Genomic DNA, 54,028 nt, shown 5'->3' on the forward strand with positions numbered 1-54,028 from the left:
GAGCGAGACGACGTCAGTACTGGGTAGACTGGCAGTAGTTGGTAGTAACCTACTCAACCTGTTGCTGTAACTCAGTCTCAGTAAAAAACAAGGAGCGCCACCCAGTGACTTAATCTGTTACTGCAACCAAACAATGTTCCAAAAGCATAGCAGGCAGATTTGCGACTGTTACAACTGTATGTCGGGTCGGGTCGGGCTCGGTTGCTTTTTTTTTTCCATGCGTGGAAAAAAGCACAATGTTTTATGCTCCTCACTTTCTCCTGAAGCTCTGTGACACACAGGCTGCTGGGCACACACAGCCCCCCTGCGTCTCTTATATTATTTATAATTATAATAATTAATAATAAATAAATAAATAATTTATAATAATTTATAATTATAATCATATAACATCAAACACGAGTTTAACACTACAATTTGTCAAAAAACACAAATTTTATTGGGGACCCACTCAAATTACCACCTGTGGGTCCTGGAGACTCACTACACTGAAAACCTATTTACATCACTGTATATATATATATATATGTATATACACACATATACATATACACACACACACACACACACACACACACATATATATATATATTATATATATATATATCAAAAAATCTAAATCTGGCCAAAACAACTGAGGTCAACTTAATTAGACCTTAATTACAGCTTAACCTTAACCAGCTTGACCTGCTATAAATGAGACATGAGGGAACATATATAGTGGCTAGCCAAACTAAAATGATACATGAGAGGAGAAAAACTAACAGACAACAAATTAGGCATTTACACATTCAACTACCTACATTAACAAACTAATATTGGTTAAACAAACAACAACCAACATCGAATAAATAAAAAAACTCTATACAATCTTACCAGGAACATAGTTACAAAATTAACAACAACTATGCCGCTTTCCTCACCCTTTAATCTATAGGGCAGCGCCCTGGGTTTTTCACTAAATCTTAATTAAGTGATATGATACCTCTATGTTTTAAAGACTTCAATGAATTAGGCTAATTTACCCTAACCTGCCATTCTCTCTTTTCTTCATACAAAAACAACTTATAAATTACCAGGAACACAACACAAATAAGTATATTTCTTAAAAATAAAACTCTGATTTATTAATGATCAGTGTAAATAAAAGGTCAAACTGAAATAATATCTCCAGGTACAATAAATGAGCTTTACCCAAGTGTTAGATAACTAAATTAAGTGCCAGTGTATTTTGGTTCACAGGTTAACATTTACTCTTCAAGGTAAGTTGGATGATTAATGCATGTTACAATTAAGTACTCATATGCTATGGCAACTGTACAAAATAAACAATAAAATAAAATCTCTCAAATTACTGGCAATACAGGTAAGTGGGTTTCCAAAATGATGGGCAAGTATACCAACTTAACTTAGTTGCTAGGTAAGTATCAACAGGTAAGCATTAACATGTATCTCCTTTTCTAGTCTTTAACCATGTAACTCAAATCTAACCTTCCCGTTGGTGGTTTTCCTTTAAGAAACACTTTCCTTTAAGAATAAATGTAAACTCAACCTTTCACAGTAAAATGCTAATCAAGACACTTGCTTTTTATCCTTAACACATACAGCGGGGCCATACACGCACACACACACACACACGCACGCACACACACACACACACACACACACACACACACACACACACACACACACACACACACGCACAAGCTGGCAGTAATTAAATCTGAATGAATAAAAATGAATAATAAAAATGAATAATAAAAAATGAATAATAAACCCCGTTGCAGGCCTGGTCGGAGCTTGGGTGCGTTGTGGCCAAACTTACCCCTTCACTCTATACAGAGCCAAAAACAATGTTAATTCCGTACTCACAGTCTAGATGTAACGTTAGTTCGTAGTCCCGTTACTCACGGTCCTGAAGATCCAATGGCGGGTAACTGTCCCAATGCTGGCTGGAAATCCCACAGGAAAAACCCGGGCAGGGCAGAGAAGGATATCTGGCGTCCTCTCTTCCTTCACGGTTGAGAAGAAGAAACTACAGTCTCTTTACAAACTGCTCACTAACGAAAACCACTTAGCTTCAGCGCCGGTGTTAGCAAGTTAGCTGTTTAGCTTCGGCGCCGGTGTTAGCTAGTTAGCTGTGTAGCTTCGGCGCCGGTGTTAGCTAGTTAGCTGTGTAGCTTCGGTACCGGTGTTAGCTAGTTAGCTGTGTAGCTTCGGTACCGGTGTTAGCTAGGATGTTACTTAGCTTCGGTGCTGGTGCTAACAAGTATTCACGCAGTAATAAGCGGCAACAAAACGGGCTCTCTGTGAGCATATCACGTTACCAACTCACTTAGACAAAATACTATTAAACACTGACAGTTTAGACTCTGCGTCTGATTGGCTCTAGCGGCTTCTGACTCTCTTGTCTCAGCTCAACTCTCAGCCTCTACTCGCTCAGTCTCTCTCTCTCTCTCTCTCTCTCTCGGCCTCTCTCTCTCTCTCTCTCTCTCTCTCTCTCTCTCTCTCTCTCTCTCTCTCTCTCTCTCTCTCTCTCTCTCTCTCTCTCTCTCTCTCTCTCTCTCTCTCTCTCTCTCTCTCTCTCTCTCTCTCTCTCTCTCTCTCTCTCTCTCTCTCTCTCTCTCGGCCTCTCCTCAAACTCTAACCTACTCTCTCTGTAAGTCCCGCCTCCACCAATAGTATTACAGGAAAAAGGTATGTGACTGTCATCTAACGAATAAAAGGCTGCATACACGAGAACACGGTAGGTTGTACACATTTTTACACGTGCAAGGCATGTGTGTCATGATGTATGTTACTACCAAACTATACAACTCTTTGGAACTTTATCAAACTAGAATAAAGGGGCAATAAACAAACTTCAACAGGGCTACATATTGTTACATACATATATACCAAAACATATAAAATATATATAATATAATAATCATTGTGTAATCAATGGTCAGTATTTTGTATTGACTATGAATGTGCCCAGCCTCGGCTCCCTAATGGTTGGCTGAGGCTGGGGCCGTTTGGGCAGAAAGAGAGAGACCTGAGCCTCCTCATTAGGAAAAGTCTACTCTGCCTTCTCTTGTACAGTGCCTCCATGTTGTCATACCAGTCCAGTTTGTTGTTGATATGCAACCCAAGGTACTTGTAATGTAAGAAAGCCCATCAGCGACACCTAGCGTCATGAAAGAATATTACTCCCCTATGTCGGACTTTGCTGCATCAGCCGGTTACTGTGCACGCGAGGAGTGGCCATCATTCATGACAGTTCTTCCTCTTTACTTTATATTGCTGATTGTGCGTTCATGAGTACTATGTGAGTATTGGAAATTACTTTTATGTTTGCTCTCGCAGTAGTATCTGTTAATTTTGCAAACTGGAAATCCACTACCATCTCCTTTGTCGTACTGAGGTTGAGCTGCAGATGGCTCTCCTTTCACTGCTTGACAAAGCTCTCTGCCAGACTCCTCATTGCTTTCACGGATGCATCCCACAATAGAGGAGTCATCAGTACTTCTGGAGGTGGCATAAACCAGTTGAATCAGAAATCCAAGGTGTAGAGGGTGAACGATAAAGGGGACAGAGAAATGCCCTGTTACTCCACAGCATGTCTGACATATTGCTCTGGATATGGATGAACTGCGGCCTAAGGACGTTTCCAGCATCTAGTTGAATCTGTGCCTCAAAGAATTTAGGCTGCTCTGGTACTATCTAAGTGTATTGAATAAAGGTGGTACTGAGTGTTTCTACAGTGTAACGTGTATACTGTTACTCTTCCCTCTCTGTCATGCCAACTTCTCAATTGGTAGATTCTTCGGATTTGATAGCTGCCAACCTCATAGTGATGAGCTATTCCCAAGTGTAAGATAGCATAATTTCTTTTCCAAGTCTGTTTGTAAGGTCAGAGAAGTGATAAAAGTACCAAAAAAGTAAACAAAAAAGAGGACAATAATACATTTAAAGAGTAATTGAACCCTAGACCACTTTTGTAGATTTGCTGCCATCTAATGGTTAAAAGTGTGCTATTGCAATTGCCATCTGCTATTGGCTGATCTTTGGTGCCAGGTGATGTCACCAGCTGGTGTGCTCAGTAGAGTAGAATTGCCTGAGCTGGAACATTTCATCAGGGAAAGTACAACAATAATGCGCGTGGCATGCTCTATTCTGTATCTGCACTGTCAGTTTTCATATTTTAACCATTTATGTTCAAACAATGAAGGTATCTTTTGAAATAATGATGTTTTTACCAGGCCATGGTCACGTACTTTGTGGGCATTTGTGTGCCAGACTCCTGTGGGGAAGAGGAGGTGCAAATGCTGGTGGTGCACGGTCAGTGGATTTCAAGATCTTCTTTCATTGGATCTAACTGATCCATTACAGTATCATCTGATTAGACCAATATTTTTCCTTATACCTTTGACTTGTCTCATTGTTTCCCAGAGAGATTCCAGCTGGGTCAGACATCCCTCATTCCTTCTTTTCCTCCCAGCCTGGTCCCTCAGTCCACTCAAAGGATTCTCATGGTCCGCTGTTTGTCCAACACCACCACCGCAGACGCCGCAGCCATCATCTGCCTGTGAGTATATGATTAGATTTCAATAGTCTCGCCTTACTTCTTCACCTCCTCCTGTCCTATGTCCATGTGTAGCTGTTACTGTAGACTGGACTGGAGAAGTGACTCTTTTCAAGTGCAGGTCTTCATGTCAGAACTATTTTTCTTTAAAAATCGCTGGCCAATCCTCACCTACCCAAGACGCCTCTTTTCCCTCAGGTTTGTGTGTTGTGTAATCGTGGCGATTCCTCTCGTGGCGACCCTGTTTACAGCCATAATAAGGTGGAAGCGCCAAAGAGAGGTCAGTCCAAGAGCAGAGTCTTCTTCTTTGAACACCGGTCTGAATCTTAATGAGACCTGGATGCCCAATGGCTCCTCTAGTGGAGGGAATAAGAGCTACACTGCCCAACAGCAGAGTGAGATGGACAAAAGCAACTCAGAAGAAGACAGTGGTAAGTACCGTTTGTGCACTGTGTGCAGTTGCAGGTATTTGATAGTCAGTCATATAGAATCAACATAACAGTACAGAATTGTATCGTCAGCCTAGAAATGTACACTGACTGGACAAAACGTTAGGGTGACCTGCTGTTTGTATGAAATAGGCTGAGCAGGTGAATCCAGGTGAAAGCTGTGGATCCTTGTTGATTTCACTGATTAAATCCACTTCAGTCATGAAGGGGAGATGGAGGTGAGGAAACGGATTACAGAGCGTTTTTAGTCCTCTTGGCAATCAAGACATTGATTGTACACAATGGGATGCAACTCAACAGCAGAAAAGAGTTCCTAATATTTTGTATACATGAACATTTATGGATAATAGAATGTTATTAGTGAATATAGTGAACAACACAGGACCTAATATTGAGCCTTGGGCAACTCCTTTAGTTATGTTCAAAAACTGTGATCGTAGATCACCCAACACTACACATTGAGATGTAGTTTTGAAACCATCCACAGGTAATAGGATAAAAGCCAATTAATGAAAGACTCTAAGGGAATTGAACTTTATTGACCTTTATTTAACCCAAACAACAGAAGCATACAAAAATAAATGCATTCATGCAAAAGCACACAAAACATACGAATGCTTGCACAAACGTGTACAAATGCAACTATAGTATTTAATATCGAGGAATTATTGTTAATGGATTAAGCACAATTAAAAGCAAGAGCAAGTTGTTTTAAGATGAGCAAGTAGAGATGTCCTAAAAATGCGAAGAGAAGTAATGGATCTAAGAGATTTAGGCAGGCTATTCCAATCAGATGGGGCTTTGAATTTAAAGGCCCAATGCCCAATTTCTTGAGAAATTTTGGTCATTTTGATCAACTGTATCAAAAGTTTCACAGACAGATACAAAAAAAGCAGCTCAATGTTGATTACTATCCAAAGCAGTCATAATGTTGTTAACACCCACTGAAGTAGCAGAGATGTTCAGTCCTAAATCCAGATTGATGAATGCTTAAAGGAAAGTGCCAAGCACGGAAGGCCTTAAAGCAATATTCCACTTAGATTTAACATGGGAGTTACGCGGCTCTTGACTGCCATGAAAACCAGAATATAATCTACTCACCAAGATCGGATGCAGCGGGGACGAGTTTGTAATGTTTGGATTTTTACTTCCCATTCATTTGAATGAGGCCACGAAAATATCCTGAAAACTTACATTTAACACGCTTGTGAACTAGGGCTGTCAACGAATATTCTAAATTCGATTATATAATCGAATTGTAAAAAAAAACAGACATTCGATTGTGAAAATGAATATTCAATTGTGAAAAAAAAAAAAAGCAGCACTACTGCGGCTGTCTGCCTGGGCCTGGGCCGCTGCACTGAAGGCACTGCATGACGGACAGAAGTCACACAACGTCACTTTCATTGATTGAAAATGAAATGTAGGTCAAGCTGAAACGAGCGAATAATTCAACAACAACCGTGTGGTGATGATGGCAGAGAGTTCACAACCCCTCCGAGCGATCTGAAAAGCTGTTTGGAAATACTTCGGATTTTGGTCAGACGGCAAAATTGTGGAACCTCGAGATAAAGTTATATCAAATTGTTTATTTAAACCTTATTACCTAACCTTTATAAAAATTAGGCTATCGAATAACATATCAATTACGAATCATTCATTTGATCTCGCTCCGAGAGACAGCGCGTCCTCAGTTCTCACTCTAGCACCAACCAGAGAGAGAGAGAGAGAGAAAGAGGTCTACGGTCTTTAAATTAAGTTTTACGGTATAGGACATTATTTTATTTGTTTATTTTGTAATGTGTAGGTATGTAGATCTTTTAAAAAGACATGTTTATGTTGAAATAAATATACCTATACGAGTAGTTATGTCTCTCGTTGTATTGGTTTGCCCTCTTATGGACATAATGCGCAAAAATAGATATTCGAATGGTTCGAACCTGTGTGTTTTTTTAGAAGGAATAATCGAACATCATTTTTGGCCAATTTTGACAGCCCTATTGTGAACAGATTCAACAAGTTGTTGAATATTGTCTCATTGTCTCAACTGTTACAGAGAGCGCCAGACGCACTCCGCTGTGTTTTCTTCGAAGCTGTGGTTCCCAGTGCCTCCAGGCGTTCGCTCTTCAGACGACCAGCCAGGGCGTCCTTAGCACCTCCTCGGGAGGCAGCTTCTCCTCCCTGAACGGCATCCGCGCCCTCAGCCTGCTCTGGATCATCTGTGGTCACAGCTCACTTATGACCGCATTGTCCATACTGGGTGTGACCGAACTACACTTGTCTTACAACTCACCAGCACAATATTATTATTATTCATTCACTCATTTATTTTTCACTCATACTACAATGTCTCTATTGTAGATAATTCCAATACGTGGAAGAAGACAATTGAAGGCAACCCTCTGCATGTGTTTACCAATAGTGGACCTGTTTATGTGTCTGTAGACACCTTCCTGCTCCTAGGGTGAGACTGCAAAGACACTGAGTTTTAAACTTTGTTTGATTCATTTACAAAAAAGTCACATGTGAAACCCACATGTGAATTCAAAGAACATGTTTTCTGGACACACATTGGTTTCCATATGTACATAATTATAATTGAAGGTGAAATTTTTTTTTTCACATCTGAGCCAATGTGTCCAGCAAACACATACACTTTCAATTCATATGTGCATTTTCATATGAGACTTTTTGTAAGGGAATGCGAAGTAAAAACTGAGTTTTAAGTGGTCAATATTTTTTAATTCTTAAGCAGTTTGTTGAACCCGTTGTGTGTTGTAGGGGTCTCCTTAGCGCCAGGTCTCTGCTGAACTCCATCCGCAGGGCTGAGGACAAAATGAGCCCCGGTTTGGTGGCCGGCTTCTTCTTCAAGAGGTTGAAAAGGTACAGTGACATCAGTTCATCAAGTCAAACTATCAATCAATGCATCATTGAAACTCTGTCCTCAAGGTTTGGTCTAATTTAAACACCAATCCCTATACAGTACATTTCTGGACTTATTACATACAGTCAAATATAATTTCATTGGTCAGTGATGACCCTATATGAAGTGTGTTTCATGTAAATGTAAATGCTCTCTTTATCTCTTTATCTTTCTGTCTATCTTTCTTTCACCGTAGGGTCCAGCCACTGCATCTGTTCATCATGTGTCTAGACATTGGCGTCTTCTCTGTGGCTCGGCAGGGACCCTACGGGCTCCTATTTGAGGACGAGGTGAGGCGTTGTAAGAAGTATTGGTGGACCAACATACTATTGATTAACAATCTCTACGGTGTCCACGCAATGGTGAGTTGAGCCAATAATTCTACTCTACACAGGTCCTGTTCTATTTTGCCACATGAATGGCTTTGACCTCCTTTCTCTTCTCCTTTGTTCTCCTCTCTCCTACAAAAAAGTCACATGTGAAAACCCACATGTGAATTCAAAGCACATGTGCTTTTTGGACATGTTGGTTTTCATATGTGAAAATGTGAAATTTCCTGTCTCTTTGCATGTGAAATTAAGTTTTCACATGTAAAACAAATAAGGTTCAAGTTCAAGCTTCTTTATTGTCATAAGCACAAGTTCAAGTTCAAGTTTATTTGTATAGCCCTTTATCACAAGCATGTCTCAGAGGACTTTACAGAGGATGTGTCTAGCTAGATCTAACTAAACACAATCAATGGTGAACAAAATTATATAGGACAAGCATAGCGAAAAACACAAGGTAGGCAAGAGCAGATTTTAGCAAGACAAACCTATCTACCTATTCTACAGCCTAACCTACCCGGCACCCCAGCCTTAGACCCTAAATGCACACAAGGAAAAACTCCCAAGAGAAACCTTAGTAGGAAAACTTGGAAGAAACCTTGGGCGGGCTGAGAAAGTGATTAGACACAGTGTAACCAGGAGGCGGCCCTATGCTATGTTCCCAACGGCAAATTTCTATATAAATACTGTCTAGGCTAGGGTAAGAGAAAAGACTGTCGAACCCAAGCCAACGGTGCTAAGGTAGGTCGTATGATTGCGAGAATAAATAGGTTTTAAGTCTAGATTTGAAGATTTCGACAGAATTAGTTTCCCTGACTGTAAGAGGTAGCTGGTTCCAGAGATAGGGAGCTCGGTATGAGAACGCTCTACTGCCTGATGATTTTTTCTTGATTCTAGGGACAGTAAGGTAGCCAGCGTCCTGCGATCGGAGGCACGAGGGGGAATATAAGAGATGATGAGGTCGGATAGATATGATGGTGCAAGCCCATGTAACGATTTATAAGCATAATTCTAGGTTTGTAAGTTGTGAACGGTCATCAGGTCTAATTGGTATGTAAATTTGAGTATCGTCCGCGTAACAGTGAAATTTAATACCATAACTGCGGAAAATTTCACCAAGAGGTAGCATGTAAATGGAGAAAAGCAGAGGCCCCAGCACAGAGCCCTGCGGTACGCCAAAGTTAACTTTAGAGTAGTCAGATATAGTATTTTTATGTGAGACACAATGCGTTCTATCGGATAGGTTGGACAGCGCAGAGTCACGGATGCCAACATAGCTCGCTAGGCGGTTTAAGAGAATATTATCGAATGCCGCACTCAAATCAAGTAGGATAAGAACAGAAGAAGAGTCGGAATCTGAGGCGAGGAGTAGGTCGTTTACCACTTTTGTGAGAGCAGTCTCAGTGCTATGGAGAGACCTAAAGCCAGATTCAGAGGTTTCGAAAAGACTATTGCAAGAGAGGTAGTCGGTTAGTTGGGTAGAAACTATTCTTTCCAAGACTTTAGAGAGGAAGGGGAGATTGGAGATTGGTCTAAAGTTATTAAGAACATCAGGATCGAGGTTAGATTTTTTGAGCAGAGGTTTAATTACGGCTGATTTGAAGGACGAGGGCACAACGCCAGAGGAGAGAGAGGTGTTAATGATGTTGAGTAGGGAGGGGCCTAATATTGGGAGAAGTTCCTTAACCAACTTAGCGGGAAGAGGGTCAGATAGGCTGGTTATGGATTTAGAGGAAAGTACTAGACAGTCTCAAATTGTGAGAGTACGGCGGTGGTCTCTATTGCACCTAATGCACAATTAGGAGAGGGATCAACGCCCTCGGTGGGTAAAGAATTGTTAATCTCATCTCTAATACAGTCAATTTTGTGATTAGAGAAATTAAGACAATACACAACAAAACAGCGACATGCAGATAATGCTAGCTATGAAAATTCTTGAGCATAGAGCTAGCCACAACAATGTAAACAAAGTAAACAAATGCAGTATACAAACAATGCAGTAATAAAATAGCAGTGCAAAATGGTAGTGACCATCAGTAAGAAGTAATAAAAATATAAAGTGACAGAGTATATTAACAGTATAAAATAAAATATATAAATAAAATAAAATATGGACGTATGAAATAGGATGAAGATGAGATGTAAAGTGCGGCGGGCTAAACTGGGCAGTGTGCAAGTATGCATGTGTGGTATATATATGTGTGTGTGTGTGTGTGTGTGTGTGGGTTAAATGTTCAAAAGTCTTATGGCCTGGGGTAGAAGCTGTCCGTGAACTTGCTGTTTCGGTCTGGATGCTTCTGTACCGTTTGCCAGACGGTAGCAGTTCAAACAGTTTGTGGCTGGGGTGGCTGTGGTCCTTAATAATGTTCAGGGCCTTCTTCCTGCACTAGATAGTTCCAGTGGGCAGGCACTCTGGTCCAACAGTAATTCCACATCAGAACGCCATAAGTTGTTGATCATGAAGCAGACGCCTCCCCCCCTGCTCTTCCCCAACTCTGGTGTCCGGTCCTGTCTGTAAATGCTGTGTCCCTCCGGGACAATGGCGGCGTCGGGGATCGAGGGGTCCAGCCAAGTCTCCGTGAAAACCACAACGTTAAAGTTCTTAATGTCCCGTTGAAAAGCCAACCTGCTCCGAAGTTCATCTAGTTTGTTGTCCAGTGACTGGACATTCGCCAGAAGAATACTCGGGAGAGGAGGCCGGTTCTCACACTTCCTCAGCCTGACTAGAAGTCCGGCTCTTTTCCCCCTCCTGCGCGTCCTGTGCCGTTTCCCAGGTAACAACACAGGTAGCAGGTCGGGGTCGTCTGCGATGTTTGTTGTTGTCGATAGATAGATAAATAGTTTCCACCATAGATCTGATGTCCAGTAAAGTCTGTCTATCATACTGAATGATAGACGTGGTTGCCCTTGGTGACACGGTTGTCCGACATAAACACTAATAACAAAAAATTTACAAATTGCGGAGGAGCTCTCTGTATGGCAACCATGTTCGATGGCGCAGGAAGTACAATAATTAATAAAAAATATTGACATATCTAATAAGTAAATGTCATGTGACGTGAAAACCAACATGTGCTTTGAATTCATGTGGGTTTTCACATGACTTTTTTGATTTGTTTCCTTTCCTCTGATGTCCTCTTTATGTCTCTCCTCTTCTCTAGGTAAAATATCAACAACAAATCAACTGTGCCTAACTCCCTTTACTGACCTATTTCTTCATACTTATTTGCCTATTTCTCCACAGTGTGTTTCTTGGACATGGTACCTGGCTCTAGACTTCCAGTGTTATGTCACCACTCCTCTGCTGGTCTGTCTTTTCAGACGGTGAGGGATCATTCAAAAGTCTAAACCAATGAGTTAGGGAGAGAAAGCAATTTTATTTGATGGAAGGGGTGCGGAGGGGCAGATTGTTCAAAAAATCGGATGGTTTTATTGGTTAGAAATGTATATTTACATGTACTAGTGCAGCATGAGGTCAGTATGAAAGATACTCTGTTTTCCTGGAAGTAAAAGTAATAGGAGTTAATTTCATGGGGACTTTAAGTACATCAAACTTTCACCTTGGCCAAATGACTATGAATCATGAGTGTCATTACACACTACATCTGCTCAAACATTATCTTGTGTAATGTCTGATCCCTGCAATCTTCTGTTTCTATCAGGAACAGAGTGCTGTCGGCAGCAGTGGCAGCAACCCTACTGCTAATAACCAGCGTGGCCAGTGCTGTTGTAACTGCCCTCCTCCAGATTCCTGTCCATCAGCCAACTGTACTGTAAGACTCAGTGTTGGTGATCTTGTACCAATGATCTTGTACCCAAAGACAGACCATGACCTCCTCAGACCCTGGGCAACAGCATCCTTTATACCCCCCTACACACACGTACGCACAGTGGTTGCATATTATTAGGGATGGGACGATCTGCTTATCTCATGATACGATTCAATACATGATACCGGGTTCACAATTCGATACAACCACAATATAATTTGTTGAAGGGGAATACACCATCCACTCTCTGGACATGATCCGTCCATTTGGCAGGCGGCAGTGAAGCGAGTCATTTGTTAGATCTGCTGTCCCTCGTTCAAGCCTGATATTATTTGGATTGTCTATTCTGAAAAGTCGCCGCCCCTCTGTCAATTCGTACAGTTTTTACCCCGTCACTGTGAACGTCTCGCCACAGAGCCGGATCCGTGACCGTCTCTGGCCAGTCATCCTCCTCCCCAGGGTTTTTGTGGTGGACTGCCTGCTGGTTCCACAGCCAAAGGAGGTGCTACTGTTGCGCCGGCAGTGATGTTGCAGGACGAACCTCCCCGCCAGCTGTGTGTACAACTGCTGCTGCTGCTAGCCTTCTGTCGGTCAGGTCGGGAGCGGTCCTGTGGCTAACCGTAGCCTCTTCCATGCTGGTAGCATCCCATGGCTGTGCTTTAAAAAAAGCTTGAAATTGAAGGCACATTTTGAAGGATGGCTGCCTCCCTCTCGCCCTTTCCTTTCTTTAACTTGCGTTTAGTTGCTCCACTTGGAGTATGTCGATCCATAGCTAAACTATGCAAGCAAGCTAAGGCTAATAGCGGTAATTCGATCCTAGCGATCACTTGCACTCACTTGCTAGTTCATTGATTGGCAAAACCATCCTCTCCTCTCACCACAGACCAATACAAATTCTTTATTCAATGGCAAATAATCATTGTGTACTATCATTGGCTTATATCTATTCATTTTAATTTTCTTTGACTTTTTTCTGTTTTTGCTGTTTTGTCGGGCATTAATTAATATGTGTTTGTTTGTTTTGCAGAACCTCTGATGATTATTTAGTATATTACTATGATAAAATCTACACAAGATATGGGCCTTACTTGATAGGGATAATGATGGGAATATATATGACAACAAAGAAAGATCAGCTTCTAAAGCATCGGGTGAGAACTTCTGATTTCTATCACAGACATTTCTTCCAGTATTACTACACTAATTACTACTACACACTTTTATTAGAACCTTTAGTACATTATACGCACGGCGGGGGCCCACAAGAAAATCCATAAAACCTGCTGTTGGTCTATTGTAGAGGTGACCAAGTCAACTTTGCTTTGACCAAGTCAGTCTCACGTCAAGTCCCAAGTCTAAATGTAGATTACCAAGTCAAGTCCATGTCATTAATGTCAAGTCTCAAGTCTAAATGTAGAACAGCAAGTCAAGTCAGAACAAATCAAGAGTCCAGTATCAATTTAATATCTTAAAGAAAACTAAATATCTAGGACTTTTCAATGCAATATGGTTTTAATAGGATAAAAACTTGGTAAGAACATCATGAGTTTGATTTCTATAATCAGTTTCAACTTCAATAAATTCAATCATTCCATACAAATTCAGAAAACAGAATTTAAATTCAGTCGTCTGCTGGAACAAATCTCATCACTTTCAATCTAAGTCATTTACACAAACACAAGATCTCAAGTCAAGACTTTAGAAACCTTTTCAAGTCATCAAAGTACAAGTCAAGTCAAGTCTCAAGTCTTCTCTTCATGCATCAAGTCAGGTCTTAAGCAATTAAAATTATGGCTCGAGTCTGACTTGAGTCCAAGTCATGTAACTCAAGTCTAAGTCATGTGACTCGAGTCCCCACCTCTGGTCTATTGTGATATTGTTAGCTCAGGACCAAACCTACTCAACATCTGGACAACCGCTAAACTGCCGTCCGTCTTGTCTGCCTCTCCTGCTCGACTGTTGCTCCAGTGGCAAGCAGCACTGGGTTGGTTCTCCTGCATGTTAGGCTTGGCTTTGGTGGTTGGATTGGCCTACGTCCTACGGGAGGTCCCGCCCCATCCGTCTGTCCCCCATGCCCTCTATCAGGGACTGCACCGATCCCTCTGGGCCCTGGCTGTAGCCTGGATCATACTGGCCTGTGAGGAGGGCTATGGAGGTGAGTCTAGAGTGAGGATGTTCCCCAATCTGAATACCATGTTTTCAGCAAAGCATGAATATTGCATTTAAACGAATATTTGTTCCTTCCAATTTTTTTTCTGTTCAGTACAGCTGGGATGTTTTGTTTCCCCATCGCTCCAGACTACTGGTCTTCACAAAATCAGACTTAGTGAAGTTTGAGTAGAGGCACAGCAGCCAAACATAAAGGCTTTTTCTCCCAGGGAAGCTTTTGATTTTATTTTTCGTCATTTTCATCACCCTTACAAAAAAGTCACGTGAAAATCCGTGTGAATTCAAAGCACATCTGCTTTTTGGACACACAAATTTCAATTCATAGGTGTAAAGTGTTTTTTTTTTCACCTACAAAGAGACAATTCACAGGTGAAAATGTCGTTTTCACGTGGGTTTTCACGTTTGACTTTTTTGCAATGAATAATCAAATTAAACAACAAGCAGAGGTAAAATGAAATTGAGGATTTAAAAACTCGATCCAAAGATATACTATAAACTAGTCTCAGCACCTGTGTCCTGGCTCGAGGGACCGTGGGCCTTCTCGATTGCAGTCACACGATGTTCAATTGCTACAGACACCGCCCGTAAATCTTCACAGGCGTTTGTTTGGGCTTCGAGAGTTCTCCTCAAACAGCAAATGTCCTTATTTACTTGTTCCATTCTACCCAGCAACGCCGAGACATCAATGTGATCAAACGAGACTAGTGGAAGTTCATCTAAATAGTGTGAGACGAACCTTGGTATATTCTCCCCGCACTCATTTAGTACCTTCAAGCACGTTTTTACGTTATTAATGTCCTTCTGTGTTCCCTTGTGAGAAACACAGCGTTGTGAGGTTTTGGGACCGACCTCAAATAGAAGCTCCTTGGAAATTTCTATCCACTCTGAGCTGAAGTTATTCGTGGCCAGCAAAACAATTTCATCTTGACTCAATGTTCTCATCTTGACAACAAGGAAATTCATCTTCTATAATCACCTTGCCATCAATTGTTCTGTATATCTCCGGTTTGGTTAGTGAACAAACATTGCCAGCTCTACGCCATGTAGCTTCCGACACTTCCGACGCCATCTTGGCAGCCATGTAAGATTCAATTTCAATAAGTTTAAAATTGAATGAACGGAATAAACTTCCCCAATCTCCAGCTGGTTTATCCTGCCATCCAAACATTATTTTCTGCGCACACTGCAGCATTAAGTATTAGGCTACCTTAGTTACACGAGTCTTTGGAAAATGGCCTCCTGAATCTTTTTTTTTTTTTCGGGTTGCGGATCGGTTTCGGGTCGTTGTTTTACGAGTATGAAAATGGGTCAGGCGGGTTCCGACGTGTGTCGGATCGGGCGGTCGCAGGTTGAAAAAACCTGACCCGCGCATCACTACTATAAACACTAAAAACTGGGTTCATGCAGTTCATACTCGCATGCAAGCCATGATTTTGTTTTTCTGTTTACAGTTGTTTATGGCTGTGGTTGTTTGTGGGTGTGTTTATAAAAGCCTATGCTTATGGTGACATAACATCTAGGTTGTTGTTTGTTAAAGCCCCTACATGTAAAATTTGTATGTGATTCTATCATCCTCCAATTGATTTTGATACCATAAAGGTTTGTCAGTAGAAAAATGAGACCAACGCAGAGAAAATTGCTTTAGTCTATGTGTTGCTTTCAGTCTGTTCATTCTCTGTGCCCCGAACTGTGCCGTGCTGACTTACGGCCGAAAGGAGGCGCCTCCACCAAACCAGGAAGACAACAGCCGCAGTTTGAATGCAGGCTAGTTGCTTAGATTGAACAGCGTGAAGCTAATCAATATGGCAGATAGTGGTAACATGGAAGACAGGACTGTAACTGCTCGACCCTCTGCAACAAAACAAAACAAGAAGCCTTTGACAGAAGAGGCTGAAAGGGCTAAGAAGGAGAGGGAGGGGGAGAGCCCCCGGGAGCCCCACGGACCGATTGAAGGTCCCCGGCCCCCTGGTCCACAGCAGCCCGGAGCCCCTCTGTAAGAGGCTGAAAGAGCCAAGAAGGAGAGTGGCGAAGCACGGGGTCAGACCAGCGTTGACCGCGGCCGGGCGTTCACTCGTCGGAGAGCTCCGGGAGCTGAAGGTGTACTGAAGTTTTTAACAATTTTATTTAGGACCAGTATGGTTTATATCTGCGGTTATGTGTACTGGCATAGTTTATTTATGTAGTCAGCTACCTGTACAGCTACTAAGCTATATAACCTAACCTATAGTATATTAGCTTCACTTGTCTGTACATAGCCGGCTGCCGACAGAGAGCGGGGCACAGTTGTGTTTGCCTTTGCATTTGGGGAAGGGAAAGAAACCATCATAGCAACTTATATCAGCGAGCAGACACCGCCGTTCCTCCTGTCCAGTGTGTGTGCGTTGTAATTGCATTGTTTATAGTCTGCATTTGCCGTCTGGTTGCCACGGTTACGTTGGTTCTGCCTTCTGCCACCTTGATCAGCCGTAATCACTACAATTAATACAACTCCACGCTCGGATTATGTTACTTGATTCGTGTTTAGTCTAGTTTGTTAGCGGTAGCATTTTGCATTAGCTGCAGCTTATAGCATCAGAATAGTAAATGTTGGATAGGCTGTTCACAACGACAGCGATCCCCCAAACATCTGTTAACCTTCAGTGTGACCTTCAATGGGAGAAAAATCTGGCAAAGCGAGGCTGGTAGCCGGCGATATTTCTTTAGGTACGTTTATTTTACCCATAGCCTTTATGAACGGTTTGTCCTTAAGGGCTTCCGTCGCCTAGTAGCTTTGCTGTGTGTTTACAAAATGTGTTGCGGTTTCTGTCGCCCTCTAGTGGTCAGAAAAAATTAGCTTAGTGTAGTTTTAAATGTACTTCATTATCATTGATATGTCATTGTAAAACCACACGTTTAATGCTTTAATATCTCAACAATAGCAATGGCAATGTTTATAAGGGAAAGAAAAAGCGAAGAATTAGAAATTTTAACTTTTCAGTCTAAGCCACACCCACGTTTTATTGAAGCCCCGCCCACTTCCAGTTAAATATCCAGTACACTTCATTTTGTTCTACATTTCTCTCTCTCTCTCTCTCTCTCTCTCTCACCAGGCTTTATCAAGCGTCTGTTGTCTCTGGGTCTCTGGGTTCCTCTCTCCAACATTAGCTATGCCTGCTATGTGGTTCACCCTGTGATAATGATCTTCTACAACGGCACACAGGAGACTCAGATCCACTACACCGACCTCAACTTTGTGAGCATATTTCATTTGTTTCAATTTTTATCATGAAATTTGATGTGTTTTCCATGTGCGTCTGTCAGCATGACAGATGCCTCCTCTCTCCATCTCTAGATGTACCTGTTCAGCGGCCTGTTGGCTCTCACGCTGGTGGCAGGCTACGTTCTGACGGTGCTGGTGGAGAAACCCTTCCTCCTCCTGAACGGGAGCCGTGGATAGAGACAAGCCAGCACACAGTCAAGAACCTGACCGGTTACTAATACATTTCTCCCAATCTGGGCTGGGGGGCGGTGTAACGAAAAAAAACACTGCTGAAAACCCACATGTGCTTTTTGGACACATGTTGGTTTTCCTATTTTCATTTTTTTCCCATCACATTTTCACCTGCGAATTGTCTCTTTGCATGTGAAATGAAAGTTGTCACATGTGAAGCAAACACAAGCAGGTGAAAATGTGGAGAAAAGGTTCACATGTGGAAAAGAAAACACTTATTCTAGAAATTGAAATTTTTACATCTGAAGTAAAAACTGTCAGGTGTCGTCAGAATACAACGTGAGAAAAAGTGTTTCATGTGAAAACCGACATGCGTCCAGAAGGCACGTGTGCTTTGAATTCACATGTGGGTTTTCACATGTGACTAAGCACTGAACCTCCTTGTCTTTAATGAATAAAGTGGGGCCGTAGCCTGTAGTTTGGGGGCCGGTGTCATATCACCCAGTTGTCCAAGTCCAGTTGCCTGTTTGCTCTGGAAAATGAATGTCTAATAATTTCTAATAAAGCATATTTTCCTACGGGACTGTTGTCTCTTGGATGCCGTCTATGACTCCGGACTCTGCTTTATACAGTTAGCCTGAACTCTTTAGGTTTATTACAATATAATAATAATACACTTTATTTGCACAGCACCTGTCTTAAGTGTTACAAAGTGCTTCACAAAACAAATACAAAATACAGCAGTAAAACACAATAAAAACACAAAAAAGGATTAGAAAACAGAATTTAAAAAGGTAAAACATAAGGAAAAGATATAAAAGAGGATTGTACAAAAGGGTGATTAGGTCACGGACATTTTAATGACTTTCCTAATGTTCTATAATTAGTTGTAATGTTAACTGCCATTTAATCAACTCCTGTGTTTATTGGCTGAGAAATGACTCAATCATTCCAATGACCAATAGGAATGCCCCATTTCCTACTCCACTCTATTCAGCATGTAGTCAAATTCAGCCAGTTCTTCACAAGATGCCAGCGAGTGGATCGTTCCTACCTGCTCTCCTTATCGTTAGTAGAACAAGTTCAGGGTGTTCCTTAGTTCCCCCCCCCCCCCCCCACACACACACACACACACGCACACACGTGTTCTAGTGAAGTAAAGACAGATAACAAAGCACATGGCTTTTTTTCACTAACCATTGAGCAACAACAGAGGAGTCATTTTACTGTTCTGAGCTTATCATGCAAGAACCTTCATTCTGCTAGAAACTGGTTTACTTTCTGCAGCGATTCAGCAGGTTTCAGGCTTCCTGTATTATCAGCATATCTGCTTTTACACTCAGAATCCACTCAGAACAACCCAGCAGAGCAGAGTAATGCTTTTAATCAAATATCAACATTCAGATTTCATACGACATTTAATCCCAGATCGAGATAAGAAACTGTTCACGTGCAGAGAGGAAGAAAAGTGTGAATTTTTTTTTTTTTTTTGGATTATCAGATAATAAAACACAAATTTCGATACAGAGGTGATTCTTGCCAAACCTGTTGGAGCTCCTTCCCCCACATTTCACCTACAAGATACACCTTAGATTTTAAAACAAACGGATATCAAAGTTGACAGTCAGGATTACACAATACTATGAGTCTCCACAGTGCCAGCACAGGGGAAATGTCTACTATTCTGGGTATTTCTTCAAATCACAATCATCCAGGTTCGGGCTGAGATCAAGCAGCGGTGACGGGAGATTCTCTGTGAGAATCGCTCACTGGGGTTTTGTTACCATTAGGTAATTAAGACTACAGTACAGCAGTAGTAAAAAGTAGTGTGTACCTCACGTTTTGCTGAATGACACCAAAAGAAATGGCTTCATTTCAGCGGGGCGTCGCAGATCAGAGATAGCCCACATGTTGACTGATACTGACACCAAAGAGATGTTGTGCTCCTCACTCTGTTGTTTTGGGGGGTTAACGGGGTTTGTGAAAACAACCTAGATGACAAATACAAAATTATGTTTAAGTCTGAAATTCAGTCAGAAAGTCAAATTGAATCAGACACAGAGAGACTAAAAAATATTTAAGAGGTTATCATGGTCTGTTGATTTCAAAGTAGAGTATCATACCAACTGTCATCTTTAACACATTTCTATTTGCAAGTGATGCAGAGGCTGTCATTTTTAGGTGCAAAGCAACTCATGGAGCTGTAAGGTAGCTCAGTCACTCACATCCACACAGTTAGCCTGTCTGCCCCCTAGTGGCCGTTAGGAGGCAAGGCACTGAGCAGGATCCTTCACTAGGCTGCTGAGCATCTGTAACACTGTGTTAGGTGCTGAGTTAGGGGATATGATAAGTACAGTAATGATCAAAAGCCTCAAAAGACATTTTCAAAATCTGGTGCTTCATTCAACATTCAAGTTAAGCAACATCACTATAATCAACTCAACAAACAAAACAAAATGACATTGTTCAGTACAAGAATATCTTTAACAACCAAGAAGACTGTTGCAATTTGAGGATACCACTGCTCCTCTTCTCTCTCCAACTGTCATGTTTGTTTTATACGCTGGTTATTATGGGTGCTAACGCTCCGTCCTGACCGCTTTCCATTCAGGACGTTGAGGAATTTCTTTATACAGAGGCGGGGGTGGTTTGGTGCTGGTGCAGGGAAAGACACTGATGCCGATGGAAGGGAGGCGGCAAGGGCGGATATTTCATTTCACTGTTGGGGGGGACAATAAACAGAAACATTTCTCAAGAGCAATTCCTGAAGGGGACACCAAAGGTGCCGCCAAAAGTACTGTTGTATTAAATGTATATAGAGGTCCATTATGAAACATTTCCATAAGCACTTCATTCCTTTCTTATGAAGATTTTATCAAATTGCCTTTGATATTACTGGGGTCTTTCTACTTGGCGTTTCGGTGCACTGAAAAATGATCGGATGTCTGTTTTTCTTTTCTCTGCCATTTTAACTGACCTGGCTGGCTGACAAATAGACACACACACACACACACACACACACACACACACACACACCCCACACACACACACATACACAGCATGCAGGTTATTTACAGTAGTAGGTGAGATGCAACACCCATTAACTGAACTAAAGCTAATATATGCCTAATTAGATTTAGTTTTCCCGAAAAAGCAGATCTCTAATGTTTTGCTGTCAATGTGTAAAAGTCCAGAACGCTATGAAGCCTGCCAGAAACTTACTTAATATTTTAACATAATGTTTGTTGTAATTATGTCTTTTTTATTAATTAAGTCTTCATTTATTTCCAAAATTATGAACAAAATAACATAGTGGCAGCCATTTTACATGCAGTAAGAAAAAAATAATATACTTAGAACCTAATTACATAGGGTAAGTTAATCTTAAATATTATATTATAGAAATATTACTGTTACCATCTACAAAAGATAAAGTATTTTGGTATGAAAACCCGAATTTTAATTTAACCAAGTATCCTGTATCATAAATACATGTCTGGCATTTGTAACAAACCAAACCGCTTGAAAATCGGTGGAAAATTCAGTGAGTTATGAGGATTTTAATTGTGGACAGACCTCCTGCCTCCATACACACACATGCATTAGGAGACGCGGCTCCGTACCAACACGCTGACGCACGAGATTCAACCGCGAGGTAACGGAACAAAATGTAGTCTGATTACAACTGTGAATGTGTTTTATTCTGTTGAGTGGTAGAAGTAAAGAAACATGTCTGACACATCCTTTGTTTTAAGTTAACCTTTGTGAAGCAGCTTCTTACTGGAGGTCAGCCACCACTGACACACTTCCAGAGATCCTCCACACACACTCGTACCGAGGGCTGATGTGTGTGTGTGGGGGTTCGGGGAGGCAGGTAGGCAGTGGACCAAACCACTGTGAGGCGTATGAGGGGGGGACGCAATCTTTAGAAACTTAAAAACGCATTGTTTTGCGTCTATAATTAGCACAAGTGCTTTCAATGCATATTATTATATCATTTAAAATTATATAGTTATGTTTACAATGATATATTGAGGGGGACAACTCTCTGTTAGTCCCAGGAAGGGGGGGTCCGGACCCCCCTGTCCCCCCCGTAATTTCCGCCCCTGGGAGGCGGAGACAGACGGACTCAGGTTTTTTTAATAGAACCAACCTGCAGTCTACACCAGAGTCTGGTTTTCCCTATCATTTCTATTGAAGGACAAACACCACCACAATAAAAACTGAACTCTAAAAAGAGCTGGCTGAGGAACCAGAGGAACCAGCAGCCAAAAGAACCGCAAGAACCACCAGCCACCAATAGATGACAGATTAGACAAAAAAAAACAGTATAAAGTATAAAAAAGTATAAAAACAACAGAATAGAGGGGGAAAAACTATTAAAAATGATAGAATAGAGGGAAAAACAACAAAAAATGACAGGAAAGAGTAAAAAACAAAAACAGAAAATAGAACAAAAAAAACTATTAAAAAAAACACTTAATAGAGGAAAGAAATCCACAAGAAACAACAGAATAGAACAAAAAAAAACCTAAAAAATGACAGAAATAGTAAAAGTTTATAGAAAGGTTCTTAGAGCTGATTGCAGGCCAGGTTTTTTTTACAGTAGAGAGAGAGAGAAGTGAGGGCAGAGAGAGGGGAGATGACATGCAGCACAGGGCGAGGGTCGGATACGAACCCAGACGTCACCTTAACGGGCCGCGCTCCACCGGTTGAGCCACAGGGCACCTCAGGTTAGACCAGGTAGGTTTTGAGTTGGGAAGCAACAAGTATTTTTGACAGAAAGGGGAAGTTTGAGATGGGTCTGAAGTTTTTGGGGATGTCGGGTCAAGTGCGGGCTTTTTGAGGATGGGGTGACGGCGGCGAGTTGAAGGGCTGGGGAGGCGGAGCCAGTAGACACGAAGGAGCTGATAGGCTGTGATGGTCAGCGGACTGATTGTGGGGAGGCAGGTCTCGACCGGAGACGCTAACAGATGCTAACGCTAACAGATGCTAACGCTAACGTTAGCGCGCCACGCTGTCCTCCACCTCTGCCGGCTCCAGGTAAACGTACGGCGGCGTCAGGCCGACGTTCCGCGCTCGGATCTCGCAGCTGAGCAGCTTCAGGTCGCCGCGGAAACGAGCCGTCGCTTCGGCCGGAACGCTCTCGGTGAAGAGCCGCTCGGCCGAGCCGCCCAGCGGGACCTGATGGGTCAAAGGTCAAAGGTCAGGAGGGCAGAAGTTATCCAGGGCAACTGCCGATAAATGACACATTCTATTATATTATTTTCATATTCTACTGTATTGCAGTTATGTTGTGTTACAGTGTTACATTATATTATTTAAAATATTTTTTAGTATTTACAGTGTGAATTTAGCTTATTTTAAAAATTATTTTAAACAATTTCTGTTTTGTTTTGTACAATTGAGAATTATAGTTGTTAACATTGCATGTTATATAAAATAATAAATATATTCTATATACTCCATTCTAGTGTATTAATTTATATCCTATACATTACACTATAATATATTACATTATTTATATTCAAATAAAATTATTTTAAATTATTTATTACAGTATCTTTTATTAAATTGTTATTGATAAAATATATTACATACTATTACATAATGTTATGTTTTATATACTCCACTATATTAGCCTATATTATCTTATATTGCATTATTTTTACTTAATATGTTTAATTGTTTTACTGAATTAGTTTGTTTTGTGGTTAATCATGTTACTGTATTAATAATTGCACTTTTGAGAATTGTAGGAAATAAAATTGTGTTCTCAAAAATAAAATAACTTTGCATCTTACACACTTTTATATTTTATATCCTCCATTATACGGTATTGTATTCTATACATATATTTTAAATTGTATGTAGAATTAACAGACGAATTATAGTAAAATACATTTACAGTCTATATACTACATGGTATTGTATTACCTTATAGATTATATTATAACATTAGCATATTGAAAGTAGTATTATTTAATTATGTTAAATTTGATTATATGAAATTATGTATTTGGCTATATTTCACTTTATAGTTGAGTAAATTAAGTCCTATTTTACAGAAGAAAACGTTTATATTCTACATGCTCCATGATACTCTATTATCTTATATTCCATACATTACATAATTGACCACCGTGGGTCGTATTGACTCGTTTGTCTGTGTGATGTAACTTGGCAGTAGGTGTCCTCCGTGGATTGGCTGAGACCGTAGGGGCGGGGGGGGAACTCCCTGCCTATTGGTCCCTGATGATCACCCTGACCATAATTCTTCTAAAGGCAACACTAAGAAAATAAATAAACTCTTTTTACCTACATGAGCCTGCTGGCCTTTGGTTTGGGGGCCGGGAGGGAAGGAGACCTATTTTTATGTTGCGCTCCTATTCCCCTAGACCGGAGCGAAGCAATAATAATATTTTAAATTATTTGTAACTATGGTAAATTGTATTACATTCAATTATGTATTATATTTCACTACTGAGAATTGTAAATTAAATAGGATGTTACCAAATAATTGTATATTCTCTATTACCTTACATTCCACACATCACATTTAAAAAATCAACATTTGTTTCATATTACATTACATAATTCTATCCTCTTATAATAACATTTTATGTTTTATATTCATACATAATCGGCAGGTTTCTTGCTCAGCAGGTAGACGGTGGCGAGGCCGTGCACGGCGGCATTCACGTTGGGGAAACTGGCCAATAGGCTGCTCTCGCTGCAACGCCCCTTGGTGGCCGGGGGGGGCAACTGCATGCCGACAGGGGCGTTGGGCATCCAGCCAAAATAATCCAACTGCAGACGAAAAAGGAAAAATATATTTTTTTAAATGTGATTATGAATGTTGTGCGCTTTTATTTTGAAATGCAAACAGGAAGATGCTGTTGTTTTTCCCACGCCGCAGCCGAGGTCATCACAAGGCAAAGTCAGTCAGGCAGTCAGTCAGTCAGGCAGTCAGTCAGGTAACACTTAGTGAGATGATGCTTCGTCAGTTGGCCTCTAGAGGGCGTCTCTGACTGTGAGCTGCAGTGTTTCCATACAGAGGCACAAGATCAGAAGTTGGTCGCTATATAAATGGATCTAAATCGATCTCTGATGCGCCTGATGTGCGCATAACACTCCACAGTCAGGAACAGATCTGCAGTCAGTAACTCTTCTTCTGCCCTGCAGACTTTAACGGTAGGTGACGTCATCTTGTGGTGTTTCAGTAACGTTAGTGGAGTTAGGTCACTGAACGTGTCGCAGTGCTGCAGGCAGAGACCTGAACACGCGGGTCTGAACAGGATCTCTGCTCGTTTCACCTGTGCGTTGTTTACGGCAGCGTGCTGCGCTGTTGCTGTGAAGATCACCATGGTTTCACCAACTGGTTTATGCCACTTCCAGAAGTACTGATGACTCCTCTATTGTGGGATGCATCCGTGAAAGCAATGAGGAGTCTGGCAGAGAGCTTTGTCAAGCAGTGAAAGGAGAGCCATCTGCAGCTCAACCTCAGTACGACAAAGGAGATGGTAGTGGATTTCCAGTTTGCAACAAATTACAAGAATTACATGAACGCACAATCAGCAATATAAAGTAAAGAGGAAGAACTGTCATGAATGATGGCCACTCCTCGCGTGCACAGTAACCGGCTGATGCAGCAAAGTCCGACATAGGGGAGTAATATTCTTTCATGACGCTAGGTGTCGCTGACGGGCTTTCTTACATTACAAGTACCTTGGGTTGCATATCAACAACAAACTGGACTGGTATGACAACATGGAGGCACTGTACAAGGGAAGGCAGAGTAGACTTTTCCTAATGAGGAGGCTCAGGTCTCTCTCTTTCTGCCCAAACCATTAGGGAGCCGAGGCTGGGCACATTCATAGTCGATACAAAATACTGACCTTTGATTACACAATGATTATTATATTATATATATTTTATATGTTTTGGTATATATGTATGTAACAATATGTAGCCCTGTTGAAGTTTGTTTATTGCCCCTTTATTCTAGTTTGATAAAGTTCCAAAGAGTTGTATAGTTTGGTAGTAACATACATCATGACACACATGCCTTGCCCGTGTAAAAATGTGTACAACCTACCGTGTTCTCGTGTATGCAGCCTTTTATTCGTTAGATGACAGTCACGTACCTTTTTCCTGTAATACTATTGGTGGAGGCGGGACTTACAGAGAGAGTAGGTTAGAGTTTGAGGAGAGGCCGAGAGAGAGAGAGAGAGAGAGAGAGAGAGAGAGAGAGAGAGAGAGAGAGAGAGAGAGAGAGAGAGAGAGAGAGAGAGAGAGAGGCCGAGAGAGAGAGAGAGAGGGAGAGAGAGAGAGAGAGAGGCCGAGAGAGAGAGAGAGAGAGGCCGAGAGAGAGAGAGAGAGAGGCCGAGAGAGAGAGAGAGAGGAGAGAGAGAGAGAGAGAGAGGCCGAGAGAGAGAGAGAGAGAGAGAGAGAGGCCGAGAGAGAGAGAGAGAGAGAGAGGCCGAGAGAGAGAGAGAGAGGGAGAGAGAGAGAGAGAGCGAGAGAGAGAGAGAGGCCGAGAGAGAGAGAGAGAGGGAGAGAGAGAGAGAGAGAGAGCGAGAGAGAGAGAGAGAGAGGCCGAGAGAGAGAGAGAGAGAGGCCGAGAGAGAGAGAGGGAGAGAGAGAGAGAGCGAGAGAGAGAGAGAGAGAGGCCGAGAGAGAGAGAGAGGGAGAGAGAGAGAGAGAGAGAGAGAGAGAGAGAGAGAGAGGCTGAGCGAGTAGAGGCTGAGAGTTGAGCTGAGACAAGAGAGTGAGAAGCCGCTAGAGCCAATCAGACGCAGAGTCTAAACTGTCAGTGTTTAATAGTATTTTGTCTAAGTGAGTTGGTAACGTGATATGCTCACAGAGAGCCCGTTTTGTTGCCGCTTATTACTGCGTGAATACTTGTTAGCACCAGCACCGAAGCTAAGTAGCCTCCTAGCTAACACCAGTACCGAAGCTAAGTAGCTAACTAGCTAACACAAGTACCGAAGCTACACAGCTAACTAGCTAACACAAGTACCGAAGCTACACAGCTAACTTGCTAACACCAGCCCCCAGGCGTCAGGTCTCAGCCTTGCTTCCAATTTGACATGGTGGCCAACGGTGGTACTGCAGCCTAAAATTCACCTGCGGCCCACAAAGCTTTTTTCCCATAGACGAACATTGTAAAAGACAGCCCTCTAAAACTGTTCAGAAGATACCTACAACACCACACAAGACCTTAAAACACTCTTTGAATTATGTATTTTTTAACCATGAAGGCCGATTTTTTTAAAAATCACTCAGAGCCGTATAAAACACTGTTTTTTGTGGGTGACGTCACCTCAGGGTACGAGCAAAGCACGCGCCTCTGAGCTCTGCCTCGGGAACGAGCCTCCTGCTTCCGCTGCTGCTCCGTCTGTCAGCTGTGTTCCTGCAGTCCGGCTTCACTTTTATTAAAATATGAAGTATTTTACATGAGTAGCCCACCGGTATTTAATATGTACAGATAAGAACTGATCACCGAAACCGGAGGTTTGGGATTAGGTGTGTTTTCCGTGCTTGTTCATGTCACGGAGATGTAGACAGCAAGCTAACTATATTAGCCTTGTTTTTAGCCTACTTGACATGTATTCCACAGGTCTGTCTGGCGAACCCAACTAGTCATGCTATTCATCACTTTTGTATTTCGTTGTGAATTAACTTTATGTTATTTTAATTTTTTTAAATAAACGATTTTAAATAACTTTCCCTGTACGCGATTTCTAATTCAGTTTCATGACAGTATTGTATGGTGCTGTGTGGTTAACCTGCCTGCAGGGTGAGTCCAGCTGCCAGTCAGAGTTGCACTGTGTTTCTGAACAGAAGTGTGTGGCTGCTGTAGGGAAGTGAACCAGGTCGACTTAGCTTTGACAGACTAATGATAAACTCTGACTGTATGATGACATGTTGTCAAACTACCACAGCAAAGTGCTGTAAAAGCTACAGGGCCAAGGATACAGGGCCAACTCATGATTTTCATTACATGGTTCTTCCAAGTAACTCAAATAAAAATAGCAAGGAAATGAAGCTGCATTTAAATGTCAGAATGTAAAGTCAAATTCATCAAGCATGACATGGGTTTGATCTTATGTACTTTAGTCCACTGGTCCTGCAGGCTGTGTCCAGCAGACAGCTGCAGGTAGGACTGTGTGAACATCAGGCAACACAACATGCATACTCATGAAGTTGGTCTACATGTGCGGCTTCAGTCAAGCTTGGGAGAAATGTAAACATTATAATATTGAATGAGCAGATATGCTTGGGGAAACCTGCCTAGTAATAACAAAAGTGATGACATCTTTATCTTTAATATAAACTTAAGACAACTTCTCACAATGGAATAGTGACGTGGAAATTAGAGTTGCAAGCAAATGACTTCTATCAACTACTGGCTGAATACTTACTAATATGTATTAATATAAATATTAATATAATTATATAATACATTTAATTAATATATAAATATAATTAATTATAATACTAATATAAATATTAATTGTATTCATATAAATATGTATTAATATTATAATATTTTATATAATATTGACTGGTGAGTAATCAAAAGTTGATATCTAAAAAGTTTTAGATTTTAATTTTAGGAGATTCCTTCTCTCTGCTCTGCTCGCCCCTCCCCCACCAAACTGTCCGTTCCACGCTCCCAGCTGCAGCTGCTCGCTCCCGACCTGCTCACTTGATGACGAGAGCGCGACTTCAACAACCTTCATGGTTAAAAAATACATAATTCAAAGAGTGTTTTAAGGTCTTGTGTGGTGTTGTAGGTATCTTCTGAACAGTTTTAGAGGACTGTCTTTTACAATGTTCGTCTATGGGAAAAAAGCTTTTTGGGCCGCAGGTGAATTTTAGGCTGCAGTACCACCGTTGGCCACCATGTCAAATTGGAAGCAAGGCTGAGACCTGACGCCTGGGGGCTGACTGGGCTCGCTAGCTCGCTCGTGGGCGCGCTACTCCTGGCGGGAATACGTAAGCAGACACTACTGCTCATGACCCGTGGGCCGCACATCACGGAAGTAAACGAGGAAGAAAACATTTTTTGCCGTATGCGCTGGGTGAGCAGCTTACGTTCAAATGAATGGGCGGCCATTTTTCCGTTCATCCTCCAGTTAATATAGAACCTCCTTGGTTTCACCTGTGCGTTGTTTACGGCAGCGTGCTGCGCTGTTGCTGTGAAGATCACCATGGTAACGAAGTACGCCAGCTCTGACACCGAAATGAAGGATTTTGGGAAACCTGAGAGAGACAATTGGATTTTTTCTTTATTTGCTTCATGTGATTTTACGTGCAAGTTTTGCAAGTATGAAAACATATTAATTAATTTATTTATTTATTCATTTTCAAAAAACTTTTACATTTTTTTTTCTTCATACAATTACAATTTTACTTCATTCCACTTTTATTTTGAAATCATAAAATTAAAGTATTGAAATAAGCAAAAGTACTGCAGTTGAAATACTGTAGTAAGAGTACTGTAGTTAAAGTATAGTAAAAGTTCTGCAGTAAAAGTACTACAGTAAAACTACGGCAGCTGAAGTACTGCAGTTAAAGTACTGTAGTAAAAGTACTGCAGTTAAAGTACTGCCATTAAAGTACTGTAGTTAATGTATTGTAGTTACTGCACTGCAGTACTACGAGTTTAAAGTACTCTGACCTTTCTTTTCACCACCTAGGCGACCAAAGACAACGATCTCGTTGATCCAGCTCTGCAGCTCCGGGTCCCTGATGACATCGTCGTCGCCACGGTAATAGTAGCTGATCACGGTCTCTACATACCTGTGGGCCAATCAGAACGCAGCTCAGAAGTTTTACTTTTTTTTGTAACTTGGCACAATTGTATTTTGGTTCAATTCGTCTTTTGTCATTTTTAATAATGAACACATCATAAACTTTCGTTCCCATTTCTAGGTTTTCTGAAGCTTGTTGTCATGTTCGGTCGAAGCTCCTCCCGACCCATTCAGCAGCTTCTCCTTTTTTTAAAACTAGCTCGTCTCCTCCCTCACTGTTTGAAAGCGGCGCTCTCCCCCTCCCATCCCTGAAAAACATTCTCGTAATGGAATCAATGAAGCGAGCGAGTAAACTTGTTAAACCAGTAAACTTGTTAAACCAGTAAACTTGTTAAACCAGTAAACTTGCTACCTGCCTCTTCACTCGTCATTGTGGGACATGTGACCTTTAGCAGGAGAAAAACCTGGCAAAGCGAGACTGGTAACCGGCAACATTTCTCCGCAGGAACGTTTATTCTAGCCATTAGCCTTTATGCACGGTTTGTCCAAAGGGGCTTCTGTAGCCCAGCAGTGTTGCTGTGTGTTTACAAATGTGCTGCGGTATCTGTCTCCCTCTAGTGGTCGGAAAATTGCTTAGTGCAGCTTTAAACTTGGAATTCTGAAAACTCCGAATTTGAACTTTTTTTCTCAGAATTCTGACATTAAACTCAGAACTCAGAATTAAATTTTTCACGTGGCCCTAATCCTCCATACAAAGCCCAGGTTGAAAACAACCAGAATTATCAGGCATCACTGTCTACTGTATGCATATAAAAAAATGTAGGCTGCTAACATTCCCTCTTGGTTTTTATCTTCAGCTGTGTGCTGCGTTTGTGTTTGCCATTCAGTTTGGTCAGACATAGTTTTTTTTTTCACATTAAAAAATCCCTAATTTGCTCTTCTCTTCGCTCCCCATGGCGTGTTTCTTGGAGCACAGGAGAATAGTTTTGGGGGAAAAAATGCACTGGCCTGATGGTCCCACCTCTAACATGGCCATCATCCAATCATAACTCAGGATTTGGGGGTGGCACCTGGGGTGGCCAATCAGATTTCAGGGGCCACTCCCTTAGACATGCCCCTGCACGAGATAGATCTTGCTCCCAAGTTAAACTAAAAAATAAAACACATCATTTCACCTCCGGAGCTCTGTACACGCTCCTCTGAAAATTTGATAAATTTGAAAGATGCTATATTAATAAGATTTACAACAGGATTTGTCAAAATTTTGTCTATCTATCAAACTGATCAGATGACAAAAGATGTAAATCTTCTGTCTTTCTAATTTTGCTAAGGAACACCATGGCAAATCAGGCAGGAATACCTACAAGGAAAAAAAAAAGGTTTACATGAAATGAGTTCATCATTTAGAGAAAATAGCTCAAGTTTTTGACTTTGTTAAAGGATAAGTTCGGCAATTTTGGACCAATATATAATTTGTCTCTTACATACCTGTAGTACTTGGACACACAGACAATATTGACTCTGGAGTCAGCTGTCTGAGCTCGGTCACTAGCTTCTTGCTGCTAATATGAGTCCAAATGGGCTCCAAATGTCAAAATATCTCCACTACAGTGCAATGCAGTCCGATGCGGCGAAAATAAGTTTGATAATGTAACGTGATTTTTGCATCCGTAAGCCATGTCTTAATTGATATATTTTTGTTTACTATTTTATCGATATACAAACAAAAACACAACAAAAAAAAATAACACTACAGCACTACAGACGCTCTTTGCTTTGCTCCTGCTTTGCTCCTGCCTGCTTATCAATTTTTCGGCAATATTTTCCTGTTTTTCCGGCTGCATTGCACAAAAATACGAGTGGGAGTTCCTGTTAACTACTAATTCTACAGGATTAAAGTGATAGAGGTCGTGATCACCTATTTTTAAAACTCTTTCACCATTCGGGAATACACGATGCCTCCTCACACTCTGGACTGCCATAAACTGCTACAGAAGATTGCTCTGCTAGAAACCAGAATTTTTGCACTGGAAAATGACAGAGAACTTCATGACACACTTCCAATGTCTTCAGTCGGTGAGTTAAAACAGCCTAGAACTCAGGCTCAGAGTGCTAATGAAGTGCCAGCATTGAATGATTCCATAACCTTCCCAAAACTTGGTAAACCTGAACCAGTACCAAAGAAACTAACTGAACAGACTGAGTCTACTACCCACTGGTATACGCTGGGTGCAAAGCCCAAAAATAATCACACAAATAGACAGCAGACTAATGCAAATAAGAGACTGCAGTCATCCCCGACACTACGGCTGGAAAATAGATTTGAACCACTATTGAATCTGTGTGAATCAGAAATGGCGACCACTATTGATCATTTGCACAAGGAAGAATGGCGACGGACTAAGGTGCGCACAGATAAAGGGTTAAAGTCAAAGGCTTGGACGGACAAGAAGCCTGGCCCCCCAGTGGAGCAGACACCTGTGCCGGACATTCTCATTGTTGGAGACGCCGCTATCAGAAACATAAGCGGTAAGATGATCAAAACATGTTGTTTTCCAAGTGCAATGGTCTGTGACATCAGTGAAAAAATCCCCCAAGTACTGTCTGACCACCCAGAAATGAATCAAATCATTGTACATGTGGGGACAAATGATATTTGCAAAGAGCAGTCGGAACTGCTGAAGCTGGACTTCATTGAACTTTTTAACAGACTTGGCAAACTAGAGATTCAATCCTTTATCAGTGGGCCATTACCAACAGCTGACAGAGGAATCAATAAGTTTAGCAGGCTACTTGGATTGAATACATGGCTGTCCAAAACCTGCAATTTAAAAGGACTGAACTTCATTGATAACTTTAACCTGTTCTGGGGGCGTAGAGACCTTTTCAGAGCAGATGGCCGCCATCTAAACGGGTCCGGAGTGAAACTACTAACGGACAATCTCCTCTACTCCCTTCATCACCCATCTGCCCCCCTCCCGGATGCACTCAACTCTGACACACTTCAGTCCCAACTTCAACAGCAACCCATAGATGACCAGTCACTCTCACCGCAGCCCCAGTCCCAGCCTCAGCTTGGAGCTCTCTGTTCCTCCAAGTCACCCTCCCCCTCCCCCTCCCTCTCCCTCTCCCCCGCCTCCCCTCTATTAGGATTCACAGATAAGATGGAAGAACTGGTGAATGCTGGACTTAAACTCACCCCTCGACCGCTTCCCCGCCCCGTCCTAGCCAGCCCTCAGGCTCCACCACCCCCACAGCCCCGCTCTTCAATTCTCCCCCCTCGTCCCCCTCACCCATGCCCCCCCTCTTCAACTCCCAGACGTCCTCCCCCTCCCTGCCCCCCCTCGACCTTCATCCATCCTGGAGGCGCCAAGCGCACTGTGTCACACCAGCGTTGCTGATATCAACACCGGAGAAGCAAACAACTGATGGCCTTGGGGTCCCTGCTACACTGTAGCTGGTACTCATGAAATTTCCCATATCAAGCTGGGACCCAATACACGTATTGCTGGATCACAACCACCACCAAGAGTTTTTACGTCAGTGCCTGTAACTTTCCCCATTCCTGTTTTGACTAGCAGTAGAATAAGCAAGACGTACCCTCTCCATGCTGCAAACTTATCAAATTTGATAAGTGTGAAACAACTTGATAATTGGATATGTGTCCCTCATCACTCGGGTTCAGGCCCGGTCAAAACTTCAAAATTAGCTTTACTAAATGTTAGGTCACTAACAAACAAATCATTTTTAATTAATGATCTTATTGTTAATTTTAAACTTGATTTCATGTTTTTAACGGAAACTTGGTTAGATGAAAATAGCAATGCTACACTTATTGAAGCATGTCCTCCAAATTACAACTTCTATCTGTCAGTCAGACGGGGCAGACGAGGGGGTGGAATAGCCGCAATCTACTCAGATCAGTTTAACTGTACAAAGGTTGACCTAGGAGAGTTTTCGTCTTTTGAATATCTGGCCTTTGTCCTCAAGGCTGAAGCTCCAGTACTTATTTTAACACTCTATCGGCCACCTAGGCAACTACCATTTTTTCTCCCAGAATTCTCTGAATTGGCATCACTTATTATCACCAGATATGATAGAATAATTTTGAATGGTGATCTAAACATTCACATAAATAATATGTCTGATTCGAAGGCTATGGAATTCATCAACCTACTGGACAGTTTAGAACTCACTCAACATGTCACTGAGGCTACACACCAACATGGTGACACACTCGACCTGGTCGTGACGAAAGGAGTAACGATTGACAATGTATCAGTGTCTAATGTCTCTGTTTCCGACCACTACTGTGTGTTCTTTGATGCTCATTTGATTGTAACCAGGAACATGAAAGAAATTGTTGCTCAAAAGCGGTTCCTAGATGCAACAGCAGAACTTGAGTTCTCAGAGCTTGTAAGAGAACTGGACTCATGTCATCTAAACTGCTCAGTACATGAAATGGTTGATGCTTTCAATAACAATCTGAGTAATACACTGAACAAAGTGGCCCCACTCAAGGTCAAAAAGAGGTTAAGTGGCAAAATATCACCATGGATAAATAACTCTGTCCGTGAGCTCAAGAGAACATGTAGAGCAGCAGAAAGGAAGTGGAGAAAATCTGGACTTGAGGTCCATCATAGCATTTATAAAGAATCCTTAACTGCATATAACAATGCTGTACGTGCTGCAAGAAAGGTCCATTTCTCAAAGATCATTACAGAGAGCGGGAGTGATCCTAGAATACTGTTTTCCACCATTGACCAACTGCTGAATCTTGCCCCTGTCTCTGACATTTTAAGCCAAGCCTCTGATGCAAAATGTGAGGAATTTGCTAACTTTTTTAAAAACAAAATCACAACTATCAGGGCTAGTATCGCTTCAGGTGCTGGTAATTTCAATAACCAACCTTGTAAAAGTCAAACATCCATGAGGGCATTTTCTAGTATTTCTGTTGCAGAACTTAATAAGATTGTAATAGAGAGTAAATCTTCCACCTGCTCTCTTGACCCTGTCCCCACTACATTTTTTAAGAGGGTTTTCAATAGTGTTTCAAACTCTGCTCTGAAAATCATTAATACATCACTTGAGACTGGGGTTTTTCCTGATGCCTTTAAAACCGCTGTTGTGAAACCGCTGTTGAAGAAATCACATTTGGACTGTGGGGTCCTAAGTAACTACAGGCCCATATCAAACCTTCCTTTTTTAAGTAAGGTACTTGAAAAAGTGGTTTCTAACCAAATTAACAACTTTTTAAATGAAAACAACATTCTGGAGAAGTTTCAGTCAAGTTTCAGAGCCAACCACAGCACAGAAACTGCTCTCACCAAAATAGTCAATGATTTGCGACTTAGCACTAATGCCAACATGGTCTCAGTTCTGGTTCTTTTGGACTTGAGTGCAGCATTTGACACCATCGACCACAATATTCTCATAGATCGTCTCGAGAACAGGGTTGGTCTCTCTGAATGTGTCCTAAACTGGTTCAGAACTTACATTACAGGGAGGAAATTTTTCATCTGTCTTGGAGATCATGTATCAGAGAAACATGATCTAACTTCTGGTGTTGCACAAGGAAGCTGTCTTGGTCCCCTGCTTTTCTCACTGTACATGCTTCCATTAGGTGATATTATCAGAGAACATAATGTCAATTTCCATAGCTATGCTGATGATACACAACTATACATTTCTGTAGAGCCAAATCATGCAGATGCCTTAAGCTCCCTCACTACTTGTCTATTGGCTATCAATGATTGGATGAACACAAATTTCTTAAAACTGAATGAAGATAAGACAGAAATACTTTTGGTCGGCCCCAAAGCCAAAAGAGAAGAACTCTCCACAAGACTTGGGAACCTGAATCCCTCGATCAAGTCAGAAGTAACAAGCCTGGGTGTTATCTTAGATTCTGATCTAAGTTTTAATTCCCATATAAACAAGGTGACCAGAACAGCATTCTTTCATCTTAGAAATATTGCCAAGGTGCGGCCCTTCCTAACCCAGAAAGATGCTGAAAAGCTAACTCACGCGTTTGTTACAAGTAGACTGGACTACTGCAACGCCCTTTTTACCGGCCTCCCAAAAAAGTCTATTGAGAGGCTTCAGCTTATCCAAAACTCTGCAGCTAGGCTTTTAACAAAAACAAGGAAGCGAGAGCATATCACTCCGGTTCTAGCTACATTGCACTGGCTCCCAGTGTCCTTTAGAATTGATTTTAAAGTTCTTTTACTTGTATACAAAGCTCTTAATGGCTCAGGACCGGCCTACATTACAGAATCCCTGCTGTTCTACATTCCATCAAGAGCCCTCAGGTCTTCTACTGCTGGTTTGTTAGAAGTACAAAACCCCACTCAAAAGAAGATTGGGGATGCAGCCTTTTTTAACTATGCTCCTAAACTGTGGAACACCCTCCCAAAGAATATTAGAGAGGCGGGCTCTGTAAGCATTTTCAAACGACTGCTAAAAACTTATCTTTTCAGCTTAGCTTTTAAGTAGCCTTCATTTTAACTGTTTCTGTTCAGGATCCCAACAGAGCTGACACGGGCAAGTACAAATTTTCATTGGTCTTGTCCGGGTAATGCTTACTTGCACAAGTGAACACTATATGTGGGGGGGACAGAGCTTTACCCTGTATGATTCTCATCCATCTGTGGATGGTGAGGTTTTTGACCAAGAGGAGAATCTGTGATCCTCGTCTGCCTGAGGCAGTGAGATCTGACGTAAATATCAGATCAAGAGTAGAATCAGGAAGGACAGGGGGAAAGTAAATTAAAGAAAAACATATGGGTTCACTCACAATGTGCATCTAAAAGTGGGAGTATTTGTTGTGTTCTTCTATCTTTCTATTTTACTTGATTTGATTCTTTTAATGCAATGCATCTTGCTTGTTCTTTTATATGAATTTTATCTTTTTAATCTGTCTTTTATCTGCCTTTTATTGATGTAAAGCACTTTGAGCTGCATGTTGTGTATGAAAGGTGCTATACAAATAAAGGTTATTATTGTTATTATTATTACTACAAGGCTCCATGTTGTGACCCCAGATTTTTTGTTTTTGTTTTTGTGTTTTGTTCTCCTCTATGCTTTCCATTCATTACACAATTATTATTGTTATTATAATTATTATTATACATTTTCTGAATTTGTTACCACTCTTTTTGTTTTCTCCCCTTTTAATTATTTGGATATTTTTCTCTTTTTTTCTTTATTTTCTCTAGATTGATTCCCTTAGATTGTGAAAAAGAAAAGGAGTGTTTGTCACTTTAAATGTCGAGCATTTGTCATGTTGGTTACCTGCATACTTTTATTCCTGAGGCCGAAGTGTTCCTAAAATTATTTTCTGACTGCATTATTTGTCTATTAAAAATATCTGCCAAGCCACATGTTGATTTGAACTTCTTCAGGTAGCAATTAGAATGTTGTGACTAAATTAGGATTTTCATTGTCCAATCGTATTGACCGGTGGATGATGCTCCACAGCCGCAGGCCGTCGTCACGGTAATAGTAACCAGGGATGGAGTCCATGCCCCGCCCCGTGATGTCATCAGGTAAGCAGAGGTCACGGTAGGTCAGCGAGGCCGACGCCCTCCGCAGGAACTCCAGCGTTCCGGGACCGCCCACCGCTGTGTACTGAATAATTAATGAGATGAATATTCGAAATAAATTAGTGTTAATTAAAAAAACAAAGTAAAAGTAAAAACTAAAAGAATAATTGATAAAAATTCGATATTTAATGAGATGAAATGATCAGAATTAAGTTTAAATGAAAAACTAAAAGGTAAAAATTAGAAATTATAAAATAAATGTCAACAAAAATGAAACTTAGAAAAAAGTAAAAATTAGAGTTATACTAGTTATGGAAGTTACTAAAAAATATATAGATGATATATCAGTTAACACTTTGGAACATATGCAAATTTTCAACATTTTCAACGATAATAACAAAAACAAAAGTATTTTTCTAAGATTTAAATATTTAGATGAAGCCATACTTTGGTCAACATATAAAATAAAAAATATAATATTAGCAAACATTAAACAAAATCAAACTAAAAAGTAAAATATTTTTTTTTAAATAAATGATACAATAAAAATTACAAATTAAAGTTTGAGATGTAAATATGCAAGTTATTAAAAATTGCATAAATTATATATACGCTCAAGTAAAACGTTAGTCATAGCAGGTCATAGAGGAAAACTAAAAAGAAAAGTAGGCCTATTACAAATTTCTTAAATAACAAAAAATGTAAATATTAATATTTTTTAAAATATATGTATTCATTATGCCATTAATTATTAATGAGGGATGGGCGGAGCCTCATCTTGGCAAGCGTCCCGCTGTCAGAGATCAGCAGGTTTTGAGACAAAGTGTCGATTTCCAGAGTGAAGCGGAAATGCGGAATCAGCAGCTGGAATACACAGAAAATACTGTGAAAAGTACTGTGATTACACCAAAAGTACACCAACAAATATACAAACAATACTCCAAAAATCAGCTATGAATGAATTACACACACAACACTATCAAGAGTACTAGAATTAAATAAAAAACACTGCAAATAGTACTAGATTTAGATTTTTAAAAATATACTATTAATGCTAGAATTACACACAAAAAATGCACAACATGTACACAAAAAATACACAAAAACCCCCAAAAATACACCCATTGGCTCAACTGGTGCTATTAAGGCTAATCGCAGTGGCACAGATTCAAACCCGTTCTCCATGCTGCATGTCATCCCGTCTGTCTGCCCTGTCTCTCTACTGTAACTGTCCAATAAAGCAGAAATAATATAAAAAAAAATAAATACAGCAAAATACACCAAAACCCACTCTCAGTAACATGAGTGTTACCTTGTACAGCGGGTGCACCATGGGAAAGTTCCTGAGCGTTGCCATGGCGAACAGCTCTGACATCACATGCATGCGCAGGAAGTGAGCGTGCAGCTCATGCTCGGAGAAGTCTGCGGCACGCACAAAGGTTTTGGCCATCAGCCAATCAAATTCCAGATCCTGAGGCACAAAGACGGGGTTTCCTTCACCAGGAGTCTGCTGCAGCTAGGAGAGGAGACAAAGACGAAGGAAAGAAAGAAAGCAAGGAAGCATGTAAGTGAGAGGGTGGTGCTTCAGCTAGGAGAGGAGGCAAGAAAAGGATGGAATGAAGGAAAGAAGGAAGGAAGAAAGGGAAGAGGGAATGGAAGAAGCAAGAAAAGACAGAAGCAAAGAAGTGACATAGGAGGGGAGGAAGGAAAGAAAAGGGTAAAAAAGAAGGAAGAAGGGAAGAGCGAATGGAAGAAGGAAGAAAAGACAGAAGGAAGGAAGGAAGCAAGGAAATAAAGAAGGAAAAACCAGATGGGAAGAAGGAAGGAAGGAAAGGAAGGCAGGAAAGGAGGAAGGGAAGGGAAGGAAAGCTGTAAAGAATTGAGGAAAGGATGGCGATGGGAATTGAGGAAAGGAAGCAAGGAAAGGAAGCAAGTAAAGGAAAAGTCAGAGGTCACCTGGATGGCGATGGGAAGCGAGGAAAGGAAACTAGGAAAGGAAAGGTCAGAGGTCACCTGGATGGCGATGGGCAGCAGCAGGTTGTCGTTGTTCAGATGAAGCAGGACGAGTGGCGCTGTGATGTAATTCTGCTTCCTGTTGACTGTATTTGGCGTGAGGCCGTCCAACCGCCAATAATCCACCAGGAAGACGTTTCCCCACTGAATTATGCAAATGAGCTAATTAGTGGAATCATTCTTTTTATGTTAACAAGGTTTGAGGAATGTAATGTCATTTGAAATACAAAAAAATTAAGATTGCTTTCTAGATGAACAGCAACTGATTTGAAATATTACATGTTTAAATTGTGTGTTTAAAAAAAAATGAATTTTTCATAATCAAATATGGAATTTTCTTGCACCTGATTTGTAGTTTAAATATAAAACAATTTAACATCATTTCACTTGGTTTTATTAGTTTAATTGATATTGTTACATTTTAAATGTTGCATGTTGAAATTTGATGCAAACAATACAATTGAAATTAAAAAAATGTTTAAAAAATAATGGTTTTATTTAATAAGAATTTAAATTCAGATTTTTACCTTGGCTTGATTGTAATATGTTACAATATTTATTTTAATTGTAAATTTAAATAATTTAAATATTTATATTTACATATATATTTTAATTGTTTAATTTTATTTTATTTTTATTATTTAAGTCTAACATAGCTTCATTTAATTTCATTAATTTGAAAAGGAAATTTTTTTTAATGATGTAATTTGACAAATCGCGTCATGTTTGAAATACAAAAAAGTTATTTGTTGGATCTGATTTGAAATTACTCCTTTAAAAATATAATTGGAGAAAATATACAGTATATATTTTTAATTAATAGAAGAAAGATTATTATTATTATTTGAACAGTTTTGTTATAAAACTAATGAACATACATATATATATATTTCACTTGTATTATAAAATAGAATTGAAATAAAAAAGCTAAAATGAAAGTTTTTTAATTAGTAAAGATTTAAATTGTTTCATTTTATTAATTTAAATTGTTTTATCTAATCTAATCTAATTTTCGAAATATTTTTTATTTTTATTTTTATTATAATTTCACTTCATTTCATTTTTAGTATTGTTTGTTACTCCTGTTATTTCCTCCTAAATTCACTTCAATGACCTCCATTTCCTGTTGCAGGCTGGCTCCGCCCCCCAGCGACGCCCGCACTGTCTCCTCGGTAATGGCCAGGTTGGGCGGGACTTCTGTGCAGCGGCGAATCAGAGTCGGGTTGGCGCCGTTCAGGAACTGCTGGTCGAAAAAACAGTCTTCCTTCCAGAGTCTCTCCACCAATCCTGAGAGAGGAGGAAGTGAGAATTATTGAAAATCTGCCACAAAATTTTGAACATTTTTTTTTAGATAAAAAGTAAGAAAAAAAACCCCAATAGACCCTTTTCACATTTCCGGGTTCTACGCAGCGGAAGTCATCACAGATGGGAAGCACCGCAGCAGTAGCAGCGTTTATCAATGAGAATAGATTAGAGAGTGTATAGAGTGTTTTCGTCTTTACTGCAATATCTACCAGATTTTTCAACCAAAGACTTTGTTCTATTGGTGGACCAGTTTTATATCACAGAGAGGACGAAGCTTGACAAAGATACAAGCTCTTTTTTGAGAATTACATCCATACAAAGGTAAACGATCTCTTGTCTAGTTAGCTAACGTTTGTTAATAACGTTACCGGGATACGCAGGTCGAAGGTAATGTAGCTAGTAAAGTATTCTTCATTCTCTTTCAGTCATATATGTTAGCGTTATGTCATTTAACTTTAATAACATTTCTGTGCGTCTAACGTTAATACTGTTATGTACGGTGTCCAGTGTTGTAAACGGCCAGTTGCAGAGCTCGGTGCTACAGATCAATGAGGAAGAAAGAGGAGCCAATCCAAAGAATTATTCGCTCCTAATGAACCTTGAGCTTATGTGGTTTTCTTCCTTATCGATCTGTAGCACCGAGCTCTGACTGCAACCTGGCTGTTTACAACACTGTACCACAGTATTAACACGCAAACATGTTATTAAAGTTAAATGACATAACGCTAACATATATGACTGAAAGAGAATGAAGAATACTTTACTAGCTACGTTACCTTCGAACGTTAGGTAACTAGACAAGAGATCGTTTACCTTGGTATGGATGTAGGCTAATTCTCAAAAAAGAGCTTGTATCTTTGTCAAGTTTCGTCCTCTCTGTGATATAAAACTGGTCCACCAATAGAACAAAGTCTTTGGTTGAGAAATCTGGTAGATATCGCAATAAAGATGAAAAAACTCGGGGTGTGTCTATTATTCTCATTGATAAACGCCGCTACTGCTGCGTTTTTCTGACAGGAAAAATACAAAATAAAGCTTTATTATTATGGCAGCTTATTTTCTAATAAATCTGTTTATTATTAAAGAAATGTAATATTTTTACATTACATTTAATTGAATTCAACTTGGACGACGTTACTAGTACTTAATTTTTTTGTTTAAAATGTTCTTTTTTTCCTTTTTATATTTCATGTGTTTTTTCATATTAACAACAAGCACAGATCCTGTACAGAACCACGGTGCATGTGTTCACTTCTCTGCACTGAAGCACTGCGACACGGTTAAATTACCTAATTCCACTAACGTTACTTAAATACCACAAGATGACATCACCTACCATTAAAGTCTGCAGGGCAGCGAAGACGAGTTACTGTCTGTAGTTTCACTTTTGTTTTCACACCGGGAGACTCTGTGGATTGAGTTCAATGCTGCTGGTCTGCTGTCTGTACATCTCCAACTTGCAGACATGAGGTGATGCGCACATCAGACGCATTAGAGATCGATTTAGATCCATTTATATACACTGACCAACTTTTGATTTTGTGCCTCTGTATGGGAAACACTGTATCTCAGTCAAAAACGCCCTCTAGAGGCCATCTGATGAAACGCATCATCTCACTAAGCATTACCTGACTGACTGACTGCCTGACTGCCTGACCTGAATTTGCCTCGTGATGCCCTCGGCTGCGCCGTGAGAATAAAGTTTCCTTACTGCAGGTCTGGCTCCTCCTGGACTGGAAAACCTGCCGGATTTGCTGGAAACTGGACCAGTGGTGCTCTGCAAACAGGAGGCCGTCCAGACCCAGTTCAACTAGTCTGAAGCACAGGAGAAAAAACAGTTCAACCAGCGATTAAAAACATCAGAATAGAGTGAAAAATGACAAAAACAACTAAAAATGACCACAAAATGACATAAAAAGAGGGCAAAATGACCAAACAAGTACAAAATTACAAAGTGTCCAGAAACCAACATAGAATGACAACAATAAACAACTGAAAAAATGACAGAAAACAACAATAAAATGACAGAAGAGCCAAAAATGTCAACCAACAAAAAAATGCCAATAAACAACCAAATAATTATAGAATACATTGATAAACTATCAAGTTCTATTGTGTTCTACTATGTGTCTATTTGGTTCTATTGTGTTTCTACAGAGTTCTACTATGTTTTTATTGAGTTGTACTGTGTTTTTACTGAGTTCTACGATGTTTTTATTGGGTTCTATTGTGTATCTACTGAGGTCTACGATGTTTTTATTGAGTTGTACTGTGTTTTTACTGAGTTCTACGATGTTTTTATTGGGTTCTATTGTGTATCTACTGAGGTCTACGATGTTTTTATTGAGTTGTACTGTGTTTTTACTGAGTTCTACGATGTTTTTATTGGGTTCTATTGTGTATCTACTGAGTTCTACAATGTTTTTATTGAGTTGTACTGTGTTTTTACTGAGTTCTACGATGTTTTTATTGAGTTGTACTGTGTTTTTACTGAGTTCTACGATGTTTCCATTGGGTTCGATTGTGTTTCTACTGTGTTCTATATTTCTATTGGGTTCTATTGTGTATCTACTGAGTTCTACTATGTTTACTATATCTACTATATTTAATATAATGTGTTATAATATAATGCAATTTTATGTAATGTAATGTAATATAATATAATGTAATGTATTCAATATAATGTATGAATGAATAATTTTTTTTTCTGTAACTTACGCCTCGCTGACGGTCAGGATCATGTCGGTTGCCTTGGCGACAGAGAAGCAAACCTCGGCAGGAAGTGATGTCACATCATCGGCCTTCATCGACTCCGGGAGACCGTCGTCATAGCAACTCCACCTAAAAAAGATGTTTTATGATATTCATGACTTTTAATTTGAAAGAGAAATAAAATTTAATATTCATAACTTTTATTTTTAAAGGGAATAATAAAATTAAAAAAAACATGTCAATACAAAAAATGACATTAAAAAAATTTACATTTTAAAAAGAGAAAAAACGAAAAAAATAAGATTTAAAAATTTGAGCAAAAATTGAAAATTCCACAAAAGAGTAGAAAAAATAGTAAGAAAAAAGAGAAAATGAAAGAAAAGCACTAAGATAAAAAAAATATTAAGAAAAAATACATATATATATATATATTTTAATAAAAAGAATAAGAGACTAATTGTATAGTAGTATATAATAACAGTATATAATAGTACAATAATATTTAATAGTAATAAAAAATTATTAACATTAATTAATTGAAAAGACAAAATATAGAAACTTATTGATATAATACCAAAAATAATAAAAACATGAATTCTTCATTTTTGTTTTTTGTAAATTACCTGTATGTTTGGCGGCGGCAGGTCAGCTCGTTTATCCTTTGCTCCAATTTGATTGAACGTCGTTGAACACAAATTTAGCTTCAAACAAGAAAAAAAACATGAAATAAATGACTGGAGAGAGGTGAGATATTTGCTGTAGGAAAAGAGAGATAGAGAGAGAGAGACTCTTTTTTGAATTTAATTGTGTGGGCGCAAAAGGTCAAAGGAGGGACAGGTTGCAGGCAGCAGCCCGGAAGAGAGAGTGACCTCCTGGTTCTCCTAGGCACACACCTGGCAGTGGATGGAGCTGAGGAGGACATACCTGCAGTCCTTACAAATCTCAATATTGATGATGGTCCCTTTACAGTCAGGGAGTTCGCCAGAGTGAAATCCGCTCTGAAGCAGGGAAAAAGTGCCGGGCCGGACGGCATTCCCCCAGAGGTCTTTAAGAATTGCGATCTCGACGACATCATCCTGGAGATTTGCAACCTTGCTCTGATGAAAAACAACATGCCTGATATGTGGTCTCTCTCCAACATCATCCCAGTGCCTAAATCTGGAGATCTCTCGAAACCAGACAACTACCGCGGCATCAGTCTGGCATGTATCATTGTAAAGATGTACAACCGCATGATACTAAACCGGATACGGTGCGCCATCGACCCCCACTTGAGAGAGAACCAAAATGGCTTTCGAGAGGAAAGAACCACCGTTGCCCAGATCTTGGCCTTAAGGAGGATCATCGAGAAGGTGAAAAAGAACAACCTGACAGCGGTGCTGTGTTTTATCGATTTCAAAAAGGCATTTGACTCGATACACAGAGGCATGATGATGAAGCTACTCAAGGCTTACAGTGTCCCTCCCAACCTACTCCGGGCCATAGGGGCCATGTACACGGGTACAAGAGCCAAGGTGGTAACCCCAGACGGCAACAGCGAGGAGTTTGACATCCTGGTGGGGGTGTTGCAAGGGGACACCCTTGCCCCCTTCCTCTTCATTATAGTCCTGGACTATGCACTTAGGCAAGCCATCAGTGGACGGGAGCAGGAACTCGGCCTCACTATTACACCTAGGAGGTCTAGATGACTCCCTGCTGTAGTCCTAACGGACCTAGACTATGCGGATGACATCAGTCTGCTATCTGACCGTTTGGAGCAGGCACAGGAGCTCTTGACCAGAGTGGAGACAGAGTGTGCCAAGGTTGGACTCAGGCTAAATGCCAAGAAAACCGAGGTTATCACCTACAACATCCTCCTGGACCATCCACCTCTAAAGACAACAGGAGGCACTGCTCTAAAAGAAGTCAATGACTTCAAATACTTGGGCTCATGGGTCAACTCGTCAGAGCAAGACCTTAAAGTGAGGAAGGCGCTCGCATGGAAGGCTCTGAACGGCGTGGCCAGTGTGTGGAACTCCAACCTCCCCCGACATATCAAGCTCAGCTTCTTCTCTGCGACTGTAGAGTCCGTTCTCCTGTATGGCTGTGAATGCTGGACCCTGAAGCCCACCCTGCAGAAGTCCCTGGATGGGTGCTACACCAGAATGCTGCGTGCAGTACTAAACATCGACCAGAACGAGCACGTTACCAACAAACATCTGTATGGGGGGTTACCAAGGTTGAGTGAGAAGATAGCATCCAGGAGAATGAGGCTAGCCGGTTACTGCCAGGGGTTAAAGTGGGATTTGGCAGGTGGGGGAACCCTGTTTCCGGGTGGGGGGGTAAGATACATAATTGGTGGGGGATCAGAAAAAAATAGTAATTTAAAACAAATTTCCTGCATTTCTACACCACCTAACCTCTTGGATAAAGTCAAGAAACAGCAACCCTGTATAATGTTAACCAAAAATGTAAAATTATGTTATATTGCTAGATTTCAGCATTGAGGTGCTTACATTCATGATTTTGCATAGGCATACTAACCTAAAAACCTATTATTGGGAATCTTGAGAAAGTTTCAGAGCGACAGACACAGAGCGTCCCGTAACCATAGCAACTCACTCTCACTCCTGCCTGCGTGCGCACGGCGCGAGAGGAGAGGGAGAGACGCAGAAGAGCCGCGGACTGAGATTACTCTGAACACCATGCATGGGAATAAATTACAATATAATAGATTAGTGTATATTTCTCTCTATTCAGATGGTCTGAATAACTCTCTGCTGCACGGTGCTGCTCTCTGTCTCGTCTCGTGCGCTGTCAGCGTCTCTTTATCAGTTATGAATTTGTTTTTCATTGCGTGAGAAAATGGACTTGTGGCGTGAGAGCGTGTGAAAAATGTCAATTGCGTGAGTCTCACGGTCAATGCGTGAGAGTTGGCAGCCCTGTGAACTCTCTTGACATTATTATGTATGAAACTGCCAATCAGATTTATTTACTTATTAATTGAAGGTGCTGGAACGCTGTTCCGGATCGTTCCGGCCCACTTTAACCCCTGGGTACAGAGCCAGCAGAGCGGGAGGGTCGTCACAGAATGAAGAGAGTAGCTTTGGTTTCTGGGGCGAGCTGAATCAAAAAAGTTGGTAACACTTTATATTACAGACCGCTAATTACGGTGTAACTAGTTTGTTATTATGGAGTACTAATAAAATAACAATGCTGTAGTTACAGGGTAACGACACAAAAAGTCTGGAAATTAAGGGGTAACAATTTTGTAATTATGACAGACTTATAAGCAGGGTCCAAAATTAACTTTTTGGCTTACCTGCCAAGGTGGCTGGTAGATGAAAAAATTTACCGGCCAGACAGATTTTTTACCAGCCAAAAATAATAAATTGCTTTTTACTATTGCAATTTGCTATTATTACTATTTAGCATGTCATCTTGGTCTCATATGCGATTCTCAATCAATATTATAGTAGTGTGCAGTAATAATAGTAGTAACATTAACTGTATGCAGAAATATTAAGTGGTATTCGCCTTTAAGTGCAAGAAGGATCATTTATTAAGGAGTTTGAGAATATAACAATTATCACATTATTCCATTAATTATCGCATTATTATAACAATCTCGTGAACCAAGATGTTCTCCAATTTCATAGTTGTAGTGCCAACAACGAAGGAATTGCCTATGCGCTTTTCCTTTGCGTTAACCCCCTCCTTAAACTCCAGCCATGTTCCTGGAGCAGCTGAATCATTGTATCTTCACCTTGGCCTACTTCAGCGTGGGGAGGACTTCACATTGTGCCTGAGACTATTGGGCTTGATGGCTTCAGCTCTGCTCGTAGTGAGACTCGGCAGGCTGTACATGAGAGATTTCCAGCATTGGGTGACCTCTCTCAGGCTAGACCCGGTGCGTCACAGCCGTTGCAGAGTGATGGTTTCAGTGGCGTACATGCATGCATTATGCCGCTGAAATTAATGGTCTTCTCTGACGACGGGGTACGTTCCTGTTCAGAAAACTGGTTACTACTGATACCAGCTTAACAAGCTTGGGGGGGTATACGAAGGCAGGATAGTGAACAGGGTCTGGCACAGTCGTCTCCAGCATGACCATACAAACTGCCACTACAGTTGCCTATATCAACCATCAGGGAGGTCTGCGCTCCCGGTAGTCACACATGCTGGCATGTAGACTGATATTGTGGAGCAATGCGCATCTCCTCTCCTTGAGGGCAACGCACATTCCCAGGACTCAGAAACAGAGAGCAGATCTGCTGTCCAGAGGAAATCCTCTCTACGGGGAGTAGAAACTGCACTCAGCTGTGGTAAACCAGATTTGGGCGTGGTTTGGCAGGGCGACAGTGGATCTGTTTGCCTCCAGAGAGAACGCAGTGTCCACCGTTTTTCTGTCTGCATGACAGTGCAGACCAGGACGCGACCAGGACGCACCCGGAACGGCTCGTCTTATGGGCCTGGCCCGTGAGTGGGGGGCTTCCTCAGAGTGTTATAAATACCATTCAGAACGCTAGGGCATCCTCCACTAGGTCTTTGTATGATTGTAAGTGAAGGGTGTTTGAGGAATGGTGTGCCAGTGTACAGTGGGTGTGATTTTATCCTTCCTTCAGGATTTAATTGAAAAGCGGAGAGCATTCTCTGCTATTAAAGTGTACTTGGCCACCATTGCTGCATGCCATGTTGGTTTTGGGGGTAAGACTGTGGGTCAGCACTCCCTTGTCTGCCGGTTCATGAGAGGGGCATGGAGGCTGCTTCCGGTCTCTAGGCTGGTTTCCCCTTTGTGGGATTTGGCTGTTGTATTGGAGGCTTTGGTAAGTCATCCATTTCAGCCTATTGAGCAGACTGACATGAAGCCATTGTCATTTAAGATTAGACTTTATTGTTAGCTTTTGCATTGGCAAAATGTGTGTGTGATATTCATGTGTTGTCGGTGCATCCTGCATGTATGCAGTTTGCCCCTGGGAATTTGCGGGTGACCTTACAGCCTAACCCTGCTTTTGTCCCTAAGGTAATCAACTCATGCTCGCCTGTGGAATTAACCTAACCTAACCCTAACTTCCCCTGTTTGGCTCTCCGGAGCAGCAACGGCTACACTTGTTGTGTCCAGTGCGCACTTTGCGTGTATACTTGGACAGAACTGGTGGTTTCAGGAAAGGGGACCAGTTGTTTGTGTCTTGCGCCCTGCAAGGGTAAGCCCATCACAAAGCAGAGGCTTTCCCATTGGATAGTGGGGGCTATTGCACTGGCCTATTCGAGCATGGGTCTTCAGGTCCCGGCTGGTTTACGCGCACATTCTACCAGAGGTTTGGCTACCTCCGGGGCTCTGTTTAGAGGGGTCTCCATTCAGGATATCCTCGCCTCTCATGTTTGCAAGGTTTTATAAGTTGGATGTCACTGCCCCGAGTATTGCTCATGCTGTTCTGAGCATTGGGTCTAAAGCGGAGCAGTTGGTTGATCCAACACCCGAGTATTGGTGGTCAGTCTTCGAGATAAGCAATATGGGAGTTACCATATATCCCATAGTGACACATTGAAACAAATGCTATGAAAGAGAACTTTAGGTTACTTGCGTAACTCCGGTTCTCCAAGTAGCATGAATGCGATGTCTCACCAGACCGCCCTTCTTGCTGCTCTGGTGAAGCGAGAAGAGGAGTGCTGCCAGCCACTCAGGACTGGCTGAGTGGAATAAATGCTTCTGAAGATACGCAAGGGAGCGTATCCCATACCGAGACATCTTACTCATGCTACTCAGAGAACCAATTAAATTAAGTAGTTAGCTAACTATGCAGCTAACGTTAGCTACGATTGTTGTAACCATGTTAAGGCATTCCTCCTCCCCTACCCCCCTTTGTTTCTTGTTACCTCCGCCAAGGAGGTTATGTTTTCGGTGCCGTTTGTTCGTTTGTCTGTCTGTCTGTTAGCAGGATTACGACAAAACTACTGGCCCGATTTTCATGAAACTTTGTGGAAGGGTGTACCATGGGCCAAGGAAGAACCCATTAAATTTTGGAGCGGATCCGGATCCGACTCACGAACAAGCAATAATAGCACAAACCTTGGCGGAGGTCTGCGCTCTCCGAGTGCCCTTCTAGTTGTTTATGATATACATGTGGCATAGAATATTTTACTTGACACCAGAACAGCGTAGAGCTAAAAATGTTATGTATTAGCTTGCTAGCTCACATGGAATCCAATTTAGCTGGTAAGCTCACAGTGATACAGGACCATAAAACATTTGTTCATGAAAATCACATTATTGTTCTGTAACAGTCAAAAAGCCACAGATCAGTGCCCCCCCAACTGGTGTTAACTGGACATATAAAGGGCGGAGCGGCTGGTGGCCAGCCACTTAGGCACCTTAAAGGTCCCATATCATGGAAAACAGGATTTCCCTTGCCTCTTTGATTATAAAGGAGTTGGATGGTCTATCTAAACATGGTGAAAGTATCAAAACTAAATCCACACAATCCATATTAGAAAAGCGAGCCTCTAAACGAGCCGTTTGGACTTCCGTAACTTTGTGGCGTCACAAAGGTTCGCTCATTATCATTTTTGTAAGAAATAATAGACTAACAAAGTGTTTTTTTCAAAGCGGTTGAGCGGTCGTCATCATTTATTACCGGAGAGTTTTCCCTACCTGTAGCCGCCGGGCCGCGGCGTCTCACGTTTCACTCTTGAAACGCTTAGCCAATCGGAACAGAGGGTCGTTAATATTAATTAATCAATAGCCTATTTAGGCCTATAATTGTATAACATGTTGTTAATATGTAACTACTTAAATTGATTTTGCATGAAGAATGAAGTATTCTAAGTAGAAACCTCTTCAGTATATACGCCTTCAGATGTAGATTTTTCAGATGTAGATTTTGATTGCACAGAAGAAGAAATTCAACTATGAAAAAAACATGAATGCCGAAATGTTTGTGGAAACATTCCTAGGCACGCATGTTTCATGAATGAGGCCCTGCTCCTGCCAGAATATGAACATGTCGTAAATAATATTAAAGATAATTAGTCCCATGTCATCCATAGTATTGAGAGACTCTTCATATTTTGGTGACTATATATTTTGAATTCTATATTTTAAAATACTGTAGAACCTCAGAGATATATGCATTTCAGGACCAGGGGCGTTTCATAACACTGAAAGTAATGTAATTTTGAAAGCAATGTCAAAATCGAAAATCTAAAGAAATGCAATCTGTTATTGATTAAAGTTGTTACTTACATAACTGTCGCCTTATTTTTTAGTTGACTACTCTCTTTTTCTAGCAAGCAACAATCAAAACAGCAGCAGGAGTTCCTGTTATAAGTTAACATAAAGTCATTGCAATGTATACTTTTTATCTTTCAGGAAAACACAGGTTGCACATGAAAATCTCCACTTAGCTGCTGAAGAATTCTTCAAAAATGGGGAACAAAGTACCATCAGAAAGCAACATGGGCGACAGCCTAAGATGCTGAAGTGTGATAAAGTCCTGCCTCCATGCAAATCCTTCGACGATTTATACCAAAGTGCTGTTCATGGCCGGTATGTACATGTGTTCAATGGAGGTGAATACTACAGACCAGTTGGCCACAATAATTTGTACGAGTGTGACTATTGCTTTAATAAACCAATAAGGGATCAAGAGAATATGAGGAGAGAGGAGGAGAGGAGAAGAGAAGAGGAGAGACGGAAGAGAGAGGAGGAGAGGAGAAGAGAAGAGGAGAGACAGAGGAGAGAGGAGAGAAGAAGAGAAGAGGAAAGACAGAGGAGAGAGGAGGAGAGGAGAAGAGAAGAGAAGCTAAAGATGAAAGAACAGCAAAGGGCAAGAGAGGCTGAAGAGAAGAAGAGACAATAAGAACTGAATCAAAGACTACAAGAGTCACACCAACAAGCCAAAGAGCAGAAAGAGAAACAACTGAGCAGCGACATTTCAGAGGAATGTGAGTCCAAGCGAGACGTTCTAATAAGCCATCTGGATGAGTTTGAGGCAAACTATGAATCAGACAGTGACAGCGATGAGCTTCTAGAAATCCTCTCATCAAAATGCAGCATCCCAGTTCCAAAGCTCAGTCTCACTCAGCTGACAGCTGATCAGCTGGGGAACATCCTGTCGGCCCTGGACAAACTTCTGTTTGATGAATGGATCGGTGCTCTTCCATCCCTCAGCACTCTGCAGCACACTCAAGTGTTCATCACAGAGCTGTGTGCTCTGTCTCTGGAGATATCTGAGGGAGTTTCCCTGCAAAGCATCTCCAATCATGTGCAGTCCCTGGTGGGGTCCATCAGCCAATCAGCATGTAATGTTTGTGAGAGTTTCCTGCTGACTCAAGCCCTTTATCTGAACCTTATGAAGTTTTTCAATGACTATGGAAGCTCTGACACTGATGCTGCCGTCATAGCCAAAAACTGGGCTGAGGATGAGCTTTCCACTGAGGATCTCTTTCTGATAGAATTCCTCGGCAACCTCATACCATCACTGCAGAATACAGTTGAGAGAGCCTCTGTGTTCATTTTAAAGATGGAAATACAGTGCTTGAAGCTTCTCTTATCCACACTCACACATCTAAATAGCAAGGAAACCCACTCAGAATCCACTGAAATGCTCCTCAGACTTGTGCAAACAGACCAATGGACTCCAACAGAGGCAGTGGCTCTGCTCAAAGCGCTGTCACAGAAATACACAGAGGATGCTCCAATAACTGAAGTGCTTACGTTGGTACAAGTGTATGACATGTCACCAGAGTGGACGGATGACTCCGGACGCTCTCTCATCCAGGCTCTTGACTTTGCTGGCCCTGACAGATTCCAACAGGATTTCCAAACGTCTCTCAGAAAGCAAGATGAGAGCAGTCTAGTTGCAGCTCTAGCTGAATTAAAAATGTTCAGGAAATTGGATGATTCTGTGATTGATATGATAAAAAACATTACCACTGGCGTCCTGCAATATTCAGAAAATGCCCCAAAAGATGCACCATTTATGAAAGATTCCTTTAAATGTGTAAACTTGGATGCAGATGACATCCAGAAGTCTCTGTCTCAGCTCTGCAAAGCGGTTTTTGACACAAAAGGCTGGTGGCCCACAGTGAAGCAGATGCTGCGGTGGTGTGCGTTGGTGCTGACTGAGAAGAGTGGAGCGCTAGAACTGGTTGGTGTGGAAGAGGACCCATGTGTCACAGCCATGTTTGCAGCCACACAAGTCTGCATGGGAAACCGACTGGACATTGTGCTAAGCTCTGACGTTCACTCAGAGGAGCAAACTAAGGAGTGGTCTGACTTCTACAAGCACCTTGGAATTTCTGTCATCACAAACATGAAGAAGGCTAATGCATTACACAGGGATGTCTATAAAGCTGACATTGTGTATGGTACCATGGATGACTTTGTCTCTGATTACTTTCAATACGGCTTAGAGGTGATGGAAACAGGAAACCCTCAGCCGAGTCGTGGATTTATCATTGAAGAAAGAAGTCTCAGTGCTTCCCATAATCTGGAACTTTCAAGGCTCAAGGACAATGATGGCCTGGTGTTTGCAGCAGAGATCCTGCAAAGCCTCATGGGTAAATTTCACAGTGAAGATATGGAACTGAGACAGGGGTTTATTAAGGCTCTTTTTCAGGTGCTCCACACCAACATGAACAATGACAAAATCAGCATCCCAGGATTCCTGAGAAATCTGATAGAGACGAAAGGGTCAATGTGGGTCCAGAATGCATTTCTGGCAATGAGACTGAAGCAAGGACGGGAATATGTTGTAGAAAATGACAGTGTCTGTCCGGTGGACTTCAGATCCACTGGAATTGTAGAACTGAACAAGAAATGGGGTGATGGTCTGCAGCAGTTTGTTGAGATTAAACACCAAATCAAACTGAGCACAATTTCAATAGTGACAAACTACGTTTCCAACATCTCCTTTTTTGAAAAGTACCATGGGAAAATATATGGAACAACGGGGACACTTGGGAGCAAAACAGACATTCTGTTTTTGCAGGACCTATATCCAAATCTCTCTGCCTGCAAAATGCCAACATTCAACAGGAGGAAGTTATTTGAGGTCAAAGGCACTCTGAAGACTTCAGTTGAAGAGTGGAAATCTGAAATCAAACGTGTGGTTATGGCTCAAATTTCCCCAAATTCATACAGAAATGGAAGAGCAGCCCTGGTGATCTGTGAAACTATCAACGAAGCCAAAGATATCTACGAAGAGCTGAAAAGCAGCATCCCAGGTGAAATCATTCTCTACTGCCGCAGTGACAAAGACAGTTTAAGCAAAATAGAAAAGGAACTGCTTCCTGGTGATGTCATTATTGCCACAAACCTTGCCGGGCGTGGCACAGACATAAAAGTTTCCAAAGAGGTGAACAACAATGGAGGATTATTTGTGATCCTCTCCTTCCTTTCTGAGAACACAAGAGTGGAACTCCATGCTTTTGGCCGAACCGCACGCAAAGGTAAACCTGGATCTGCTCAGATAATCATGTCCACCGATCATCTGCAGCAGTCCTTCAGGACCGTGTCTTCTCTGGGGGAAGCTAAGAACAGAAGGGATAGACTTGCAGCAGAAAAGATAAATCACATGACGAACGACATCGCTGAGTTGAAACTGCGGGAGGCCGACACTCTCCACAGACACCCGGGCCAATGGGAGCCTTTCATCAAGCGCAAAGAGTGGACTGAAGCTATCAGAGGAGGAGACTGGTATATGGCAGAGGGAGCTGCACCAAAAAAGATCATAAAAGAAAACAAAACGGTGCTTAAGAAAGAGGTTGGAAAAATAAAACGCTACGCAGATTGGATAAAATATAGAGTTAAAAATCCAGGAATTGGACAATTCATCAATGCAGATCACCAACCACCAGTGAGTAGTATATTGGAAGCTAGAAAATTGAACCAGAATGGCAAATTAGCTGCAGCCATGCTTGAAGTGGCAACAAACTCATCTCCTCTGGATACCAACCTGATTCCTAATGTGCACAAATATGGCCGTGAACTTCCAACTGTTTATGTGCCACAAGAGGTACATCGAGAGTTTCCCAGTACAAAATCAAAAGCGTTCCGATCAAGCTTGGCTACTGCCA

The 54,028-nt window shown here is 41.2% G+C and overlaps 1 protein-coding gene and 1 pseudogene across 1 annotated transcript in view; one reads left to right on the forward strand and one right to left on the reverse strand.

Moving 5' to 3' along the window:
• The window catches only part of LOC144539936 (O-acyltransferase like protein-like), a 22,114-nt gene extending 3,938 nt beyond the window's left edge, over nucleotides 1-18,176 (forward strand). Inside the window, exons 3-15 of the mRNA XM_078286306.1 lie at nucleotides 4,245-4,323; nucleotides 4,435-4,570; nucleotides 4,766-4,998; nucleotides 7,073-7,276; nucleotides 7,378-7,480; nucleotides 7,798-7,899; nucleotides 8,136-8,301; nucleotides 11,510-11,589; nucleotides 11,928-12,038; nucleotides 13,063-13,186; nucleotides 14,004-14,190; nucleotides 17,294-17,436; nucleotides 17,536-18,176. Of these exons, the coding sequence (XP_078142432.1) occupies nucleotides 4,245-4,323; nucleotides 4,435-4,570; nucleotides 4,766-4,998; nucleotides 7,073-7,276; nucleotides 7,378-7,480; nucleotides 7,798-7,899; nucleotides 8,136-8,301; nucleotides 11,510-11,589; nucleotides 11,928-12,038; nucleotides 13,063-13,186; nucleotides 14,004-14,190; nucleotides 17,294-17,436; nucleotides 17,536-17,640 (1,773 nt within the window). The 3' untranslated portion in view covers nucleotides 17,641-18,176. The remainder of the gene's footprint in view (nucleotides 1-4,244; nucleotides 4,324-4,434; nucleotides 4,571-4,765; nucleotides 4,999-7,072; nucleotides 7,277-7,377; nucleotides 7,481-7,797; nucleotides 7,900-8,135; nucleotides 8,302-11,509; nucleotides 11,590-11,927; nucleotides 12,039-13,062; nucleotides 13,187-14,003; nucleotides 14,191-17,293; nucleotides 17,437-17,535) is intronic.
• Nucleotides 18,177-22,638: 4,462 nt separating this feature from the next.
• On the reverse strand, nucleotides 22,639-48,329 carry LOC144539939 (polyunsaturated fatty acid lipoxygenase ALOX8-like; annotated as a pseudogene).
• Nucleotides 48,330-54,028: the final 5,699 nt, after the last annotated feature.

Source organism: Centroberyx gerrardi, chromosome 2, assembly GCF_048128805.1.
Source record: "Centroberyx gerrardi isolate f3 chromosome 2, fCenGer3.hap1.cur.20231027, whole genome shotgun sequence".
Lineage (NCBI taxonomy): Eukaryota > Metazoa > Chordata > Actinopteri > Beryciformes > Berycidae > Centroberyx > Centroberyx gerrardi.